Source organism: Sturnira hondurensis, unplaced genomic scaffold (genome assembly GCF_014824575.4).
Source record: "Sturnira hondurensis isolate 20B ecotype Veracruz unplaced genomic scaffold, ASM1482457v3 Scaffold0022766, whole genome shotgun sequence".
Taxonomy (NCBI): domain Eukaryota; kingdom Metazoa; phylum Chordata; class Mammalia; order Chiroptera; family Phyllostomidae; genus Sturnira; species Sturnira hondurensis.
In genome coordinates, this window is record NW_028095397.1 from 2,251,447 (window position 1) to 2,322,437 (window position 70,991).

At 51.6% G+C, this 70,991-nt stretch overlaps 1 protein-coding gene across 1 annotated transcript; it reads right to left on the reverse strand.

Annotated features, from left to right (window-relative positions):
* Positions 1 to 4,459: 4,459 nt before the first annotated feature.
* On the reverse strand, positions 4,460 to 39,072 carry TNIP3 (TNFAIP3 interacting protein 3). Its single transcript, XM_037036308.1, has 11 exons — positions 38,961 to 39,072; positions 30,570 to 30,653; positions 27,300 to 27,380; positions 26,190 to 26,255; positions 24,864 to 24,989; positions 22,671 to 22,790; positions 18,441 to 18,560; positions 17,304 to 17,429; positions 16,131 to 16,181; positions 15,184 to 15,282; positions 4,460 to 5,324 (listed from the first exon to the last, which is right to left on the reverse strand). The coding sequence occupies exons 1-11, from the start codon at positions 38,979 to 38,981 to the stop codon at positions 5,133 to 5,135; spliced, it is 1,086 nt and encodes a 361-aa protein (XP_036892203.1). The 5' UTR covers positions 38,982 to 39,072; the 3' UTR covers positions 4,460 to 5,132.
* Positions 39,073 to 70,991: the final 31,919 nt, after the last annotated feature.

The following is a 70,991-nucleotide window of genomic DNA, read 5'->3' on the forward strand; positions in this document are numbered from 1 at the left end:
AAATCATGTTAAGTGGCGCCACCTACTGACGACGCGTGATTTTGCAGCCTAGTATCAGAAATAAATTCTTAAGATTTTAGAATAGGAAGAAACCGTTCTGTCAAGTTTTCGGACTACAAAAGGCATATCCCTGGAGAAATGTTGATGTCTGGGGTGTGAGCAGTCACAGAACATGTGTGGCACATCTTCCTGGCGTCTCAATTTTATTTAATGTTTATATATGAAAACAAGCATATATCTGCAAAATGGGCCAGAATTTTTTACCTATTCGAGGAAGACAAATACCATGCTACTTCACTTTGTGTGAAGGGTCTAAAGAACAATATGAATGAGCAACCGAAACAAAGACAGACTCACGGACACAGAGAGCAGACCGGTGGCTGTCTGGCTGTCGGAGGGGAGGCAGGTGGGGGAGCTGGGCGAAAAGGGCAAAGGGATGGGAAGTTACGAAATAGGCACGGGGACAAAAAGTACAGCACAGGGAACAGAGTCGGTAATATTGTAAAAATCGTGTGTGGGGCCACGTGGGGACTGGAACTATCGGTGGACCACGGTGTAAAGTGTAGGATTCCCTAACCACCATGCTGTACACCTGAAACTCGTACAAAATATCACTGAATGTCAACTTAAAGGGAAATTAGAACAACAACAAAAATTGGGGGGAACGCGAGAACTTCCGCAGCCTGGGAATCGCTGAGAACCAGTGGCAACGCAGGAGTGACAACCTCCCACGTGAGAGACGTTTGCCAGTTCTCCGCTGCCTGGGAACCACAAACACGTTTTCGAGCCTGGTGATCGGTCTCCTGTTGCTACAAGGTTTTAAATTCAGTTCCACCTGGACGTGTTTGGTTGGAAATCTGCCATTGACTTTATTATGTCGAACAGCAGCAACATTGCTAGCACGAGCTTCCTAACACCATCAGCCCTCTGAAATACGTCTACCCCTACTGCGAGGAATACCCAAATGCAGGCCAATGTCTTCAGTGGGGCTAAGACTGCCGATGAGCCTACTTATCACTTGACTTGCGGCTCTGACTGTTGCCTGACACGTGCTTTTGTGTTGCTCTTCGTTCTCCGAGAAAGCCGGAGGACGTGGGTATGGCCCCACAAAGGACAGACCACTTCGAGGTCCCAAACAATGGCTCACGGCGAAATCAGAGTGTGAGGCTGCAGAGGGGAGAGCTGAGGCCGGTGTGCGGACACATCGCCACGACAAAGCCTCAAGCCCGGTTCTGCCTGTGCACGGCAGGGGCTGCCCTGTCGCTGAGGAGGCTCGCCCTCCGCTCGGCCTCCAGGTGGCTCGGCCCAGGAGGAAACTGCGTGGTTGCCCACAGCTGGTGTTCGAGGTGCAGGGAGGCCCCAGGGCTGCTGTTAAACGCCAGAGCCGTGGCCCTCGTTCCCCTAGCCCCGCTGTCTTGGAGAGGCCCTTTCCTCTTTGCAAAATGACTCTATCCTCACATCACCACGCGCACAGGCACCACGCACCCAGGAGCCGGACGCTGAACAAGCGCCAATGGAATGGGAGAAAACTCAGTTTAAGGGAGACCTAATTTAATGTGAACCCTCCACTTCCTTATATTGAAAAGCCATTTTAACGTTGTGGAATTTGTAAATAATTAATCCACGTGCTAGGATTAACCTTTAATGTTTTATGGGAAAGATGGATTTCTGTCATATTATTGGAATCCTGATGAACCAGGAATGATATCAAAATAAAGGGTAGTTTTCCTTTGGGGGAAAGTGGTTCCAGATTTTGCTGATTCTTGGGGGCGGGGGACGCCGCCGGGAGAAACCAAAACAAGTTGCCAGAACACCTGACTCTTATAACATTTTGCTCAGTTTAAATTGCCAAATTTTTACTGACTGATTCCTGCATTTTAGGTAAGGAGGCTGATACTTCCGTAGGCACTGAAAGACTGCGGGCTTTGTTGGAAATTGAGGGGTGCGCATCGCCCGGCTTCCGCACACCCTCCTGTGGCCGTCAGCACAGTTTTCCTTAGACAAAAGGAAGAATAGGAAATGCCTCCGATTCTTGTGCATCACTCACCACTGCGTACACAGTACTTTTTCATCCCACAAAAGCAATTTCTTATAAATGGTGCTGACAATTAGTAGCATCCAGAGTGGGTAATTGATCTAGAGGAGAGTTAGGACAGGTTTAGAACGAACCGGTTGTGCAGAAACCTGCTGATTCACAGAAAGCTGTGGCACCACGGGGAATCTTACCTCAATTTCCCCCCGGGGAGGCGCGCTGCACATTTCGCTGAGTGTCCTAAAGTTTATGATGCTAGACCTGAACTTAGCTGGAAAGAGGCACCCACGTCTCACCGACTTTCACAGAACCCGCTGGGCAGGGTTCTTACACACAGGGAGGTGTGTAAGAGGTGTGTCTGTGTCCTCTGACTTATTTATTGATGGCCTATTAAAATGTGAATTATCAGCCACAGTCTGGTCAGCACTTCGGAAAAGGAAATAAGGAATTTAGACGTGGGCTTCGGTGGTTTTAGTTCTTGGGAACTTCTCCCGAGGTTACTTTCTCAAAATATTTTCTTAAGGGCCTTTGTCAGGTTTAGGAGAAACTTCAAATGGAGGCTTGTGGGTTTTTATTATGTTGCTTTTCCACTTTATAGTAAAATATTCTGCCCAACAGTCCAAGGTACACTTTTGTAAGACTGGCAAGTACAACCTTCGAACCGAATTCATCTGATCATAATGGATCTGATCATACAGGTGGGGCCGAGGTAGGTCTACAGTTGTTCGTGTGGAAAATGATGCTATAATTAATAATAATGATACAGGACTAAACCTGTGTTTCACGTACTCACAACTGTGAACCTGAATGACCCTGTCCTCCCCCCAAATACGGATTCAACCCAAACCACCCATGCACAGGCATTTTGGAAAGCAAGTGGGCAATTAAATAATGCTGGTTACACTGAATTACTGAATCAGGAGGCCATGGCGTTCAGATGCGCTCTTATTAGTGACACAGCCACATTGGAAAGTATTGATCTGCACAAGCAACCATTCAGACCCAACTAGGACCCACTCTGCACTTGGACATTCAGTATTATGTTCCCTTTCCACGTGGTAGCCTTCTCTTAGCTCAAGGGTAACTTACAAAGTCCCTACAAGACATAGTCTTTTCTCGTAACATTTCACCTGAGGCGTACGCTCTTACAATGCAACCTGCTGAAAACCCCAGCGACCCCAAACCGGGGAGAGCCTGGGCCTTCCAGGAAGCAGACTGAGCACGCACAGAAGTTGGGGGGCAGGCGCTGAGCCCCAGCTCTGCCCTTTCGTCCCCACGACACCCGGAGGAAGTGCCCGCGTCTCTCTTCTAGGGACGGAGTGGTGCTCTGGCAAGGGGTCCCCTTCTCAGCCACCGGGGATTCAGATTGAATCGGGTCCCCCTAATCGGCCCTCCTCCTGTGGCATGAGCCAGCGCGCATCTTGCCAATTTTTGGCCACTTTCAAATTAGGAATAGGGCGACTTCAGTAATAGAAACAGGATTGTTAAATCGCTGTTTACTGCAAGCCTACCAAGAGGAGCTTCTGGTACGCAGGCTCGGCTTTCATTCTGGCCTCGGTTGCACACTTAACCCACAGCTGGACGTTGGTCTCACTATGACTTTTTCACTAATCTGAGAAAATGGGAATGTTCTTTAAATGCCAAAATGTTTCAGGGTCACTGACTTGTTAAATTCTGTTGTTGTTCTGACCCACTTACGCTGAAGTGCTGCCCAGGAACAGCTCGTCCCTTTCCAGGCAGAGGCAAAAACAGAGCTTCCGGGGACTCCTGTAGGAGGAGGGCAATCCTCCCTGAAGGAGGGGGGCGGGGGGGCCACAGAGGGCTCGACTTTCTGAGTAAGGCTCTTCCCCTTCCTTTCACCCGGCACTTCAGATGTTTCCACAAACCGAAAATAAGAAGTTCGGGTTGGAACAACACAGCGCAGTTTCTGGATGTTGACGCCAGACCGTCTCCGTGTCGCACTGGGGTTGTTCCACGTGCCTGAAACGGCCCTCGCCGTTTCAGGTCCTCCTGGTAGCCCTGCCCCCCGTGGGCCTCACACGCCTCCCGGAGTCTCCGTGTGGTCCCGGCAGCATCCTCAGTGAACGGGCGAACCCCACGCTTCCAAATGCGCCCAATCCTCAGACACCTGTCCTGCCACCGAGTGATATCATGGCAATGCAAGTTGGATACGTTTGTTTTTCATTTGAATGGGTTTGAGAAGTCAGGGTAATGCTCTTTATTAATAACTACTCAAATCCACTGAGGGGTAAAACAAAACAAAACAAAACAAAACAAAACAAAAAAACAACGCAGATTTAACTGCAAATCCCCAGACTTTAGAACCACTTCTGTGCGAAGAAGGTGTGAACGCCACCGAGCGGGACCNAAATGCGCCCAGTCCTCAGACACCTGTCCTGCCACCGAGTGATGTCATGGCAACGCAAGTTGGATACGTTCGTTTTTCATTTGAATGGGTTTGAGAAGTCAGGGTAATGCTCTTTATTAATAACTACTCAAATCCACTGAGGGGTAAAACAAAACAAAACAAAACAAAACAAAAAAACAACGCAGATTTAACTGCAAATCCCCAGACTTCAGAACCACTTCTGTGCGAAGAAGGTGTGCACGCCACCGAGCGGGACCACTGGGTTGGGACTGTGCCTTTCGTCATACGTTCCTCCTGACAATGAACTAGGCGCCCAGCTGTATCAGGAATCGTTTCAACTCTCTCCCCTTTGTTTGTGGGGAGCCGCTCATGCGGTTTGAAGAGGATGCAACCTCCTCTGTCCTGCTTACAGGTCACCGACCCCAGAGACGCACGGAGCCTCGAGTCCAACCGGCCAAAGGCCTGAGCCCCTGTGAGAACTGGGGAGCAGGGAAGAACAAACAACCGCAGTGACAGTCCCCCGGGACACAGACAGGTACGTCAACAGGCAGCGTGGCTGCTCCCCACGGGGACTTGCTGAAACCATGGAGCCCCATAAACCCACCAGCCATGTGCTCAGGGGTCCCGGGGAGCAGTGTGTCCTCCACCTGCCAGTCTCATCTCGAGGACACAACTGGCCGTGCTGTGGGTCACAGAATCCTGGCCCCCCAGACTCGATCTGGGTCTCAGCTGTCACAAGCCTTTTCCCCCATCCAGGCCAAAGGGAACGGCACACGGTGGCGGGGCAGAAGACACGCAGCCGGGCTGAAGACACGAGTCACAGGGACCAGAAGAGTGGGGCCCTGGCCTGGCGCTCCCCGTGGCCGCGCACCCCTCTGCTCGCGCACACAACTTGCTGGGCGACTTTCTTTTCGGAGGAGAAATCTACAAAAACACAACAGGAAGAGGTTTCAGATTAAAAAGAAAAGATTCACCTGTCTTCTTTGGGCTTAGGGTGAGTGCAAACTTCTGAGCTGGTGAAAGAGAAATACTTCATTCATGAGCTGCCTGCAGGTGTGTGCCCAGACCCCCTGAGGCAGGAAGGGGGCAGTTCTCGTCTGAAGCCCTCACACACGCTTGCTGTGTTGTGAGGTCCCGTGTGGCCTGGTCCCAGTCACACCAGACACCTTTCCCATGTTCTTCCCGTGCAGCCTGGCATTTGGGCGGCTCGGGCATTTGCTCACGACAGCAAAGTCACTTGAGTGGCCATAAGGGGCAGTGCTTAACCTGCAGAAACATAACTTGCCAACTAAACTACTTTTAAAATAGGGCACTTGATCATCCAAGCCCTGGAAGAGACCTCGGTTCTCCTGGCGCACTCACACTGAGACTGCGGGCGTCGGTGAGGCCGGGGTGCAGAATGCGGTCTGTGCCGGGGGGGCCCCGACAAGGTGCCACAAGCAGGCACCACAGGAAGACACGTTCGAAGGGGCCCACTCGTGGAAACAGGACCAGAACCACAGACACGCCAAGGAATACGGGGCGCTCCTTGTTCGTGATGACAGCGTAGGCTGTGCCGATGTCCCCTCCCCGCCGCCCTGCGTCTGGTGTTTGAGACAGGCCAACCAGACATCTGAGTGACCGGGACCCAGTGATGGCCTTTTCAGGCAGAAGCGTGGCCCTTGCTGCACAAAGGCACCTCACACGCTGGGATCATCAGCTGGGACCCAGTGTAACCCCCCGAGATGCACAATCGGACAGATTGTGATTTAATCCGTCCACGGTGCCTACTCCTAGGCCTCTTACAATGCAAGGAAAAATAAACTCATTGGCCAGGGCCACTGTCCCCTTGCTCTCAGTGCGGAGACCGGGGCTTCCGGGACCACCCAGGGCAGAGTGGAAACCTGAACAAAAGCAAAGACGGGGCCTCCGGGGCCTCCGCTCCTGGAAGGGAAGCAGAGCATACCCTGTGGCGCAGGAGGGGAGACCCTTCCCTCGAGAGATGCAGCTCGGGGGGCGCAGGGCAAGAGAAACGACATGGGGAGTCACGGGGCCACAGGGCTGTGGCTTGCTGGTGGGCACCAACCCCTCCCCTCTCCCTCAGGGCAACAGTCACACCCTGTGCTTTGTGGGTACACGAGTGCGGGTGACGGGCATGAGGCTGGTGCGACCCCAGCAGGACTCAGGGATCTCGGTGGTGGAGGGAAGGCCCTGCCTCTCCCCAGGATCGGCGGTATCCGAAACTCCGCTGGTACTAAGAGGGGCCGGGAGGATGGCCCGCAGAGTGGCCAGAGGACCAAGGGAGCCCTGTCTGTCCCCTCCGTCCACTAACCTCTTAGAGCCGGGTGCCTGGGCCCCACCGGGAAGGAAACCTAGGTGAGTGGACGTCCCTCCCGCTGGGATGCCATGAGTGAGACACACCCGCCTCCCCTCCCCACAGGCCGGACTTCCATGGAAGAGAACCCCTGGTGCAGCTGTGACCCGTCTGGACTGACCATGCGACTGTCCTCCGAGACCACGGCCACGTGTAGTATACATGCACGTGTGTACATGCATGTGCATGCATACACATATGCACGTGCATACGGTTGTTAATTGCCATGTTTCACATTTGCTTTAGTATTTAATTAGAATATTTAGTATGTGCTTATGAATCCATATTTGAATAGGAATATATTTACCACCTATATTTCCAGATATTCCTGTACATTTGAAATACACTTTTACACGTCAACAGTCCCTTAGCAAAGTCTCCGAGTTCACCAGAAAGCTGACTTTTATCACATTATAAGGTGAAGGGTATTTCTCCTGTAATTTTTTTCTAAAAATGTAGAAATAGGCATAAAATTATCTATCTTCTATAATAACCACTGATAAGATGATTAAGAATGCATTTTTAAAAAGAAAAGTGTTGTTAATATTCATTCATCTGAATTGAAAATCATACTAAACATGGTCCCAACTTTTTTTCTTACATTTTTTAAGTAGCTTTCACTATTTATAGTAGTTCCTTCTACTGCTTCACACAGCCAGGAACTAAGACACACGCAACCGACCCAGCCGTTTCCGCATCATAGAATCACACGTAACGTTTACACACAAAGACCGTTGTAAACAGACACAATCTGCAGAGCAAACATTTCGACTTTTGGGACAGGACTGTGGGAATTTATCTGGATATAATGTGCACAGACCGTGTGGTATTTCACTTCGTGTGCAGCGTGGACTGCAGACAGTCCACACCACCCGGTGCCCACAGCCTGGACGTGGGGTCGGACTGGCTGGGCCTGTCTGCCGTCCGCCAACAACTAGCTCGCCCTGTGGACTGGCCCCATCCCCGCTCTGGGCCTCGGCTGCCACACCGTAAACCAGGGCCACAGCCACACTCATTTCATGGGGTTCATGTGAGGCTTCTCAGACATGATATCTGCAAAGCTGTTTCTGGTATTCAGTTCGTGTTATGTATGGACTGAACTGTGTGCTCCTACGAGGTACGCTTGGGTCCTAACCCCGCTAACTGTGCATTGACTTAGAAGCAGGGACTTTTTAGACATGGTCGAGTTCACAGGAGGTTCTGCTGGGCCAGGCAGAGGCAGTACGACCAGTGTCCTTCTCAGGACTGGCACCTGTGGCCCCAGATGGAGAGGCAAGACTGCCCTGCAAGGGGAGCCGAGGGCAGCTGCTAGAGTTGGGGAGAAGGAAGGAGGGGCCCTCCCTTCCGGGCTCTGGAAGCAGGCACCTCAATTTTGGACTTGGAGCCTCTGGCGCTGGGAGGGAATGTGTTCTGCTGTTCAAGCAACCCCCCGTTTGTGGTCCTGGCTGGACCAGCCCTGGAAAGAGAAGTCAGCCGACTGATGCAACCAGCTGTTCCTAGACATCATCAGAGGCCAATCGGATCGGCTGGGCTTTGATCTCGTTAGATGGAGAAGTCATCCTGCCGGCGAGCACCACAGTGCACATGCCCACACCCACGCCTCCCCTGGTGCCTGCACCTGGACCCCCAGCTCTCCAGCAAAGGCCCTCTCTGCACCAGGAGAAAGGCAGGTGCAGAGCACTGGGCAGGCAGCAGTGGGGGCGGACCACACAGACTAGGAAGCGAGCGACTCGCCTTCAGGCCACACTGGCCCTCCCGCACCGTAACCGCTCCAGAAGCATGGGCATTATTTCACATCCACTCTGGTAACCGATGGAGCCAGACTGAACCGTTCCTTGTAAAACCACGTTTCTACCCAGAAGCTCTGACCCCTGCCCATGGGGGGCTTCGGCGTGTAAAAACACCGTGCTTCAGTGCTGCGCTGAGAGAAAAGCAAATGAGTCCTCCGTGCCTTGGAAACCTGTGTCTAAATAGTTAATTTTTTAAAGAAGACTCAGTGTCCCCAAAACACTCTGAAATAGCCACAGACACCAACTGACAGCAAAGCTGGACACATGTGGCCCCAAAGGCTGTGCGGTACTCAGCACCCACTGACCTAGCCCCGACTCCGCGTGGAGCCCTGCTCTGGGCCCCCACTTTTAGAGGACCTCGCGCTGGCCCTCCCTCAGCCGCACCTTGTCTCATGGTGTCAGGCTGCCTTCCTCTAGAATAAGGTTCTGTTTCACCGCAGATCCCAGAATCCTCTGCCCAGGTGACTGGCCCTGCTTCCTCATGGCACCCCCATCCCAGGCCTGGGCACAGCACTGCTTGTGGACTGTCGAGGGGCACGTGGACGAAGTTGGGGTGTACCAGCTGGCCACCCTTACATCCCCAGTCAGACCCACCCAGGGCAAGTGGGAGGGGTAGGAGAGGCTGGGGCTCAGTCTGCCTGCCCCTCCCTGTCCTGACGCAGACCTGGCTGGGCTCTGAGCCTTCTCGGTCCTGCCCTGGCCTTCCTGCTGAGTGTGCCCACAGGAGGGGACACACTCACACCATTTCCCATCTGGCTCATCCCTTCACTCCTCGCGCCCCAGGGAGCAGCCCCAGCCCCCAGCCCAGGAAAGCACAGGAGGGCCTGGCGAGGTCAGAGAAGCTTCACTGCCGTCCACCTCTGACCTTTGCACAGTCACCGGCTGCTGCCTTACAGACACTTAATGCAGCAGCCTCAGGGCCACCGTTTCAGACTGAGTTGTCACACAGAGGGACAATTATAAAGGGAAGATGCCAGGATAAAAATGTAATGTGCGTTGTATATTGGGGTCAGAAAAACAGACCTGTCAGCGATCACGGTGATCAATGAAAACCAAGACCCAGGGCAACCCATAAAGCACACACACTCACTAATTAACACACACTAATTTAAACACTCAGAACAACTCAGAATCACTAACTCAAATTCAGAATACAGTTCTGAAGGGTCATCTTCATTTAAATATAAGTATTTGAAGTACTTACGAACAAAACTTATAGGCATTTTAAGAAATAATTTTTGTTTATAGAGTACCAGAGATGATGTAACTTTTCCACTCACTTTTTCCTTCTCTTGCTTGAGTGTGGTTATTTGCACCCAAAATACAGGGCATCCTGACTAGTGTATATTCTCGGATGGTGGGGATGTAAATACACCAGTCCTACGATCAGACGGCCAGTGCTATTTGAACAACAATATCTGTACAATAACAGAATCCTAAACCGACGTTTGCCTAACAATCAACACCACACAACTATCTTTAAGAATCTGAGAAGTTGGGTTGCACCTCCCAATCAGAAGGACATTTCCAACTAAATGAACCAAAAGCACCAAGAGCCACCACTGAAATGCATGACAGCACAGAGGGCCTGTGGCAAGGGGACCACAGAGCGTCCCCCGGTTCCTACGACCTGGCTGGAGCTCGAAACGGCAGCGGCTTAGGAAGCAGGAAAGGGGCAGTCGTGCCCCACGCTGGTAGGTTTGCGAGGGAGGAGTCTGTCTGCGGCGTCCCCCCAGCCAGGGCCAGCCCGGTGCCAGCTGCAGGGCTGCGTCAGGAGGCAAAGGACCCGTTCCCAACAGCAGCAGGGCTGCCGGGTCGGTTCCGGCAGGGCCCCGCGGGCCCAGTTGGGTTAGTTCCTACTGTGTTTTCCCCGCACCGAGGCTCACGTCAGACAGCGGCTTTCACCTGCGATGCTCCCCACGCCAGTGCGTAGCACGGACCGTGTATGCTGCATGCCCGTGAGAAGAAGAGGGAACTGAGGGCTGGGTACCAGTCACACAGCCACCCAACTCAAAACCCCATCCGCATTCCAGCATTCGTTATTGTAGAAAATTCAACAGGAAGGTGGGGAGGTTTGCAGGGGCCCAACAGGATGTGAGGCAGGGCACAGGTTTGGGGGGTCCCCACCCCGGACGTTAGTCCCAGGGCCGAGTCTTACTAACTGTGACTTAGGCGTGTGACTGACGTTCTCCAAGCCTCAGTTTCCTTATCTGTAAAATGGTGTCATCGTAAGACCTACTGGAGAGCACTGCTGTGAAAACCAGCACAAAGTTTTCAAAATTCCTAGGTCAGTGCATACTAGAGACTTACTCTCTGTGTTATGTCTGTAGCTGCCCACACAGCATGTTCGTGCATCACAGAACTCACTCTACTTCTTCCCAAGACGGCAGACATCCATAGGTCTCACGGACTAACTGTGAAATTCTGGTTTTGCATGTTTTATTCCGTTTCTGGTGATCATCGCGGTCCATTTCTGTTTTATATGATGATTAGCCTCTGTACCATTGGTCCAGGAAGAGTCCCACCGTGATTTATAAATGACCTGATGACACCCCTGAATTCTCTCCTGAGTAACTGCGTTTTCTAGTGAGAAAACTCCCATTCCGGAAAAAAAATGTCTTTAATGTTCCTTCCAGACCAATGTAAAGTGGAAAATGATAATGGGGCGACAACTCGTCTATTAAGCGGCGATGGATCTCAGAAACGCAGGTGCAGGCAGTGGTCATTAGGGCTAACAGCGCGCCTTCCTGATAAAAGCTCTCCATCTCGGCCGGAGCCTCAGCGCTTCGTTGAAGCCGGTGGTTCTGGCTGTAGTAGGAAGCAAAGGAGAAAGGAAGCCGGCAGTTTTCTAAGCACCTGGACACCCGACTCTAGAGTTTTCACCTTTTGTCTTCGTTCTCTACAATACTGCCCTAAGCCTCGGCCCCTCCCGAGGCTGTGAACAGCCCTCCGGGTTGTGCATGGCACCTCAGCAGGCTCCCTGCGCGCAGACCACCCGAAGAGCCCTCGGACATGTGGGCTTCACCACCTGCACGGGGCACCCCTGCCTCCCTTCCCCCATCCACCCTGGACACCTCGTCCTGGGAACTACAGGGCTGTGATCTGAATAAGTACGGCCTGGACTGGGAATGGGGCTCATCTTCAGCTTTTCTAGACAGATTCACATCCCTGGAAATGAGCAGCTTAGGGTCAGTGGTGCGTGTCAGAGGGGATTTTAAATGTATGTATCGCTGGCTTTTGGCTCTGCGTGAGGCGAGAAGTGGGGTTCTGCTTACTGCCAGTTCTTACAGCCCACTCCCGGGTGGCCTCAGGAGAGTGGGTTCTGGAAAGAGGGAGAGGAACGGCACACCAAAGAGAAGTCCGATAAACGCGGTGGGCACTTTCGGGGTCACTCTGTAGCTCCTCCGCACACCTGGAGGTGGGCGTTGGGGCCGCCCGGGCCTGAACTGGAGTCTGACGTTTCGTCATGAGGGACCGAGTTCTGAGCCTTCGGTTTCCTCTGTCCGCCTGCCAGCGACAGGGAAACATCTGCCCGGCAAATCCAACCCGACCGAGTGGATGTGCATCTGGCCTTTGGAGGGGGATCACAGAGCCGCTGCTGTCCTAAGGCAGCGCTGCTTCCTTTCCACGCGGGCCCCAGAGGGACCGCTGCCTCTGAGGGTGGCAGGGAGCGGAGCCAGCACGGAGACCCCTGGGTGTCTGCGGAGACCCCTCCTCTTTCCCGAGGAGCCCAGCTCAACCTCAGGCGAGTCCCACTGGGGCGGCACGAGCGGCGCAACCTTCAAGTAGGTGGTCCCCGAGCACCAGGGAAAGCGTGCTGAGCAAACCCCCCCGAGACACCATTAGAATGCACACACGAGAGAACACTCCGTCCAGCTGTGGTTTCGCTATCGGCCTTGCGCTGCCCATCTGGCGGAAGCGGGTCGGGAGCACGCGGCCAGCAGTCTGGCCGTGTGGACGAAGGAGAGTGATCACCGCTGCGGGGACTTCCCACAGAGCAGGGCGGCACACGCGGGTACCAGGAGGCTCGGCGGCCTTCAGTGCACGGGCCACGCAAAGTCCTTCCTACCCGACCGCCAGCACCCTCGCCCAGCTCTTGCTTCCCTCGGCACCACGACCATCCCCCCACCCCTCTGAAACCCAGGCTGCTGAAGGCCGGCGGGTCCTGCTTGGGGGGGGGGGGGGGGCACGTGTTCTTTCTTCAGAACAGACGTGTTTTGGATATCTGCCGAAGCATAAACACTTCTGTAAAACTCACTATAGCCCATGAATAAAAACAAAGCCATTTCCTGTCAACAAATACTTTTTTAAAAGAAAGAAACAAAGAAAGAAGAGAAAAGAAAGAAAACCCTCACACTGGAGGCAACGGGAAGACCAGGAAAACCAAAGACAAGTTCAGTGTTCTCTGGTGGATCGAGCCAGAAATCTGAGCCGTGCAGTGGGGACAGGGCAGGAGCAGGACTCTCTGTCCCTTTGTCCCTGTCCCCGAGAACCAGTCTCTGACGCGCTCAGGTGGGTTAGACGAGAGCGGCCAGGAGACGAGGGGCAGCCTGCACCCTGAGGTTCACACCAGCTGAGAAGAGTCAGATGTGGGGCGTCAGCGACCGCGTTCACCATTTGGCACGAGTCAGGCGCGACAGGCCTGGATTTCAAGAGACAGCGCCAAGGCCAGTGTCTTTGCACTGACCCCCCCCCCGCCACGCCCCCCCCTCCCGGAAGAGAGCATCCTCGGCTTCACCTGCCCACGAGGCTGCTCCATCTTTCTGCTCCTCGCACTCACCCTGCCCCCCCCCGCTCCACTTCTCTGCGAGGCAGAGTTTGCAGACCTTCCTTCTCTGCTCAGTTAGGCCTGGGGAGGCCTTCTCTGACAGTGAGCCAATAGGGGGCACTGGCCAGGCTGGCGGACACTGGAAGTGGGCAGTTAGTACAGCCCGACCCCATGCTCCCCCCGACACCGCGGCTCCGGCTCCTCCGTGCACGGGGAGCTGCAGAGGAAATGACATCACCTCTGGGTTTTATCTCCTCGTTCATTCTTAGATGTCTCAGATAACACCAAGGGTGAGTGACTGCGTTTCCTGTTCCAGGAGAAGTTGCCGAAAGAAGGTGAATATACTGTCATTGTACAAACACTATTGCACACGCTTTACTTCAGGCTTAGAAACGAGCGTGACAAATTCCTCTAAAATTAATTCTGGGAGTTTTGGTAACACCAACTGTTACACTGAGATTTTCTTTCTTTACATACTGCTTGAAAATGTCAGCCGTTACACACTGTTTATACAGAGTGTTTTTTCAAATACAGGCCTCCCGTGATGACAATTTCACAGGATCCGATGGCCTTAGCTTGTGATTGACGGGGAAAGCTGGACGAGCTCTTAGGGTTAGTAAATTTCAGCCTTCTTCACATAAATGAAGATTCCAAGAAAACTGTCATTTTTACTTCTACATAAACTTGAAGGACTTACTGGTTTTACAGTCAAACTCTCCCAAGAAATGTTTTTCCAATTCCCCAAGCCCTAGGGACTAACTTCTAAGTAAACTTCTGTCTCTTTGTATCGCCCACAACATTAATTTACTTCCACGCTCTGTAAAAAATGTTTAAGGAATCATGGCTACATTTGGAGACGCCCAGAAATGTCTCGGCGAGGACTGCAAGCGAAGGAGCCGGTGAGGAAAACAGATCTGGGACAGGAGAGCAGGGGGAGGTGGCGGCAAGTCCAGGGTCACGGAAGATGCTCGTGAAGTCCTGACCTTCCTGCACCCCTCACAGTCTCTTGTCCTTCCTTGGGAAAAGGGCTTGAGTCCCATTCAGGTACAAAGTGGGGGGGCCGGCAGGGTCACGCCCTCTGTAGTGATTCGCTGGGAAAATTTAGGGAAAATCTCAGGTTCTTTGCATAATCAGAAGTGCAGTTAATAAGCACAAGAGGAGAGGGGAGTTGTCTGACCAAATGCAAGACACAGGAAAACGCACTGTTTTTCTCCCTGTGTGCAGATTCTGTTTCCGTAGGCAGACTCGAGAGGGTCGTGGTGGGGGCGGGGGTACCGCTGCCCAGGGGGAAGGCAGGCCTCGTGGGGCCGACTCCCTCAGGCTGACTGTCCAAGCCAATTCCACTCACAAATAATTGCCCCACGGCCCTGCCGTCTTGCCCGGGTAGACACAGCCGTGGAGGGCAACTGAAGTGGGTCACTTTTTCTTGGATCCTTTAAGAACATCCTTTCAATTGGAAAGTGTCAAGCACTATTTTTCCCGGATGGAGCGATATCCATAGCAGTTCAGTGTAAGTCTGCACGAGAAGAGGCATCTCTCAGGCGGTTTTTGCTTTATTCCCTTTGCTTTTCTTTACACATAAAAAATGTCCTCTGGGTAGAGTCAGGTATGTTGTCAAAAATGACCCATATAAAACGTTTTATGCGTGTTCAAGGAATTAGAGCTCAGTTTGATACCTTGCCATTAAGGGTGACAGGGGTGTGTCCTGTGGACCCAGCATCGCCGCATGAATGACAGTCAATGTGGACCCTGCCGCCCTGCAGACTGGGAGTTGAGGTGCCGTAGAGACTCTATCTGTGCCACAGTCCCAGAGACAGACATGCTTTTACAAAAACAGAGCGCTCGCTGGCTGACGTGCGAGTTCTTACTTACCGGGTGCCTCTCTGGACCCTGCGCAGCTCCAAGCCCGGCAGGTGCACTGGGGTCCCACAGGTGGACGCCAAGGCCACAGTGGCAGGTGGGCAAGCACACCTGAGGAGAGGAAGGCTGTCGTTCACCGGGAGTGGGCGCCCCGCAGAGCCTCGCTGACACTCGCCTTACCCAACCTCGTGGCTCAGTTTCAGCCCGAAGCTTCAGCCCGCTTCTGGCAACATCCCAACTCAAAGCAGTAGGCACCTCACGGCGGACCCTGGGCCGCCCCAGATGAGCCCACGGGCCGGATTTACTTCTGGCGAAACTAAAATGATTTTCTAGTTTTGAAGAAATGCGAAAGACTTTAAAGTTCCGTAGAGCTAACTTGGCATTTCTGACGGTCCCCACAGAGGGAATGCCCTCTACTCGGGAAGAAGCAGCCAATGAACAGAACTGGCACCCTTGCACTGCAGGCGGAGGGAGACCCTCACGGCCTCGCAAACGTCCAAAGAGATTGTAGGTGACCGTTACTAGGGTCACGACGGAACGATGGGGTAGAAGGTGCCCGTGCCCAGGAAGGCACGCCGTTCTCACCAAAGAGGCCAACATAACTGTTGTAGTTTTCCACTGTGGATGGTGTAAATAGCTTCAAGGAATCCCAAGGCAACGTATTTCCCAGGTGGGAGTGTGTGTAGAAGGAAATCTCCCTTTGTGCACACACACGCCAAGCTCGTGCTTCCAGCCACGTCACCTGTGGAGCGTGTGTTTCTCTGGAGTGTTGGGGCTGACAGCCCCGAGCACGTCTGCCTACTACCACCAAGTGCCACGGGCAGTGTGAGGGCGCCAGGCCACCTGTAGCGCGGCTCGCACGTGCCTTTAGTCAGGACTTCAAGAATGCTGCCCTTGGGAATTCGTGTGCAAGGGACACCCCAGCCAGAGGCTGGAGATTTGGGTGAGGGGCCGCGTACCTGTTTTAATTGCCTTTCCAGTTTTTCTTTCTCCATCTGACAAGCTTTTAACTACGGACAAAACAAAGGCATTGGTTTATCAGAAAGAGTCCAGGTGGTCAGTTCTGCAGGCCCTCTCTCTGGGACCTGCTCAGGGGCTGGGGGGCGGGGGAGCCGCTGATGGCGGGAATGCCGGGGAAAATGGTTGCGTTTTGGGTTTCCCAGACATGTGTCGGCCCTCTCCTGAAATTCCCAAGGGAAGTTTGGAGAGTTGGGTAGTTTTAAATTGTTGTTCCAATTTGTTCGGGGCGAAGTCTCAGTTTTAGGTTGCTATATTTAGTTAACGTATAGGACTAGATATAGATACACATGAAGATATGGATATAGAAACAGCTTCTATTACTGATCGAATGTAACTGGAATTAGTCAGCCATGCATTCAAAGGCTCCCGTGATGGCACGTTCCACGGCGTGTCCCACCACAATCTCCTGTCTGTTGAAAGGTACTGCCTGATTTTGCAAATCAAATATTCTGTAGCTCATTTCCTTGTCTTAAGCCAAGATTCTGTTGGCTACATTTTCCTCATTAACATCCACATTTACCCATCACGGTAGCTTCCTGAGACTACTTTTAATACATTCTATTAGACTTAACTTTAGTACGTGTACATTTAATATGTTCTACCCCAAGAAGCTGGCTAACATTATCTGGCTTCTTCAAGGGTGCTCCAGTTAACTTTAATCTGGTTCCACTAGATATATAAATGACATTTAGAAATAGGTATTTTTTGGAAGGCAGGGACATTCCAACATAGCCCTTCAAAGAAAATGGCAAGAATTTAGCAAGACTTCACTGGGAGTTTCGGACTTGAATTGGAGTGCTAGGAAGGTCGACTCCCATTCTCCCAAAATAAATATTGTGAGAAAAGATCAAAGGAATTAGACTTTATAAAAGACTTTGCCACCCACTTGCTTGGGTAGCTCCTAACTGCACTTGACTGAAAAAGGGGTCTCTAGTTGTTTCCAGTTCCTTACAAGATTGTTTAAACACGGCTTCATCGTCCCAGGTGCTAACCTCTCAAAGACATCCAGTGTCAACTAGCAGAAGCCAAAGAGTCTTGAGTTTTCTCTCAAGTGAGAAACTGAAAGCACAACACGCTCGTGCTGGCAAAGATGACTTTGTTTTGACTCGTACCTTAGACTTCAGCTTGTTCACCTGGGATTGGCAGGTCTGGTTACTTTGCTCTAGTGCCTCCTTCTCCTGATTAAGTCTTTCCCGGTCCGATCGCTCCCTGTTGAAGTCCTCTTCATATATTTGCACCTAGGAAACATTAACCTGTGGTCACTGGTGGCCTCCTCCTCTCGTACGCCCTCTGCCCGACCTCAGGAGGGGTGTTATCTGGGCTTGTCCAATTGGTGGGGTCCTCTTTCTGTGGACATTGCTTCATGGTGGGACCCCATCCTAACGCACAGGACTACGATTCAATCTTTCACTTCATTAGGAATGGAGCCCTCAACTGTGTCCTTCGTGAACACGACTCTTGAATTCAGGAGTAAAGTAATAACATGGATATTTTGAAAGAGATTACCCTCAGCCATTATTTTGCTGCCTATCCCATTATTTGGGATGGCCTCTTCCAGCACAAAGGGTCCCTGTTTTAGCTCGAGTGACCCAGCCCCGGCACAAGGCTCAGATGTATGAACACTGCTTAGGGTTCTCCAGGTCAGTTCGCTGCCTCTAGCTGTTAAGTGACATGCTGTTTCCAAATGTAAACTCTGCACTCAACACAAAATAGAACAGGAAGGCTCATGCATGTGAAAAAGCAAAGCATGGCTGTTCAAAGGTTTTCACAGGGATTGCCCCCGGAATTTTGGAGGAAAATTATAAAAAAAGAAACACAGTGATGTTTCAGTGGAACACCTCTCCTGAGGTAGCCCAAATATTCCAGACAAGTAAGTAAATCAAAGAAAAAACAGGTTTAATTATTGTTGGTTTTAATTGGCATGGTGTTGACTACTGGCCTGACAACTAGTATGTGGACCTGTGGGAATAAAGGAAGCAAAGAAACTCCAAGACCGTGAGTTAAGTTCCAACTCACATCGGCACCTCATAGTTAGGACTCTGTCTGTGAACACGCGTGCACGTGGCAGCGTCACCACCAACAGTGCAACACGTTTGAACTAGTGGTTCATCAGTTACCTACACCAACGCTCTGTAAACAGCGAGGGAAGGGCCCGGACACATTTTGAAAGGCAAACTCCCCCGAATGTCTGCAGGTGCACCGCCCCACGGCCCCCTGCCCTCCCCTTGACCACGCCCCTCGGCGCTCACCTGCTGTTTGAGAACCTCCATTTCTGTTCTCATCTCCTCGAGGCTGCACCCCTTCTCTGACCCCCGCAGCCAGTCCTCAGGGAAGGACGCACCCTCGATTTTCAAGGCGTCCTGAAGAGCCTGTGTGGTGACAGAAGCACCTTGATGATCCGAGAGTTACGCAGCTGGGGTTTCTCTGTACCGGTTACATCGGCCCCAGATGCACCCACAAGGCAGAATCTTTTTCACGCTGCGTTGGTGACTGAATGGCTTCCTTCTTTCTGGTTTTCTCCCGTGTGTGTATTTTGTTGAGAATCTGCCTTTTCTCTATGATGCTCACGCCATTCAACTCACACTGCTATTCCGAGGGGCTTTGCCCGCAGAGCCCCTCCTCCTATCCAACTGCGGAACGGTAACGCAGCCGTACCTTTTCTCTCGGTTCTGTCTTTCCCCAGATTCTCTGCGTCAGTCAAATTTGAGTGGATCCTCTACCAGCAATGATCTGAATCTAAGAAGCATCACAGCTCCCTGGAGAGGAGGCAGCAGGCCCGGCCCTGGGCTCCGCCTCCAGAGAGCCGACTCAGAAGGCTGGGGTAGGGTCGGAGACCCCACTCTCCTCAGAAGCAGATACTGCAGGTCCCAGGTCACATTTTGAGTTATTCTGCCATACAACCAGGCCCCCGGCAGGAGAGAGAGAACTGCCTGGAAATGTGAGCCCAGGAGCACGGCCCCCTGCCCCACCCCCTGGCATAGCACACCCTGGGCTGGCCACAGTCCTGTTACTCCCCACGAAGACACCTGTGCACTCACACGCGGAGAACAAGTGCTCGGCTTTCCTGGCACTCAGCACAACTTGGCGTTTGCACCCTGGGTGAGGAGGTGAAGGAAACCAGAGACATTGGGGTTTGCCAATGGGATCACCATGCTTACTCCTGCACGCTGTCAGGTTGTGTGAACGGCACCACCTCTACTCAGAGGCCCTTCGGTTCGTGGTGAGTTTATGAGAACAGACGCCAAGCCCTGGGATGGGACGTGCCTCATCCTGGGTGGTCTCGGGGCTTGAGCGCCGTGTACCTACTGGCTTGGGATCAGGGTCCTCTACGCAAACCAGCGTGGTTCACTCTCAGAGCCGCGAGCACTCGCATCCTCTGGAACGCGCTAACGGCCACGACGATGTCATTTTGACGGCACCATGAGCTACTTCCTGCCCTGCACCCTGTGCAGTGGAGTCGGGAGGGCAGGAAAAGCTCGGCCGCCTGTGTCCTGGAGTGAGTGCGGACGGATTCGGCTCGGGCCACGGAATGTCTCCATCTGCAGTTACCGCCCAGACTGGAGCCCACATCGTTTCTTAGGAGGTCACAAGAGAAACAGGACTTTTCTGAATCCTCCAAGAAGAATTTAAAGAACCAGAAAAACTGTTCACTAATTTATGTTTTCGTTAACGTGTTGGTGAGCCTCAGTTCTAGGAACTATCGTGATAGTTACAATTTTTTTTAAATGTGCCGGGAAGTAGTAGAGACAGTGGGGTGGGCGAGCCCCTCTGCAACAAACCCGCTCTCTCTGCGGGTCACGTGAGGTTTGCATTTCCTGGTCTACCTTTCACGTTCATCGGGCTTCTAGAAATCTCCCAAATGAGTCACCAATGAAAGGTGAGCCTCGCAGAGCGGGGCTTTCCAGCTTCCCTGAGCAAACACCCGCAGCCCGTGCCAGGAGAGTAGACCGATCCCTGCCTGGCAGCCTGGAGGTGCCCCACACACCCGCATCTCACTGTGCCAGCAGAGTCTGCGCGTGCAGTTTGCCCTCGGGCGGCCCCGGTGGACCAGCCTCGGGTAATCCCTCTCACTTTGGTTCAACATCTGGCTTCTCGTCAAGGACTCGGCTGGAAACAAAGCCCTCGGGTGCTTCCTGCAAAGCCAGTAAGTTGGACGGTGAGAGACTCAGTCGTGTGCGCTTCTGAACGCGACGTGGTAATTGCCAAGCCGACCTGCCACAAGTGCCTGCTGAGCCCGTGGGTCCCCAGCAGCTGGTCGGCGCCAGGAGAGTGGCCCCAAGTTCCACTCCGTGACGGACGGTGTGCAAGACCAGCCCACCGAGTCGGCACTTTGAGAAACTTCTGTTCATCCAAAAAGAAGAGCGTGCGCCACGTAAATTAGAACATAAACAGTTAGAACACTAACTCCTTGCCTTCCGTGAGGCACTGCTCCCGTGCCGGCATAGGACAGACCTGTTTCACAAGTCATTGCTTCTTGTCTGTGGTTTTCCAGTGACAGTTTAAGGTGGAGACAAGCGGGGTGACATGTTTTCTGGCTCAAAGCCCTCTTCCTTTTCCTCACTGCTCAGAAGTCAGAGTTACGCCCGTTCACACGTGAACCTCCTGCTTTCACCGGCCCACAAAGAGCTCCTGAACAGCTTATGTACCGCCTGTGAAATTCACCCTTTCATCCAACGAGCATTTCAGAGCACAGCAGGAGCAGGGCCGCGCTCTGAGCAGCCAGGATTCAGCAGCGGACAATGCAGAAACACTCGGCACCGCTCACTTCGGCACCCTGCCTTTGTGAGTCTGTCCCTCTACAGAAATGCATGTTAAAATTACAGCATGCGGCCGCCCCTTCCACAATGAGTATACGAATATTACGGTGGAAACATTTCTTCAACCTAAAAGTTCACTTTTTTCCCTTCCAATATCAAGAGAAACTAACATATTCCTGGTACCCTAAAAGTACCATGGATGGGAGTAAAAGATAGAAAACTGCACATAAAAAACAATTAAAATAAAATTTTTAAAAAAGACCGTAGGCCCTGGACACTGTGCCTGTTCTGTCTAGTACAGGAGTCGGCCTTGCAAAATTACAAGCATCCACCCCCAATCTCGAGCTCACAAGCAAGATTGGGAGTCCAGAAACCGGTGAGGCGATAAATATGAGATATTCAACGTGTATTAGATAGCAGTAACTTCCAAGGAAAAATTAAAGCAGGAAATACTGGTGGGGAAGTATAATTTCGATTAGGGTAGCCATCCAGAAAAATTCTCTTCAGGAACATTTCTACAAAGACCTGAATTTTACTCAAATTAACTTTTCTCATGAAGACTTGACAATTATCATTGGAAGACTTATAAAATTAGTATTCGGCTAACTCTTTAAAAGTTCTGGAGGACTGGAAGCAAAGATGCACAGAAAATAAAGGGAGCGTGTGGGCCCCAAACAGTGTTCCCAGCTGGTCCGGTTCTGCCCGCTTCCCAGTATCGCACCTCCGTTTAGAGAAATGAATCAGAGAGAAGAATAAAACGCATGAAGTGATGCGTCAGAAGTGGGAGGGTTTCAAACGCAACCTCAACGCCAGTGCCTCCGATTCACTCGTGGGGAAGCTCCAGCACAGGATGGCAGGGGAGGGAAGTACGTGTTCACCCTGAGTGGGTGCCTCTGACCACCGACGTTCTCTGTGAGAGGCCAGAGAAGGACGCAGTTCATGAAGTTGCCTCGACGGCCCTGCTCTCTCTGGGAGGGAGGGTAAGGGGGCCTGTGGACAGGTCAGATGTCCTGTGGCATTTGTGATGCACGCTGCTGGCGACACAGGCATGCACCCAGCGCTACGGGGACTCTCGGACACTCATTAAAGACGACAGAGCACACAAGCTACATCCCAGGCATTTTCAGGGCCAAGTGCCTACTCCTGTTCTGGAGGACAATTTCAAGCATTTGGGTCGAGAAGTCTCTAGTCTGGGAGACGCGTGTGTCAACCTCACCACGCACTGTTAAATGAGCTTCCTGTGGCCGGCGTGCACAATGGCCCTCGGAAGGGCTGTCAACAACATGGGCTGTCACGCTGGCCTTGACCCTTCCTGCAGAAAATCAAGCTGTTACCCCACACCACACACACACCCTGTCTGGTCCGCCTCACACCCCCTGCCCCTGGCGATGGTTTTAAACAGCAGCCTGTTTCCTCAGGAAACTCCTGCGGTTGACCAAGAAATACGCTGCTTTTCACAAATACCTGCTTGCATTATGGAACTCTTGAAACTTAAAAAAAAAAAACGTTCTTACTCTCTTCTATGATTTCTCCTACTTTCTTTTTCATGATGAGATTTTGCAGGGACAAGTCTGGCGGAACCGCACGGACAGGACAGATGCACAGAAGAACAGAGCTGCTCCCGCCGCAGCCGGCCAGGCCCCAGCGACCCGCACCCTCGGCCAGGAGCACGCCGTTCATCCAGGGCCTCCCTCCCGCCTCCCCGGTGCAGCCCGCCCATACCTGGTTAAGGCGTTTGATTTCATACTCGTAATGTCCCTTCTTCCTGTTCACGGCAGCATTCTTTTCCCTTAAAAGCTTATTTTCTCTCTTCAATTCGTGTAACTCTTCGTCCTTTTCCTTCTGAAGTAAAGAGCAAGAAAACAGACCCACCCAGTTGAGAGGACGAGCTGCCAGGGGCACACCACCGGCAGGCGGTAGGAGGGGCCCTGCCGGGTCTTCAGGGAACTCCGCGTCTCTCGGGGAGGACAGGCTCAGCGCGGGGGACTCTTCCCCTCTTTCCTCCTTAATCCTACAAAGTCGTGTGATCTCAGATATCCACATCCCCAACCTCACTTTCAAATGGGTCCACAGAATAACTCAGTGCCATGTCCCCATACAAGGTGATGAACAGTGACTCAGTCAAAGTAATCACAACCCCTAACAAGGAAAAAGGGCCCTGGCAGTGGGAAACGGTCTCTCTGAGCCCAGCCCCGCACCCTTCTGGGCCAGACAGGGGACCGGAGAGAGGACCCGAGTGTTCTGAGTGCTGTGCTGGTGTGGCTGTCCCTTCTCAGGGGGGAGGTCAACCTCCCCGTGGCCACCACGCCTCCAGGTTTCAGGTCCCCTGCAAGGGGCCCAGGGCCGGAAATACATGGGGCAACCTTGGTCACTTAGACACCGACAGGCTCTGGGTCCAGATGACACCTGCCTCTCCCAGTTTTATCTTCTGGAGAGTGAACTTCGTGTGGAGTAATTAGAGCCTCAGTGAAATTGAGATTTTAACCTAGCACAACCCGTATGCCAGAATGTAGGTCAATCAGGATGCAAAGATAGCTAATACCCGTGTTAAAGTATTCGTTTTCTGACTTAACATCATCTAAGACAAAGTGGTTTCCGCTCGAACGTGGCCCAAGTGCCCGAAGGAAAACGCCCTGGCTCCTGGCCAGGGCGTCGCGGCCGAGAGGGAGGGCTGTACCTTGTGCCCCTCGGGCTCCCTGGGACAAGGTGTCCTCAGCAAGGACACAGCGCTGGGCTGGTATCACCTGCGCCGACCCGAGAGCCAGCCACGGGACCATGCAAGCCCTGGGAGAGGGCCCGTGCCTGGGCACACCAGTGCTGAGACCCGGTCTGAACACACACATGTGCACTTCCCGTGTTTCTTAAAGAAACACCTACAAAGAGAGGCCACGGGCTTAGGGTTTTTCTCCCGCGTTTTCCCACAACATCCATAAAGTCCAAGGACGGCCACCTCGATGGCCGTCGGGTCCTCAGCCCGGAAGAGCGAGCCTCGGCACCCAGAGGGTGGGTTCACACCTCGTTTCCACCTACTAAGTATCAGCCACCGCCTGTCACCTAACCTCTTGCATCTCAGCTTCCTCACCTTGAAAATGGCAGAAATAATATGTTCTGCACAGGTGGGCGGAGAATGGTACATGAGATAAGGAGGGTGAGGTACTTTTAAACACTTTATATTTTTCAGATTATAAACATAATACTTATTTGTAAAGCTCGCTGCAAGGTGAGAAACAGCTGTACCAGTACAATGCACTGTCATATTGTTAAATATGAGTTAGAGAAGAAGAAGAAAGAGGAAGGAGAAGGAAGAAAAAGAGGAGGAGGAGGAGGGAGGGAGGGAGGAAGGAAGGAAGGAAGGAAGGCAGGCAGGCAGGCCGAATTTTCTCCCAGGCTGGAACACCCTAGAAAGATATCACCAAACCCATGGCTCCAGGCCCAGCTGGCAGATCACAACCTGCCCGCTGGTGCCCTGGAGGAGGAAGTGTGGGCACCCCTGCCCTGCCCCCTGTCCTGGGCCCCTCCAGCTGGGCCCCCAGCCGCGCCCACCTGTGCCCTCTGCAGCTGATCCAGGTCCTGGGGCCCGGCACTGTTCCTCTGGCCCGGTGGCCGTTCCTTCTCCAGGGCGCTGAGGGGTCTTTCTGTGGCCTCCAGTTTCATTCTCAGCTCTGTGACCTGAGGTGGTCAGCACAGACAGCTGCAGCCCCCTGGATGGGGCCCGCCACCCACTGCCCTAGCAAAGGAGTGTCCTCTAGGGTTGGGGGGGGACAAATACCACATAGCCTCTGGCCCCTCCCTTGGTTCTCCTAACCACACTGCCTCCCGGAACGAGGCTCTGGAGCTCAGACAGTNGAAGTGTGGGCACCCCTGCCCCGCCCCCTGTCCTGGGCCCCTCCAGCTGGGCCCCCCAGCCGCGCCCACCTGTGCCCTCTGCAGCTGATCCAGGTCCTGGGGTCCGGCGCTGTCCCTCTGGCCCGGTGGCCGTTCCTTCTCCAGGGCGCTGAGGGGTCTTTCTGTGGCCTCCAGTTTCATTCTCAGCTCTGTGACCTGAGGTGGTCAGCACAGACAGCTGCAGCCCCCTGGATGGTGCCCGCCACCCACTGCCCTAGCAAAGGAGTGTCCTCTAGGGTTGGGGGGGGACAAATACCACATAGCCTCTGGCCCCTCCCTTGGTTCTCCTAACCACACCGCCTCCCGGAACGAGGCTCTGGAGCTCAGACAGTGACTCTCCTGGGCCGGGCACTGTCCTCCCAGCTCTTGGGTGCAGTGGCAGCGAGGGGCGGGGGCAGGGGTGCGTCCACGCCTGGGAAAAGCCCAGGTGGGCCCTCGGCTCACCTAACCCGCAGCTTGACCTGCGACTAAGGGCCATGTTGGTCCTCAGAGTGAGGACAGTTCAGTGAGAGAGCTTTAAGGCCGGTGCCTCCCAACTGCGGGTGGCGGGGGGTGGGGCAGGGTGCCGTCCACTCTCCACCCCAGGGCTCCACACACCTGCAGGCGGTCAGAACTGCCGCTGAAACATCTTCCGCTGGACCCTGTCCTTTCCCCCTGGGGGGCCCCAAAGCACCCAGACTCCGCGAGATGAGGCAGCCTGTCAGGGCCTGGAGTCGGGGGGACGGGCCTCCTGCGGTTTCCACCCCTCATGCTCCGAGCACCCCGGACGGGGAAGCCAGAGCAATACCCTGCATTACTCACTTGTGGTCAGGTTTCTTAACTCTGAATCAGTTGGGGGAATTCACTTTCTCTTTTCTCTCTGTTTGAATGTGGAATGACCTCGAATTCTAAATTGACTTTGACTTATTCAAAGGCGTCTTCTCCCCAAGCTGGCTTTCTCACCAGAGCCAAAGCGGCTTGGGAGAGACCATCCTTTAGACAGAAGAGGGGACCCCCACTCTCTGTCACAGTGTCTCTGTTGTCACTGTGGGTGCTGTTCTCTGTGGAGAGTCGCTCTTGCCGCCTAACCTAGTTCAGGGGTGAGAGAGGGGGCTTTGCGAGAAGCATGATGAACTGGAAACCCTCTCTCCCCCACGTGGACCTGGCACGTCTGTGGCTGCTGGTCACACGCTGAAGCCAGGTACCACTTGGGCTCAGGTAAGCGTGCATGGGAACTCCAGCACCAGCTCTAGCGGGGGCCTTTCGTGCCATTTCCACGTGTGGACTCTCCCCGAGCCCCCTCGATGAACGAGCCTTCCCAGGCTGCACCCCCCGTGACTGACTCAAAGCCAGCGGGAGGGGGGCGGGTGTGTTTACCTTTCTCTCGTACAGCTCCTTCATGCTTCGGAATTGCCGGTCCCAGTGCTGGTTCACTTCCAGGAGCTGCGATGATGAGAATGTGGTAAATCAACCAAGGGCTTTTGCCCGCTTGGAAATTTGGACAAAAGGAAGTCACTTTTTGAGGTTACTGATGTTTCGGAAGCCCTGGGCGAAGACAGTAGTCCCCAAAAAACTATCATCTTTCGTATGTCTTGGTTAGTCTGCTGAATAGTTTATTAGCAACTTTTAAGAAGGGGGTGCAGGGTGGAGGGGGACAAATGGGAGAGAAACGATGGCACAACGATGTCATAGCATAATCAATAAAATATTTTTTANGATGATGAGAATGTGATAAATCAACCAAGGGCTTTCGCCCGCTTGGAAATTTGGACAAAACGAAGTCACTTTTTGAGGTTACTGATGTTTCGGAAGCCCTGGGCGAAGACAGTAGTCCCCAAAAAACTATCATCTTTCGTATGTCTTGGTTAGTCTGCTGAATAGTTTATTAGCAACTTTTAAGAAGGGGGTGCAGGGTGGAGGGGGACAAATGGGAGAGAAACGATGGCACAACGATGTCATAGCATAATCAATAAAATATTTTTTAAAAAGAAACCATCTAAAAAACTTTTTTAAAAACTCAGAAAAGCAGAACTCAAAAAAAAAGCATCGCATTCCCCACGGCATCTTAGAAACCAGCGTTTTTTATGGCGATGCCCCTTTCCCCCATCAGTCAGACTCCCGACCCACAACCTCAGAACACCTGAGGCAACTGCACTCAAAGCCGTTGACAATCTGACTTTCAAGGTATGTCATGTGGGGGACAGGTGATGAGCTCACCTGGTCGCTGTGGAGGAGAGCTTTGAGAAAATTAAGATGACCTTTATAGGCTGTATGACCCTCTCGGACATGCACAAGTACTGAGAGACCACCGAGGAGATGGGCAGGTGACTGAGACAAAGCATCACTCCCAAAATAATGACGCCCAGGCCCACGAGACCATTGCTGTGGCCCAGTGACAAGAAGGAAAGGTTCTGGGTGTCACACCCCCTATGTTAGTCTCTGCTGCACTCATGGCCCACGTTGATTCAACTAATATTTCCAAATTACCTCTTTTCTCTGTTTTTCCAAGCACCTTATCTTTTGTTCCAGAGAGATTGTTGAGGTTTTTCCTCGGGATGAGTTAGCACACTTGAAAAAAAAAGAGCAAAACAAAACAGACAATAAAATAAGCAGGACAATACTTCACAAACTCCATGCATCTGGCAAACTGTCATGCAGTCATTTATAAAATAGTGTCTTATTCCAGCAGTTACAATCCTCACTCCACAGTCCTCCCTAGAGACCTGTTGATGAATAGCTTTACATCGCATTTTAGACTCTTTTATATAAATTAACTACCAAAATGATTCTCCAAGAAAGTATAAATGTGTCGATGTAATAGGCAAGCAAGAAATTTGGATTTTACAAATTTCGGCTTCAGTTCCTTTGAAAATAAACATTCAGGGTACAATGCACCCAGAAACCCGGGGGTTTTCACGGGTGCGTGCGAGGCACCTGCGGAGCGACGTTTCTGAACCACCACCTGCAGATGCGGCCGAGATCTGAGGGGTGGCCGCGGCCAAAGCCAGGGGGGTGGCAGAGCCAGCCGGTTAGAAAGACCAGCACGGGTGGTGACGAGACAGACAATTGGTTCTAAAACTGCAGCACGCCCGCTTCCCCAGTGGCCATCGGTTACCCAGGTAAGGGAGGGTGGAGAATGGGCGCAGAATGCCACGGACTAATTGTAATTGTAACCAGACCTTTGAATACAGCCCCTGGGCTACAAATGTAGATTAGTTATAAGTCACCAACACGATAAAAAAAGTTATCCATCTTTTCTTTTTCTTTTTCTGTCTTTCTTTTTTCTTTTCTTTTGTCGGGATGGGCGTTTCCATTTGAGAAAGCACACAAGCTCCGGAGGCTGCCCACTGCCCTGCTGCTCAGACCACCAACAAAGCTCGGGGACGCGCCCGTCTGCCAACTCAACAGCCTTCCTGTCGCTCATCTCTGGGCCACACGCGGTGACCTGGGTGGTGAGGGTCGTCCCTCAGTCTGCTGCCTGCAGGCTCGCGTGGTTCAGTAGTTACTGTGGACCCCAGAATTGCTTAAAGATACTCACAAACGACTGAGAAACATATTCAAAACATGTTTCTTGGCCAGGCAATGCTCTTTTGCTATCATCCTGAGATTTCCAGGGCTTTTTTCATCAGAACTGATTTATAAAACTGTTCTCCTATTTTTTTCTATTTACCCACGTTTCACTCAACATTTTAGCATTTGCGGATATTTTCCATTTCTACAGATGCTATTGTCCATTCCCTTAGCTTCTTCCTTCTCAGACCCACATACAATTGGAGGCACCTTTTCACAGTGACATTCTGTCCTCAGATTCAGGATGACATCACTTGCTTCTGTCCTTAAGCTGCTTTGGCTGAGTGACAACAAAACCCAGGTGGTGAATACATTAGGTCCTGTACCTGGGCTTTCTCCTTTTAGGGAGACTTCCAAGGGACGGGGCTCGGTCTGGATCCGAACAGCCTAAATATCAGGCACCTTTGACCCAGAAGGCGCTGTGAGCTGGCCTACTCAGGGGGTCCCGAGAGACAGGCCCCCGGACCAGTGGTCTCAGGACAGGAGTGCACCAAGGTCACCGTGGGAGCTGACCGCCCCCAGGTGGCCCAAATATGAGCCAGAGTGTCTTAAACGGGGGGCAGACCACCTCTGTTGTCTTTTTAATAGACTTTATTTTTAGAGCAGTTTCACGTGCATAGTGAAATGGAGTGGAAGGGCAGGGACGTCCTGCGTTCCTGCCGTCCCCACACAGGCATGGCCCCCCCACCATGTACAGCCCCCACCAGAGGGGTGCACTGGTTATCACAACGACACATCATTATCGCCCAGTCCACGGTACACGTGAGGCTCCCTCTCGATGCAGCAGTATCTCCCATGGGTTCGGACAGAGTGACAGGTGTCCATCGTCATGGTGTCACACGGAGTAGGTTCACTGCCCTAACTTTCCTCTGTGCTCCACTCGTCCGTCTCACCTCTGCCTTTAATCATTTCCACAGGCCGTCGTGGTTTGCAGCACGGTTCGCGCCCTCCCGTTGCACACCACGCTTGGGGACCTGGACTGAGGGTCCGTCAGGAGCCCCCTCTCTGTGCTGCAGACAGACACCGGCTGGATGTGCAGACACTTGTCCGCCTCCCGAGACTGGGCCTTCTGAGAACCCAGACTGAGTGTCAGCCAGTGGTGTGCATTCTTTTTTTTCTTCTTTTGCCATTTTTAATTTTCTCTGAAAATATATGAACTATGCCGATCCTTAATATTTACTTTACAAATAAGAGTTATCGAAAAGCTAGATGCAATTCTGGGAGGGAGAGGGAGAAGAAGGAGGGTGAGGAGAGAGAGAGGGAGAATAGGAATGGCTCGTAAGCCATAAATGTATCACCAGAGGTTTCTCTGAAGATCAATCAATATTTTTACCATGGCTCTTAAATCTCAGGTATATGCTAAAATGAAGCAAAATCTATTAAACACAAAGTTGTGTATTTGCTTTGCATTCTAGATACTAATGAAGGCATCTGATATTCCAAGAACTACATGGATTTTTAGTCATTAGTCCCACTAAGGGCCTAATTATATAATAATTCTTCCCTGTGAAATTCTTCCCCTGTGACACTCTGTAACCTGTGTTCAGAGCATCTAGGTACGTCTGTCTCATTTGCCGTAATTCCAAGACCAACTTCTGAGATGGTCAAGTTCTGACATCGCTGAATTAAATGTCCAAATGAACAAAGGAGTCTCACTTGGTTTCCTATTACGTCTCAGTTATCTCTTTGAAAAACTCCAAGAAAGCCCACTCATGCATTCTTTCATGCATGCATGCATGCATTCATGCAATCAGTATCTATTGCAGTAACCTGAAACCAAACAAAGGGGGCGCTCCTTATTCTGAATACATCTTTACTGTGGTGACTGTACTATTTTTATTTCTGCCCACATTAACAGAATACCCTTTTCAAATGTTACCTGGAATCGACTTCTTCTAACTCAGGAGGACAATAGGAAACCCCTAGAACCAGAAGCGGGAAGGACAGGGTTTCGTCTCCCCTGTGTGAGAGGAGAAATGCAACCCGAGGAGCCCAAGGGCGCACTGGGCCACCCAGTGCCGTTTTGGTGTGGAACCACAAGGCCTGAACACATGGACCGTCTCAGCCGCAGAAAGCGAACTTGCCGTGTCCGCTTGCCTTCCTCACAGCAGCGTGAGCCGCTGTTAGAAACGCCGCCTCCTCCACCTGGGCCGGCCCCCTGCCCCGGACAGAGCGCGTGGTTCTTACCTCCGTGTGCCCCGTGGAAACTTCTGCAGCACCCATCGCCGTGGTGCCCTGAGCGTGGGCCATGGAGGCTGTTTTTCCCGGTGACTTGGAAAGCAGAAGGTAAAAAAAAAGAAGAAGAAAGAAAATGTTTCTTAAGGCGTCTTTTCCAGTGAGACCAAGTTCACAACGTTTCAGAAAGACCGCAGAAACAGTGAGCTCGCAACAGAAAGAACGGCGGTGGTTTCTTCGTGACCAGTGGGCCTAGCGCTGGGTGTGGGAATTGTGCAGAATAAGGTTCTGAGCCACTGTGATTTTAACGTTTCTGCTCTTCCAAACAGGGATTTCCCAGGATGTGCCAAGCAGCCAGCTGTGACTAAGAGCCCGGGCGGCGGATTAGCCAGTGTGGTATGTAAATGGCCAGGCGGCTTTCCGGGCAGGGGCAGTGTCCCCGCTGCGGGGGGAAGTTCCTGTAGAAAGCCTGGGCAAGCCCGCCTTCCTCGGCAGCGCCGCCGCCGTGGCTGCATTGCACTGAACTTCCCAGGGCAATTGGGTAACTGTTGACTTTTCCACAACTCAGTTGCTTGCTTCCCTAAAGGCAAGATTTTCTGGCAATGCCTCATACATGTAAGCTGAGCTGCATGGAACTTGGTGAGTCACCCATCATCCTAGAAGTGCTACTAATTATATGGAAGCAAAAGTGAAAATCATTCACTGCAGGGGAAAGGGTTCTCGTGGGCAGAACTTGTATCTCCTATGTCGGCAGGAGGTTTAAACGGGGCGCTCCAGTTTAAGGCCGTCTTTTCCATAGGCGAAGTCCAGGCTTCCTCCATGACCCACTGGAAGTCAACCATTTCTGGTAGCAACACTTTAGCCTTGATTAGTGGACTCTTGTCTCCTCCAGGGCGTTGGGTGATGGGGCACTAGGTGGGTAGGACAGGTGGGCTGGAGAGGCGGCTGCTGGGAGCTGCACACACGGCCCGTTGTAGAGCACGAGGCCTCACTCGGGGCTTGGGGGAGAGAGAGCAGAGATAAGGCAAGGAGGCGAAAGGGAAGGGTGTGTGCTGCAAGGAGAAATGAAAGGGGTTGCCGTCAGTCACATAATTCCCCTTTTTCTCTAGACTGCCCTCTGAGGCAGCCACAGGTGCGTAGTATAAACCCTAAAACTCCTGAAATTCAGACTCTTTCGAAGGGAATGACAGGGGGGTCCCAGAGCTGGCCCTTCCTTCGCTTTGTCACCTCTGTCCACCCTCCAGCTCTTCCTGAGCTCCAGGTACACCGAATTCCTTCCTTTTCTCACACATGATTTTTTCTGAAGATTTTATTTACTTATTTTTAGACACAGGGGAAGGGAAGGAGAGGGAGAGAAATATCAGTGTGGGGTTCCTCTCACATGCCCCCTACTGAGGACCTGGCCCGAAACCCAGGCCTGTGCCCCGACTGGGAATCGAACTGGTGACCCTTTGGCTCACAGGCCTGTGTTCAGTCCACTGAATCACACCAGCCAGGGCCGAATATCTGCTTTTTCTTGACATGAGTCTCGTGTCCTCAGGCAAGCTGCTCTCTCCACCTGGCACATCGCCCTCTTTGGCTCCCTCCATCCAGGTGGCTGCTGACCTTGTGCGACCTTCTCTGACCAGCCAGGCAGAGTGCCTCAGCTGCCACTCAGGACAGCTCGTTCCCACGTCAGGTACCCACCTCTGTACCCATGGTGCAGGGCACAGAGCAGGTGGGCAACACACTGTGCTGAATGAACAAACGGATAAACACCTACACACCGAATTCATAGGTGTTTTGCTGTGTGTGCATTTACTTTTTGCTGGCTTCTTGGTCTGTTTTGGATACACCTGAAAAATCCAGTGACATTTCCTTAAGGCAATACCCAAAAATACAAGTGGGACACCAACTATTCTGAGATCTAAAGGGAAATGTTATGACTCACGTATGCTCTGATTTTAGGGGCCAGAAGTAGAGATTTCCTGAAAACCAACACTGCATTAACCTTGAAAGCTGCTTCCCAGGAAAAAAAAAAGGCGATAATGTAGAAATATTTTTCTTCTGAAACACACACGCACATACACACCCCCGAGTAGTAGAGAGTTCCAGGTCCCTTCCCATGTCCTCTGTGTGTGTGTGGACAGTGACCCAGGGGAACAGGGTCAGAACCTCCTCCTGCGGGAAGTGCCCTCCGTGGCACTGTTTCTGTGGGTGTTCTCTGGGCAGGTGTCGGGCCCTCCCTGTTGCAGCAGCAGGTGTTTCTATTGACAGAAATGCCTGTCAGAACTCCTCGCCTCTTCTCCGTACAGCTGGACACCTGGTTTTCTGCTAGTCCACAGAGCCACGTGAACTGGGACTCTCCCGGAAAGCCTGAGCCGGGTGTGAGACGAAAGGAACTACCCCAGGCCAGGCCTGGGCTCTTTCCGGGACAGGCGCCCTCCTCACCTCACCCACCCACCCTCTCAGGTGCTCTGTAGACTCCATCCAGCTTCGGTCTAGTCAAGCTTGGTCTCATGCAATATCTTACCGGCTTCGGTAACTTCCAGAGAAAAGGACGTGTCACTCCAGGTTTCCAAGGTGATTTGGAAGAGTCCTCACTTCTCAAGTGACTACTGGAGAAGAGGAAAATAACTAACAAGTAGAGCCACGGTAAAGGCTGACCTCAGGCAAGACGCTTCGCATCTCTTGACTGCCCCTATCTCTCACCAGAATGCCTGGTGCCTCCTGACTCCCACTCTCACTCCTCCCCCACCTAAGATTCATCCAGAACCACTGTGAGTCTACAAAATACGTCACCTCGTGTCACTCCTGTGCTCAGACTGTTCAGTGGCTTCCACCTCACCCTGAGTGAAAGCAGAGGTCCTTGGGGTGGCCTGCGAGGCCCCACATCACAGCACAACATCGCTGCAGGAGGCTCTGTCGCCTCTCCCACAGGGAGGAGGGACTTGTCTTCGCAGCGATGGGTCCCATGTCTCTCTGCTCGGTGGCCCAGCCACACTGCCACTGTGTGACCCTGTCCCCGCTCTCTCTGCCAACAGCTCTCTTTCCCCTAGACGCCCACAGGACTCATGCCTCCACCTTCGGTGAGTGATGCTCAAACGGCTTCTCCTTAGGGGGACCTTCCCCGGTCTCTCTCTTTGGAAGCGCGCTCCATCCTGCACGTCCTGCCTTTTCAGAAATATTTCCCACAGGACACCCAAAGTTCCTCCTTGTTCCTTGACCCTCATCGCTAGAAGGTAACTCCACGACAGCAACCTTCATCTGTCGGGTTCATTCCGTATCTCTCGAACCCCAAACAGTGTCTTGGCCGATACACACAATGCACAGGCACCCAGGAAGCCCAAACTGCTCCCGTTGTCGCTGCCGAGTCAGGCGTCCTCTCAAGGGCCCACAGGAGATCTAACAATCAGACGACCCGAAGACCTTAAGGACTCAGGCCTCTGTGCCGGGCTCCAGTGACGTGCCTCTTACACAACGAAGTTCAAGGTGGGCACCCGCAGCAGGACGTGTACCTGGGAGTCATAGCAACAGAAGCCTTCGAAATCTTCCTCTGAATGGAAGGAGGGGCAGGTCACAGACTCTGTGGGGATGTTTTGGGAAACACAATCTGGCGTCTTCGTGAGCTAATCTGCTTAGATTGGATGTTGGACTATACCTTTACAAGTAGAAGCCTCAAAGCAAGTAGCTGAACTTACAGAGAAGGGCCACCACGGGGTGTCGCCTCACACCGGTTGGAATGGCTGTCATCAGTAATCCACAAACAGGTGTCAGTGAGGAGGTGGAGAAAGGGGACTGTCACACAGACTGGTGCAGCCACTGCAGAAAGCAGTACACAGTTTTCTCAACAAGTAAAAACGGGACTGCCTTATGACCCAGCGATCCCACTTTGGGGAATTCATCCGAAGAAATCAAGAACACTGATTTGAAGGAATGTATGCACCGCAGCGTTCTTTACAATTGCCAATGTATGGAAGCAACCCAAGTGTTCAAGTAGATGAGTGGATAAAACAACTATGGGACTTTTACACAATGGGATACCACTTGGCCGTAAAAAAGAAGGAAATCTTACCCTTTGCGACAGCACGGGTGGACCTGGAGAACATTATGCTGAGTCAAATAAGCCAGTCAGAGAAAGACGAATACCATAAGATTTCACTCATATGTGGCATCTAATGAACAAACTGAACAAACCAGGAAAATGGGGACAGACTCATAGATGGCGAACAGATGACAGCTGGGGGGGGAGGGAGGAGGGACTGAGCAGAAAGGCAAAAGGACTCATAGATACGGACAACAGTGTGGGGATTGTGGGGTGGGAGTCTACAGGGACTAAATGGTAATGGGGAAAAATACAACAAAAATTTAAAAAACTTAAAAAAATAAATAGGAAGGAGAAAATCAAAAGCTACAGAGCCCGCTCAAATGACCTCACCTGGACTGCACACGGTGAGCCTCTGACACCCCAAGGGCAGCAGCAGACGGAGCAGGCAGGGCCCCTCGCTCCCCCGAATATCCGGCAGTGTTTCTGCCAAGGACAAAGACGTCCCCGTGGGACATGAACAGGTTGTCACACAGCAACACAGCGCAGAGCCAAGACTCCACAGCTACCGGCACTGAAACCAAATGATGGGCTTCAAAGAGGAAGCCGGCAACTGTATGAGGAAAACGAAGGAAACGTCGAGGCTCCCGCTAACCCTGCAATGAGCACGGCAATAAAGATCACAGTGCTAGGTTTCTCCGGGCCTCTGCACTTACACGGTGTGTCCGCATTTCCCCTCGCTTTACATTCTTGTCGGATCCCACTTTACAGATGAGAAAACGAGGTTTTGATAGTCAAAATCTCATTTGGGTCAAGGAGAGCTAGTTCAACTTTTAAAAAAGGGAAACAAAAATATGGAAACTGGCCTTTATTTTTTTCAGCAATGTGGTTCCAGAAAACATGCGTCATCTTACTGTAGCTGCAAGGAGTTTTTCCTCGGGGTGTTCGAGGCGGTCGAGAGTGCACATCGCTCTCTGGACCTCCGAGGCATCTTCTCAAGGCTTTTCCCCTCCAGAATAACACCCAGATCCAAGTTACAAAAAGCCAGTGTGTGGTGCTGTCTTTTAGTTAAAATCGGAAAGACGAACTAGAACCCAAGGGCAGGACAAGGCCCGGGAGCGGTTCAGCTCTGGGGGACTCCATAGAGTTCGGACACCACTCCCACCCACCCCCTGCCGAATCCTTGTTTCCACGCATCACTGGGAGTGGGTTTGTTTGTCCACAGAATACACCCCAAGTGAGCCAGCACTTCCCTTTGTATTTGAAGACGTAAATTACGGCCATAAATTTATGTTTACACGTTCATTTTCTCCCAGGGCCTTAGGGCCCTGCCTTGGTTTTAGCGTAACTTCCCTTAACTCTCCCTTCGGAACCTGGATGTTCTTTGCTCTTGGACAAGGATTTTTTCTTTGCCTACACAACTTCCAACGTCCCCGTTCACCAACATTCCCAGACATCCCAGACGATGAAAACGGACGGGGGTTCCTCTGGGCACCGTCCTGTCTGCCCATTTCCTCACAGCAGCCAGCTGGTCTGCTTCTTCTCTCCATAGTAATTCTCCCTCTCTGTGTTCTCGGCCAAGGCACTCAAACAAGACGGAAACCTGGCGTGTGTCTCAGGCCCTTTCACCAAATCGTGTCTCTTTTACTCGGGCACGCCCTTCCCATCTCACCAAGTCACGAAGACATCCATTTCCTGCCCTCAGAAAGGCAGTCTCCCTCCTGTCTGCTTACCGCATGCACGGGGCACCTGAGCCGCCCCCCCCCCCCCCGCAAACCCTCCGTCAGTGGCTCACCCTGGTCTTACTCCAAAACAAATTTCTTTCCTTTTTATTTCCATTGGCTTTAGGGGGAGAGATAAATCCCACTTTGTGGTTCCACTTATTGACGCATTCAATCGTTGATTCTTGCATGTGCCCTGACTGGGGATCGAACCTGCAACCTCGGCATATTGGCATGTTGCTCTAACCAATGGAGGTACCAGGCCAGGACCTTAAAAGAACTTTTGAGTTTCCAGTTTTATCAGAATCTCAGGGCGAATGCAAAAGTTGCTGTTCTGTGTTGAATGTAGGATCTCCTTCGGCAGAGAGCTGTTGTGCGGATGGCAGCTCGGCCGAGACCTCCGGGAGTCGGCCATGGGAAGGCGCCTGCCGACGACGATGGGGAAGGCCGTGCCAGAGTCCGTCGGGATGAGAGAGGCTTCTAGGGGCTACTGTGGGGACCTCGCTAGTGACAGAAGTGAAGACACAGAAACTCCAGCCACGAGCGGCCCTGAGAGCCCAGAGAGGGGCGCTGCCCTGGCAACGGCGCCATTCCTGACCCCAGGCTTGGCCCCAGGGAGGTGACAGTTTCCACCAAGCACTGACAGCAGGTTGCACATACAGAGAACACGAAACTGCGTGGTCTGCAAGGTTACAGCATGTGGAAGACGCAGGTGCGTTTTGGAAAGGGGCCAAATATGCAGGGGACAACACAACACTGTTCAGAAAAACACGGAATCCGCCCTGACTGGTATAGCTCAGTGGATTGAGCGCGGGCCTGCAAACCAGAGGATCGCAGTTCAATTCCCAGTCAGGGCACATGCCTGGGTTGCAGGCCAGTTCCCGGCAGGGGCCAGTTCCCAGCAGGGGATGCACAGAAGCAACCATACATTGATGTTTCTCTTCCTCTCTCCTTCCCTTCCCCTCTAAAGATAAATAAAATATTTAAAAAAAAAAACAAGAAAAACACGGAATCCTTTGCTTCCTGTCCCAATGCTGAAACTTGACTATTTTGTGAGTGCAGACACCATTTTCCAATCTTCAGGAACCTTGGTTTCCTCAGCCGGAAATGAGGATAAAAACAACCATATTCATGTTGCTGTTCATATGAAACAAAACACAAATATTTACCCACACCTGTTACGGTAGGTGCCCAGCAACCACTAGATCCCACTTCTAACGTTTTGTTCTCAACGTAGCCAGGGGCTCGATCACAGGGAACTTCACTGATCAAGCCCAGGCATCTGGACGCGCATGTGGGGAAAGCACCCACATCGAAGTTCTGGGCTCTTGCCTATCGGCAAGCTCTCTGCGCAAGAAGCAACCCTGAGGCCTGGGCAGCCGGGCCAGCAACCCCCGGGGTCTCGGGGGCCGCAGGTCTTCAGTGTCTGGGCGTCCGCATGGTAGTCAGAACGCAGGAAGAGGAGCAAAGCCCAAGCCTGACACAAAGGTGGACTAGGCCCGACCCCGGGTGTCCGGGCTGAAGGGGGATGACACCCTTCTGTGAATCGCGCCTCTGGTTCAGGGGACCCTGCAGGGACCCGGGATTTTCCCCAGTGGTGCTGACTCAGCGGGTAATGACCCACTGACCAGTGAGGGGGAGGGAGAAGGGAAACGTAAGCAGGAAAGATGTGGAACGAACTCCAGGAAGCGCTCAGTGACATTGACGGGCGTGTGGAAAAGAACTCCATGCCCAGTAACCACGCGAGTGTGGAACTGTCAGCGTGTGTCTTGCATTTTAAGGAACGGAGGGCAACACGCAGACCCCAGGCCACACGGACAGAGCACAGGTGGGCCGAGGAGAGCAGCCCGGGACGGCGGGTGAGAAGGGAGGTCAGAGGGAGGGGGCCTTGAGGGATTCCTATCACGGGTGTCAGGGGTAAGGCATTTGAATGAGTGAGCTGTGTCCACTGCAAGTGAGGGCACGAGTGGGTGGTCAGGGGTGGAGGACCTCTGGATCCCTCGAGGCGGAGTGCATGCGTGGTGCCAGGGTCCCACACCTGGCAGCCCGTGTGCAGGCATCAAAATACCGCCCATAACATCGGTGGGTCTCGCAGGTGTCCGAAGCACGACGTGTCAGGCCAGCGAGAGGTGACAGAGAGGAGGCCACAGGAGCCCAAGCAGGGCTCAGTGGTGGGCTTTCCACCTTGACTCGGCCTCACGCCGCTCAGTCAACAGCTCATTCTCCTTTCCCTCCTGCCCCCACTTGGTCTCCCAGTGGCCGTGTCACGCCTTCCCCAGTTTCTGTGAGCACTGGACACCCGTTCCTTCTCAGCAGGCGTCTCCACCTCACACTCGACAGGGAAACAGAGACCCCGTGAGCCGTTCGTTCGCCCTGGGTTGCATGTGCTCAGCACAGGAAACGAGCAACTTCCATCGAGGAAGCGAAAGGGGGAACAGGATCCGAAGGAGGGAGTTGAGGCTCAGTGAAGCCCCCCAAATAGAGGGACTGATTACCAAGAGGGTGGGAGTGAGGGTGAGGACGAGGTTGTCACCGTGTGGACAGGGACCCAGGGATGAAGGGAACCGAGAGGGAGGAAAGGCCAGAGCCGATGAGTCACAGGGGCCGAGGACCCCGGATGTGAGCGTCAGGGTCCCAGAGGGGCACCCACATTCTCACCTGTAAACGTCTGTCCGACATCAGACAAGAGAAGCATCCATTTCCATGGTGGAAGGAAGTCCTCACTGAGAGTCAGAGGCTTGGGCAGGAGGGAGAGAGGGTGGAAGGAAAAGGGGGAGAGGAGCCTTCCTTGGCCCCAGCCATTAGCAGAGCCGTTTCTCACTTTGAAAGCAAAGAGGACTTTTTAAGAACAAAGCACTTTTCTAAGCAGGAAGAAGCGCATAGGTACAGAACACACCCAGTACTCTTGGCTCGTTAAATGAGTGAAAGGAAGAGGTTCAAGGTTAGCCGCAGTGAGTTACTATAACGAAGGGCCATTTTAACCAACAAGGGTGTGTGTGTGTGTGTGTGTGTGTGTGTGTGTGTGTGTGTGTAAGAGAACCACTGAGAGACGGGATGCCTGACCCTCCCGGAGGCCCTGGGAGCGGCGTCCCAGAGCAGATTTCAGGGGCCCATCCATGTTTCGGGGGGCCCGAGGCATGTACAATCTCAGGGCCTCCTTTTGGAGAGAAAAATGTGCACTAGTGAATGCAGAGTAGGTACAAAAGTAAATCCCTGCTTAAGGGGATCTGAGCTCTGTCAGCTCCTCGGTAGCCTGTTTGCACGGGATTTTTAGTTCTCTCTGTGTGACTTTTTCACAAGGAGCACGAATTGCTCTAGAAGCAGGAGCTAAAGTAGAAGTCGGGCAAATTTTCTAACGTTGCCCACACTCAAATTTACTTAGATCACACTTTCTGAAGCGATCGTTAGCATCAGCTTTCAGAGGGCCACTGCGCTTAAGTATTTCCGTTGTCCCGTCTGGTGCTTTTCTAGAAAGCCGAGCACAGAGCTCCTAGCTGGAGCTCCCCACCCACCCACGGTACGTGCTGCTGGTTTTCATAAAGAGGAAACTAAAGTCCGGCAACGCTTTTGATCAGGAAAGCGAGAAAGCGGGCCTGAGCCCTGCCAACTTGAGTGGCCCAGTGGAAGTGGGTGTACAGAACCGATTTCTCCCTGCCCCCCCCAACAGGAGGGGTCGCTGTGGGCGACACGCTGCCCCTGCCAGGCCCCTCCCTGCTGTCCTGTGGGCACCGCCCTCCAGACTGGAAAGCACTTCTGCGGAAGGAAGTGACTGTGAAATAACAGTGTCACCAAAGTCACCCAGGAAGTAGGTTACCGTAAGTGATCTGGGGACTGTCCCCATCAAGGCTTCTCCGTGAACACAGGCTGACAGGTGTGCTGAGACAAAGCAGAAAGGGGATGTTTCCCTTACCTTTGGAGAACAGCAGTTCCTGGGACTCCGTGTGGCCCCCGGGGCGGCCCCCTCGGGGGTAGGAGAAGCACCCCTCTCGATCAGGACACAGATCGTGTAGTCCAGCTCCACGCTGTCGCACCTGCCCGGGGACACGGCAAAGTCCCATTTTACACAGGTAATTAGAAATTATTCACAGGCGCGGTGACTTTGTGAATGACACGGAGGTGCTGGTCGGCACAGGACCCCTCTGGAATCCCCCAGCGTCTGACCTCGTTCGTGCTCCTTCCTCCAGGCCCTGAGAGCACCCGAAAAAATTTTGGGGTTTAATGTTCACTCATTTGCACATTTGTACATAAGCCACAGAGACTTTCAGTCTGACAACACGGGCCAGAACTGAGCAGGGCAGCGAGCCAGGCGTTTTTCGGGCACATTCTTATGCAAGGGGCACCGTACCCCACTGAAGTGTCAGCACTTCCTAGACCTCACCGCCCAGCACACTCGGCTGCGGACATTCGCCAGCTCACTGACTTACGTCCTGCGCTGGAGTCGAGCCCGCCTTCACCGCCGTGAACCCTGCGGGCCTGGTTTGTGAAAAGGCGAAGCCGTGTTACCGAGAGCAGCTGAGAGCGGGATCAGCGACAGCAAAGGCGCGTTGCTCAGCCGGGGCCCGTAACATCCACTGTTACTATTCCAAGGTTCTGGCACGGTTACCAAACACCCCACCAAATGAATTTGGGAAATAGGAACCCTTCATGTAGTACACTGCTGAAAACAAACCAACAAAAAATCAAAAAGCACAAAGACATTTCAGTTTTGTCCAAAAGGCAACCAGGAAGCACAGTGACACCTTGGGTGAAACGGCAATGGCGTCTACTTGGCTTTTATGACATTCATAGCAAGCCTTTTAAATTATTCTTCGGTATAAAAATTTAGGGGTGAAAATACTTATGCATTCTGTCCTAAATGGGTGAAATTTGCTGTATTTCATGGGTGTTGATTGGTCTTAGACTTATTTGCCGAAGAAAATGTTGATCAGGTTTATTTCTTTCTCATAAAGCTGAAAATTCTGACACCTCAGAAGCGGATGTAAGTTGGTGAACTCTCCCTCTTGGAGTACTAAGTAATCGCATGCAATGCAGTTACATTCCTCATGTCACAGCATGGCCCAAGTTTTGGAGTCGAGGAAAAGGAGAAAGCACTCCGCAAAACTGGGAAACACACACAGGACACCACCTGCACCCCTGGCAGCAGTTTTCCTGGGGCCCGTCACCCTCCCTCCTCACCTCCCGGTCTGCTTCCTGTTCCCCTTGCTGACTCAGCCAGGGTCGTGGCGCCCGGGGGCTGTGCTCTGGTCCCCCGACTCAGTCACCCTTGTTTTTTAGATAACGTCCTCGAGCCTCGGTGAGGTTGAACGCCTCTTCTTGAGGTCACTTGACTTGCAAGGGGCAGTGCGAGGATGCACTTGGAAGCCGATGGCTTTGCACTCCACCTCGGGGCCAGTCCCCTGTGGCGTTAGGGACCGTCAGCGGGGCAGGGCCATAGAGGGCTGAGTTATCCAAATACCTGGGTTTAGCTTTTCCATTTCAATGGACATTTCCGCTTCAGGTCCAAAGAAAACAGCCCACTGGTGCGGCGACCAGAATGCGGCCGACTCACTGAGTTCCTGAGCTAGATCTGCCGACGGGGTCAGGGGTCCATGAATCCCCCAGACCAATCAAATACGCAATCATGTGTTCGAGCGATACTCCTTGAGTTTTTCTAAAGAAAGGGTCTTCAGTTTTTATCAAGTTCTTGGCCTGCTCCCAAAGCAAAAAAAAAAATCACTAACCCAACTAAAGCTCTGGTCACGAGTGGTCACTTTAAAATCACATCTCATCACAGCTCACTTTGTCTAAGAGTACACTTCTTTTTTTTTCTTTTTCTTTTTTACCATGGACTAAGATAATCCAGAAATGACTCTTTGAACCCAACTCTACTACTAGCATGTTACCTTTGGGTGGCGTCCTCACTAAATGGCACGGGAACAGAGAATTACAGAGGCTGCGTGGGCCGGCTACGCGTGCTCTGCGATGAGGCGGGCAGCGTCCTCTGAAGGCCAAGAGACCCTATTGGGCCCTTGGCCGATTCATCGCCCGCTCCAACTTCCACGGATATGAATCTCCTCGGTTACCATCCCTCCGTCTTCCCCTTCACTCACAAGAACGAATCAGCAGAGGAAGTCAATAGAGACGAAGTTAACATGAGGTAGATATTACAAACAGGAGAGTTGGTTATACCAGTTGGTGGCAAAAATAGTTCCCCTAAGTTACGTGTGATGTGCGTCCTGTTTCTCTGTGGACTTCCGTCTGGAACTCAAGGTCTGCCCGGGGACCCTGGGGGTCCCGAGAGACGGGAGGAGCGGGGGTGGGGGCAGGACGATCTGAGGCCCTCACACGCTTATTACACGTCCAGGAGTCTCAGCAAAGAAGCCTCTGAAATATTACCCAATGAAGCAAAGGATTCGGCTTGTCCGTGAAGGTCATGGTTTATTAATGGCTCATCCAAGGATTATTGAAATGTTGGTATTTGATCTGAGCCTAGACATGGCTAATCTGTAGATGGCTCTCTGATAAAAAAAAATTCTCCAAGGTTATTGTTCGTCGCCTTACAGGGCATCAACACGCTCTGTGTGTACCCCAGCGTCTGCAAATGCCCGGTTCTTCAAGTGCCTTTCAAACGAGCCTGCTTATCTTCCTGGATGCCTCACTAAATAATGAGCTGAGTTTAAAATGTGGACATAAGTTCATTCCCTATTTGTACGAAGGTCATGTGCATCCTACGCTGACCCTGCTGGACGTCTGTACTTGAAGACCGTTGAATTTTCTGCTGCGGGGAATGGCCCGTGGGAGACAGCAGCCCAGGCCCACCAGACTCGGTTTTCGTGGTTACCTGCTCTGGCTGCCTCATTAGTGTTGGCAAGCGGCGCGTGCTCCTGAAGAAGTAATTATGCTCAAAAGACAAAACGTATAACCACCGCGTTGGAAGCAACCAAAGATTACTCCATCGCCTGCATTTGGAAGACAGAAACGAGGCTCAGGGGGACTGTGAGAGCAAAGCCAGGGCAAGAACCTAAGACGCTGGTGGTCTTCCTGCCCCCACAGTCCCACCCTCCGCAGACCTCCACAGTTCCTCCCCGCCTGGGGCCAGGGGCACACATTAGGCTTTGATCGTATGTCAAAAGCCAGGGCATCTTAGGGAAGATCCTGGAGAACAAAGCACGTTTTCAAGTATAAGACCAGGAGGGAGCGATCGCAGGTTCCTCGGGAATGGAACTGCTTCCAGATGTTCTCAGGCCGGGAATTGTAACCTGCGGTGATGCTGAGGGACAGTGTGCTCCAGAGGACTTCACCCAAGCAGTGAGGGGCGGGCTTTACTTTCTGTGGTTATGATTAGTGCTCTGAGTGTGCTCCGGGCTATTTGGGGTAGAAATAAACTCCCCAATAGAGAAATCACTCCACATGTGTGTGTTTTAGATGAACAGGCCATCGTGTCTGGATTATTTTAATGCATAGAAAAACGTAATGATGCAGTTTCACAACAGAGTAGGAAAGAAACAGGCTGGTGCCGAGCATTCTGGGGCCCTGGGCAAGGATGCATATTTTCAGAGTTTAACCCAAGGTTATGCAGTTTGATAATTTGTGTCTAAATTGGCCTTCCCATGTCTGAAACCAAAGCCTGGAGGAAGGAGCGGGACCTGCTGCTGCCCTGAGCCTGCGTTCTTAGCCGGTCTCCAGCGGTTCCCCTCAGCTTCTGTGATGGGCCAGGTCCCGGGACTGATGCCACACGTTCCCACCGGACCCCAACGGCTACACCAGGGAGAACCCTGAAACCAGAGAAGCCCCTCGAGAGCAGTGGCTGGCCGCAGCCGCAGGTGCCATTGGGGCAGCGGGGCTGAGTGGCTCCTGGCTGCAGCTGTCCTGCTGAGCCCGGTCGACCTTCACGCTGGAACCGCTCTGCAGGGTGCAGCGCTCTGGGTCCCAGGGGCAGAGTGACAGGTGGAGACTGGACACCGTGCCTATGAACACGCACTGTGTGGACAGAAGCTCTTCTGAGACGTGCGTGCCTTGGCCCTTTGCCCAGCTGAATGTTAACCGTCCTGCAGCCTTAACTATGGGAGAGAAACAAAACCCCAGGCTGCACAGTTGTCCCCTCCTGCTGTACATTTCCACAGCAACCTGCTTGACCCCTGCTGCTGCTCCTTACATGGGATTGTGCCAGCCTGCTCTTGCGCCTGCGTCCTCCATCAGCCAACAGAGGTGGGCACAGGGTTAGCCCGCCTGTCCTCACCTCCCGGGGTCATTAAATGTTTGACAAGAGAACAGAGTCAAGAACAAGCAGACCTGAAGGAGCAGGACAGCAGACAGTGCTGGCCGGGGAGAAGCATGTGTTAGGGAGTGGAGCAGCGGGGGCTCCTGTCCCATCCCGTGGGGACATCGCTCTGGGGCCCCGGTGTTCTTCTTCCCTCCTCATCTCAACACATCTGCCTCTGGGAAGAGGAGCTGGCAGGGGCTGCACAGCCACAAGCATTGTCACTGGGGGACACACCCTTCTGCCACCTGCCGTCGAGGCTCAGGCCGCAGCTGCAGGGTCCGGAGGTGTTTGGGAGCTGAGTCCTGTCCCGCGCCCTAGAATCCCACCCACAGTCAGGGCAATGTGCCTAGAAACGGAACAAGGCTAAAACCTCTCCCCAAGGCCAGTGTCGAGCACCTCTGCCTCCCAGCCAGCTCTCTTCGCATCCAGAGAAAAACGACGCCCTGCTGGATCTCACATGTGGGCTGGCCCTGCCGCCTCAAGGGGATGCTGGTAAGGAGAAACGAAGCCCTGCAGACATTGTCCCCCCACCCCCGCCCCTCATTGCAGAGTGGAAGGGACACAGGCACACCTATGATGGGACACAGGAAGAACCTGCAGGACAGTTTTATAGGCCCAGAGGGCGTTTTTGTTATTTTCTTTCTAAATCGAGGAAACCTCGATGCGTACCCTAATGTGTGTGTCACCTGCCTGGTCGACACTTCTGTGCCATCGCTCTCGGCGTAAAGACTGTCTTACTGGTTTACTGAGGATCGCCTGGAGGGGGGCAAAGCTAAACTAGTGACCTGGGCACAGGAAATTGTGTGTTGCTGTCACTGTTGGTGGGTGGCAGAACACGCCTGCCCCAAACATGCCGCTTTCGCATAAGCATTATTTCGAGCTAGAGGCACTTGAAAAACAGCAGATACGAGAAAAGGGTTCTGACTCCCCCTTTCTCCTCCCGAAAGCAGAAGATGAAACTCCCATGCAAACGATGCCCCTCCAGGACAAGGAGAGACGGGACATTCTCATCAGCCCGGACGAGAAGTTACCACCGAGGGAATTCCGCACACACAGCCTTTGTTACAAAAGTCTTTATCTTCCGTTAGCTTCCTGCATGTTTTACTTTCCCCACGAAAGCTCTCTTTGCTCAACCTGATTTCGGCAGTTGGGGAGGTCTTCACTCCACAGGAAGGTTCCCGTGTCCCAGGACACTTGAATCCACGCGTTTCTCTCGCAAGCCTCAGCCAGCCCCTGAGATGGGTGGAAAAAGGCTTTTCCCCCCTCACTAAAAAGGATATACTCCTCAGAGAGAAGATCGCAGTTTGGGGCGTGTGGACATGGGGAGTCGTGAGTACACTGCTCAGGAAAAGAATTTCTCTCCCCGATAAGGTTCTCGGACATAAGCATTTCAACAGGGACATTAGTGAGTATTCTTCCTAGATGTATTTATATCAAAGAAGCAACCAGATAAGCCAGCTCTGGTATACTCCTGTGACAGAACCACAATCTTGTGGCAACTGTGGCTTTCTTTAATTGACCCCATGAAAGTAACTAATCCTGTGTGTTGAATGAAAACTGTTTCTCAAGACCTCTAACCATTTAGTGAGTTCCTTTCCAGCTGGAAATACTGCAGAATAAAAGGACGCCTCTAGAGGGCACTCTACATTCAGTTCAGGTAGAAACCGTTGGTGAAGTTCACATTCTGGGCGCATGTTTTCATTCTGAATTTGGAGTTCAGGGAAGGGAGACAAATGCGTGGTGTACACATGTGTGTTAATTGTAGCTCATTTTTTTTTGTTTACTTTAAAACTTTTACTAAAAGCTACGTTTTCATAGACTTTTTACGTTGTAATTATTTAACGTTTCTGTGTGTACTAGATTCACACCACATGGCCCTGGTTCTGTAGCAGTGAGCTGGTTTTGCACGAGAGTGCTCTAGCTCATATTCACTCTCTTTCTGTGTGTGCGTATGTTGGGGGGGTGGGGGGCGGGGCTCACATGGATCTGAGACCGATGAGCCTAGGAAATCCCTTTGTCCCAGAAACTAGGAAGTACTCAAAGAACTTGTGAAGTTGGGACATTTTCAGCATGAACATAAGTAATGATTTTAAAAATGTACTCTAATTCATTAAATAAAATAAGAATTCATTAATTTATACTTACAAAACATTTTAGATAACTGTAAACAGGAACAAGAGACATCTTTTCTTCACACTGGAATGCCCAATAACAACCAAAGAAGGAACTATGGCATGACACATCACTACTAGGCAGCTATCATTGTAGTAATTTAAATAAGAAATATCAATGGGTGCTAAAACGAGTGGCTGAAATTTGATGAGGCATGAGATATTTACATAATTTCCCCAACACTTACTGAATACCAAGGGAAATACTAAAAACGACTTTACATTGGAGAATCTTGCCAGAGACCGCCTTCACCAAATAATAAAATTAAAATCACCTGTAATGAGAAAAATGCCAACTGACCATCTGATAGGATGCGTATTAAAAAAACAAACAACAGAAAAAACATGGCTTCACACCTATGGTATGTCTACCAAAAAACAAAATGCATTGTCCGAATCCAGTTGTGAGGAAACGTTTGACAAAAGCGAACTGGGAGACTTTCTACTGACTCCCAGGCCGTGGGCAGTGAGCAAAGACTAGAGAGCTGCCCCAGATGGACAGGGGCTAACGCCGCGGAAATGGAAGGCCATCTGTGCTCCTGAATGGGACCCTTTTCTTCCAGGAAGGACGAAGGAAGGGCACCTGGGGAGCGCCCTGCATGGATCTGAGGGTTAGCTGTGCTCGCATGGATTGGCCAGTTTTGATGCGGAGGGTATCAGATACGCCACTCCCAGATAAGCCACATTAACATAAGAATTAGGAATTATCTTAGAGCTGAAGGCAATTAAGAATCACCAAATACAGGAAGAAACTGCTCTTCCCCCTCCTCTGACGTCCGTAAAAGCGTGAAGTCCATTTCCCTTTGAGGAAGGAAGTGGTATAAACCTCGCCCCACCCCACGCCCCACCCCACACCCCACCCTGCACCAGGAGGGGCAGAGTGACTCTTACCACCTAGACGAGTCTGCACAGGGGACCCTTCCTAGGTGTCCCTTCCTTCGTCAGCTCTCTCACGTGCTTCCTGGTCACTTCTCTATACCTGACTATCTCTTGAGGCCCACGCGTCTCTCTTTTGTTAAGGAGGATATATAACTTCTCCTCCGAGTTTCATTTCTTTTCTGTGAACTCCCATGCAAGTAAAAATATTAATAAATATGTATTCCTTTCCTCCAGCGAATCAGTCTTTGCCAGTTAAATTAGCAAGCCCCCTGACACGGAACCTAAGAGGGTAAAAGACAAGATCTCCCCCCAACAGATGGTTGTCTTGTGGCTACATGGGAGAGCGTTTCTGGCTGTAGAAAGTGCACACTACCTCAGCCAGGGCTGACTTATTTCTGAATGGCTCAGGAAAAAATATCTTTATATACTTCTTAGAAATTTGGGGTAGGCTTGAAATTATTTTAAAATTGAAAAAGTACTTAAGTACACATTAAGCCTTAAAATTAGATCTAACACTTACAATATCTTATGCTCAATATAGCCATCATTTCATCAAAATGAAATTAGCACTCGATTGTGTTGCAGAAACTAAGGTGCAAAGCCAATAAATCTCCTTTGAGCTGCGTGAAATCGGGGTGCGTCCAAACACAGTCGAGGACTAAGTGTTCTGTTTTGCTTTCCTACAAGAACGTGGAAGGAGGAGCATTTGTGTGAATCAAATTACTCCGACGGTCTGTTCCAGCCCAGGGATCCCAGAGAATAAGAATAAGATTCAAAGCCCACGTAGGGGGAAAAGCCCACGCACTAAACAAAGTCCCTGCACCTCCGGGGCCTCACTTTCTGTGGCAGCTGGCGCTTCGCCTCCTGGGGGATGAACACCCAACCTCTGCTGAGATTCTCAGATCATGGAAGCCTGCCTTTGGAAGTGCGGGTTAGTGCCAGAAATCACGTTCAATTAAAAAAATCTAAAACCCAGAAACACTTTTTCTCTCATTTAATTCAATAAATATTTCTTTAAAATATCTTTGTGTAAGGCCCTCTAACTTTCACAATCAACTCAGCCTGTGTCCTCGTGATTTTGGATAAGATTCCAAAAGAAAAGTGCATAAAATAAGATTTTTTTCATCCATTATTTTTTTACACAATGATATGACCTTTGACATCAGAACATCAGAGGATTCACAATGCGTTTACCGCGGTATTATTTTTATTTGCCAAAGTTATGAAATAAAACTAGCGTAGATATTGTCTATTTCTGACCACAGAGGATGGATCGCTTACTCCTACGTGGAATGGAAAATAATCCTGGCTGCTTTTGTTCCGTCTAAAACGCCAACCATTGAACGCAGGTGGGAATAATCGAGGGTTGTGATTAGGTGGGAAACTGGAAAAGGGAAGTTATTTGCTGTAGACTTGTTTCGTTCTTCACCCATCTCCACAGGATTGACATAAAAACAACTCTAGAATTTGCATAAATGCAACTATAGTAGAAGAGGAATTCCAAAAGCCTGGTAGATTAGAATCTTGGCTCCAGAAGCTGATCTCCCCTAGAATCGGCATTTCCGAGATCAAACAGAGGAAGGGCGATGTCCACAGGGGGAGCCTTCTGTAGTGAAAACTGGGACTGGCGGGTGGGTGAGGTGACATTGCTCTTATGGGGCAAGAGTAGCATTCTACTGACGAAAGGACACCCCCGCCCCCCGCCCCCCACCCCCCACCGCGTGCACTCAGCGGGCGCCGGCTGAGCCTGGCGGTGCCCTGCAGGCTGCACCCCCCTTTTCTCCTTCAGCCCATGGGGGCCCTCTGGGGGCAGGAGCTGGGAAACAGGTTCACAGGGAGGCGGCCACCTGCCCACAGTGGGCCTCCACCATCGGCCTCCTTGGAGCAAGGGCCAAAGGCAGATTGCCGGGGGTGGAGAATTAGAAGGGGGCCACCCGTGATCATGGTAGCAGTACGTGTGATGAAGAAACAGCTCTTCATTCCCTAACTAGCACCATACCAACCAGACAGTAAGGTGAGCGAAGGCCGAGTCCTCTATCGGGTCCCCAGGACCCGAAAGTTAGGCCTCGAGCAGGAGCCGCGAGTGTGGTTGGCTGTCACGGCGACAACGGCACGGCTCAACTCGGCGCTCGCGTGAGACTGGGGGAACCAAAGAATCGCCCAGACTCATTTTTAGAGAAATGGAGTTATAAAATACCCAGGGGAAAGTAATGTGTTTTGAAGACAAAACATATTAGTAATTGCTTAGAAAAACATGCAGTAATATCAAATCCCTGTGATGTCACCCTGTTCACTGACAAGGTCCCTGACTTTCTTCCACAGTTCATTTATTTCGTTAAAATAATAATAGCAATCCCTCTTTCTCTTCCTTGGTAGCTGACTTACTTCAAGGATGATTCCTAAAGTCTCTCTCCAGTCCCTTCAGAATTCTTGGAGGAACCCCGGTCCCTGGTGGTTTAGCATCTGCCCCGTATGCACGAGTCTCAACACCTGCTGAATCACTCAGTAGGGATAACAAGTATTTTAATCTTTCATAATAAAGATTTCTACAGTGACTTTTATAGCAGTCCAACTTTAATGTAGAACACGCAGGATAAAAGCATAGATGTATCCTATTTCCATTGTATGCACATTTATATTTCTGTAGATTGGGATTAAGGGTGCACATCTAAAGTTTTGTATCTCACTTTTTTGGACTAATGTGTCGTCCAACTATTAGAAGCCTTCCTTCGGTGAAGACAGCCTCGTGGAGGGAAGGAGTTCATTCAGGAGCACTCACACGCAGACACGAACAGCCTGAGCGCACAGCATGAGGCTTCGTGAACCTCAACAAAACACTGTGTGCGTAAGTTCCCGAAGACAGGCCGAGACCAGCTGCAATGCAGGGGGCTCCCGGCAGCGTAAAAGGGGGGCTCACAAGCACAAGCAGCAGCTGTTCGCAAGCAAGGCACTCGGCCTTCAATTTCACTGTGAAAGGGTTTTCCTTAACCCCAAGCCCAAGCTCAAGTGCACATGGGGCAGACGCTAAGCCTCACGACGAAGATGAGCCAACAGTAAACGAGAATCCTCCAAGAAGTTGGAAGGGATTAGAGAGAGGCTTGAGGAATCGTCCTCGAAGAAAGTCAGCTACCATGAAGGAGAAACAGGGATTGCTATTGTTATTTTAACGAACAGGAAGAGCCGTGGAAGAAAAGTCAGGGGCCTTGTCACTGAACAGGGTGACGCTGTGGTACAGAGTCACGGCGTGGAAGCAACTGAAGCTGTGGAAGTAGGTGTCTCTCCAGGGACAAGCCCAGCTTCAATGCACACGTGTGCCCGTGAAAACCTCACCGAGACTGCAGGCAACGGGGACCGTGAACAGTGAGTAAACACAAAAACGTTTTGTTATGTGTTTAAAAACAGATTGCAGAAAAGAATGAAAGCATATGTATAATGGACCTGCTGCTAGGTGAGTAAAAGTATTTGGTTCCTCTCGGAGATCTGGTCTAGGAAAGATTTCGTTGGTTTTTTTTTTGTTTTGTTTTTTTAAATGAATTGGCAGGAAAGAAGAAAGGAACCATGACCAGAATATTTAAGAAGCCTTTTCAAACCAAAAGGCCAAACCAAAAGGAATAAATTACAAAGAAAACACACCAGTTTATAGGAATAGGCTGACAAGTAGTACATGACCTTCGCTGGAAAGAACTGTGTTTGTAGAAAACATAACCCAGAACATAACACCCCTGGTGCGACCAGGCTTCCCAGGCCGGGTTTGAGATCGCCCTCCCAGCGCTACAGAGATGAAAAAGCCAAACAGAAAGTGACTAGATTTCATCACTCAGCAGACACTTCTCAACGACCGACTGTGTGTCAGATGCTGTCGGTGTGGGTGCGCGGTGTCAGCGGACAAGCAAGAAAACAGAGGTCCCTGCGCCGACTCGAGGGGGTCCTTACAAACAACCGGAACTCCAGCCGGCCTCCGGACAAACAAAGCGCCAGGCTGCTGTCAAGTTCATTCACAGACATGGCTCAGAAGGTCCAGCGAGGGGCGGCTACCCTGAGGGGTCCAGGATTTCTCAAAAACTCAGAGCAGGGTCATCAGCTGTCTTTATTTAGACACGGTTTCTCAAAATTGTACTTGGTCAGAGCTTGTCAGGCCGAGGGGTTTCCCGCCCTTCGGGGGAAGGCTGTTTCATCTTCCCCTGGAGCTCTGGCCGGTGCCCTCGCAGGGGCCCCGGGTGTCTCCGGGCACAGGGAGCCACGGGCACACCTAGGCCAGCACAGCCTCCATCGGCAGGGACAGCGCTAACACCTGCTGCGCGGCCCGGCACAGGCAGCGTGGCGTCCTCTCCCCAGCAGATTTTGCTTTTCTTTCTGTTCCCTCGGAGAGCTTTGCCCTGCCTCTCCCCCAGCAGGTGCCTGGGCCCCCAGCCCAGCTGGCCCTTCCAAGGCCTGGGTCAGGCTCTGCGAAGAGGTCAAACAGAACTGGGCCAGGGCACAAGGAATCTTAGGTGGCACTCAGCCCAGAGGGAAGTGTCAGGACGAGAAACTGCATCTTTGGATCCGCCAGGTGAGACTGAGGCAAAGGTCACTTTTGAGTAAGAGGCTCTGACTCTCAGTAAAAGTGGAAATGTGTGCTGGGGCAGAGTGTGGGAGTGGAAGGTCAAGGGGGAAGTTTGGCGGCTGCAGGAACCCTGTAGTTTGCGAACGGACTCTGAGCCACATGAGTGCATGCTGCCGACAAGCCTGGAGGAGGGGGAGCCCGAGAGGAAGTTTCGGGGTTTGAGGAAAGTCCAGAAAACATGCTAATCAAACGTTCCACAAAAGGGGCAACTGGGGAGCCAAATCGCTGCTCTGCCCAGAGCTGGGGGGGACTGCAGGCGAGCTCGCTGTGGGGACTGAGGGGCCAGCTCCACGGGGGGGGGGGGGGGGGGGGGGGGGGGGGGGGGGCCGCCCCNGGGCGCCGGCCCGCCCCAGACAGCAGCAGGCTCCAGGGGCCACGTCTGGCTGCTGGGCATTGTTTTGTGTCTCATGTGTTTAAAATTAGTTTCTGAGCGTTACTTTGTATGCCTCAGAAAACAAAACACAAAAACAAAAAATAAGTAATAGGCTTTTTAAGAGGAAGCAGTGATGGCTCTTCCCTGTGAGCTCAGGATTTCTGCCTCCGGAACATGGAGAGCTGCTGGGAGGTTTGGGAGACTTTTCCTGATGCGCCTCTTGTGGCTTCAGGCAACACATCTGTCTCCAAGCCACTCCCCCCGCCCCCTGTGTCCTCAGGGGAGCAGCCCTGGACCGGCACAGCAGCGGGGAGCGGGGGGGGGGGGGGGGGGGGGGGGGGTGTGTNTCGGGGGGGGGGGGGGGGGGGGGGGAGGCCTGGATTCTTCTCGAGCCCCTGCCGCTAACCCGCTGCAATCTGGGTCGGCACTTAGCTCGCTCTCTGCCCAGGGACCAACGCCACCATGAACCTGGCCAGTGCTGGGCGCCACAGGTACCTTGAAAGAACGGCCCTAGATCAGGTCAGTGTCGAAATCCTAATTCGCTGTAAATGCCTCCTCTTTTCTTGAGAATTGATATAAAAACCTATATCCCCTGATATGACGAATAAACTTATTATGTATTTATCAACGCATTTTCCGGTCAATAGCCTACATTATTATTTTCTTTATTGGGTATGTTTACACCACGGAAGCACGCCCACATTAGCAAGCAGACATCAGATAAGATAAAAGAAAAAGTTAAGGATATTTTGGTTCTTCCCTTAATTTCTCCCTTACTGTGATCATTAGCGTTTACACCAGTATTTCATAATTTTCTCTATGCTCATACAAATGTAAGTATAGACGGTATACATCTTTCTTTCCTTCCTTTTTTAAAAAATAAAAATATAGTATATATTCCTCCACTGTTGTTTAATTTGCATTTTTCTAAACATTCTTCTAGGTTCAGACATGTAGCTCTAGCCAATGTTTCTAATGGCCAAAAAACATTTGAAAATTGTAAATGGACTAAATTCATTTAATCATTTTCCTATGATGGAATACCAAGTATTTTTCTAATTCTTTTTTTATTTTTAAGGTCACTCTAATCAATACTATAGTAGAAATATTTGTCTAGGCGTATTCTCACATACTGGTACTTTATTTACAGAGAATAGCTTTACCAAAATTAGATTGTCAAGTCAAAAGGTGTGAATGTTTCAACTTTCAGTAATGCCTCTAGATTATTTTCCAAGCTGGTGATAGCGATTTCCGTTTTTGTTCACCATGTGTAAGAATTCTTAACCTCCCACGACGCAAGTCAGCTCTGGCTGCGTTGCTGCCTCGGCTAACACTGAGCTTTCTACTGTTGTTTTGGTTTGCGTTTTCCTCATCACCCGTGGTGGTCCTGTCTTCATGGTTCGTTCTCCTCTTTCACAGTTAGTTCTGATTTTGATGGAGTTTCCTTATGGGTGTCTTTCCCCTTCCCGCATGTCTAGCTGTTTCAGCAGACGTAGGCCTTACAGCACAAGCACAAAGCAAGGAGTGTGGAGTCAGGACCATGCGGGCGCCAGCCTGCAGCCCAACGCCTTGCCTTGTCCTCACCCTAATGTGACGAGGGAGCTGTGGCCGTCGCCCGACTCACAGGTAAATTCAACATAATGATGATCCAGTCCTTTGTTAAAAATACTCAACAAATTATTCATGAAGGTCAGAAGCATTTCCTCCTTGACACCTTCTTAACATTCTGACTTTAAAATACACATTTACTTAAAGATACTGAAATGTGAGATTCAGTGTATCCTGGGCTCTTTCTTGTACTAAAGCCCCCCCCCCCCAGGAGAGGACAGAGCCATCTAATTTAGTGTTTAAGGGGGTTGCCCCTAGATGGTGTGACCCAAAATAGAAATACACCGAAGTGCTGACTCTGAAGGGCACAGTGCTCGGGGCAGACGGAGGTGGTCGGAGGCGGGAAGCGCGCTCCCCGGAAAAGAGCGTGTGGGGATGTGGGGTGTGAGCTGGCCCTGCGGGTGGTCTGGGGTTTTCTGTTCTGCCTTGTCATTCGCTGCTCCTCTGTCACGTGGCTGACTCCTCACCATTGGAGAGAAAAGGGGAAGGGTTCCTGCGTATTCAGAAAATTGTTCACCAGTGCAGAGAAAAATAGCCTCAAGAACAGTAAAAAAAAAAAAAAGCAACGATCGATGATGCATTTGAACAGAGAACGTAACTCAGACGTGAAGTTCTGACAAGGACTTCTAAATCCCAAGGAGAAATCAGCCCATCTGAGGAAAACCAAAGAAAATTCTGCTAAAGCCGCATCTACTCCAGTTTGGTCAGAACCGGAATGCACCCACATGTGATTTATAGTAGTTCAAAGTCAAAAAAATTGAGCAACAAATCCTAGGTAGATGCGCTATTTCTGCAAATCTCACTCTGCATGGCTCCATAAATCTGGTGTCGTCATGTGCTCTACCAAGGAAGGTGTCAGTCAGTGAAAACCTCACAACGAGCTGGCCGATTCGGGCCCAGCGGGCCACCCAGAGGAGTGAGCAGTGAGGACGGGGGGCCACACCCTGGCTGTGGAATAATAATAACAGACTCTCTCCTGGGTTTCTCTTTCTTTGCAGAGCCTCCGAAACCCTGGGCAGGTGCCCTGTGTGGTGAGAGTGTCTTGTTATGCCCAAGGGGCATCTTTGACCACGCCTAAGTTTATGCTAATGAGGCAGCCCAGGGTGAGACCCTGGGTGGCTGGGGCTGCTGTGCCCAGCTCCCTTCCACCCCATCCCTTGCCCTGTACATGGCTTTCATCCCGCCGTTCCTGAGTTCTATCCTTCGCATCAATAATAAACTCACAAACGTGAGTAAAGTGTTTTCTGGGGTTCTGTTGAATCACTCCAGCTAAACAGTGAACCTTAGGAGGGTGTATGAGACCCCTGAATTTATGACTAGTCAGAGGTACAGGTGACCCCTGGTTCTGGGGGCAGTCTTGTGGGGCTGAGCCCGTAACCCATGGGCTCTGTGAGAACCACAGGCAGCTAGTGCAGAACGCACTGAGTGGTCAGCGAGACGGCTGGCCCTGCAGGGTTGGTGTGGAAAAGCACTCACGTGGCATCAGAGGACAGACGTCACCATGAGTGTGAGTGATGGTCGTCTGAGCCCACGCAGCACTGTGCCTAGAAGGAGCAGAGCCCAGAGCGGACAACCAGGCTCCAGATGACCCTTGTGAATTACGCTCTGGAAGGTGACAGAAAGCCACCGCACCCTTAAGTCCTCAGTTACAGTCCCCACCGCAGGCCAAAGGACAAATAACGGAATCCACTTCACCACAAGCCAATAGATGCCAGCGAGGGCTGAGCTCTGCACTGCCTCACGGGGCTGGAACCGAACGACAGCGATCAGAGGAGTGCTGTAAGAGGCACTGGAGCAGAGCCCCCGCCTCGCGGGCTGAACTGGCCCCCGCTCAGCCCTCCCTCAGCAGACCTGTACAGAGCAACTAGCCACTCGGCTGATGGGACAGGAGCAGCGGGGAGTCACCAAGGACGGCACTTGGCTTTTCCATGTAGCTTGGAGCCCACTCCCAACATAGAGGCCGCCTGGAAACAGACTTTCCAAGCTGGATAAAACATTAAACAAATGCAAGTCTGATGAGTAACAGCATCCCAAGTGTCAGATTCAGTCTCCATCATACTGACAGCCTAGAGGGGTCTAAGTTTCCTTGCTATGATTTACATTTCCCTTCCTGCTTGTGCTCCAAAATAAAGTGCAACACAGTGCAGAATGCGGTGAGAAAATAATGTAAAGGTAAATCACCCCAATGCTTTGAATTTTAAAATAATTTTTAGGTTGTTTTTTCACACGCTGGTATTTTCTGCAACAATCAAGAACCCCGATCTGGCACTTTAAAGAGAATGACAGAAACTACTTGATTAGAACGATGAACAGACTGCATTTGGAAAGCAGATGTCCCTCACATAGAGGTAGTTCCTAGCTGTGACACAGAAAACATGCCTCTCGTCCAGTGGCCTTGGAAGGGAGTTCCCGAGTGCACTAAGAAATTACAATTCTACCGCACAGAGCAGTACATTCAAAATGCAGAGTGCCGGCCAGAATACTGCATCAATATAGAAATGAGCAAGTGACATAAGTGAGCAAAAGTGAGGAACACAAATGTATTTCCAACAAATTCTGAACACAGCCCGCCTCTGTGCTGAAGTAACCCTCCATTGGAACTGAGACGCACATCGTGTTCGAAGCAGAAACTACCGGAGATGAAAAAAATCAATTTGCTGAGAGGATTAAATTTGAATGTTCAGTTTATACGAAGAAATAAAAGAGAAAGATCCAATCCAAAACCAAAATGAATTTCCCAAACCCGACTCCCTTCATTTTCTTCTTATTTCTTCGCTTAGTGTATGTACATGACTGCCAGTCCAAGCGGCAGGAAGAAAGTCATGAATTTATTTCCAAACTGCCCTGGAAACCGAGTTTTGCTAATGCAGGCCCTGCCCTCACTTTCATGGGCTCAGAACGGTGGCCAGTTCCAGCCCCAGGTTGGACTGTACTGCCTCGGAGGGCTGAGTGTTCAATCGCCACGTCAGAGGACAGGCCTGGCACTAAGCCTCGGAGGCCTTCTGCGAAGCGAGGCCAGGTGCCGTCTGCAGGCCCCCAGCCAGCCCCACCTCCGCGGTCACCATCAAAGACATTGCCATCAAGACAAGGCTCCAGCTCTGGGCTCCAGATCCAGAAGATTCCATCCTGAGAGGCAGGGCCAGCCAGCCCTTGAGTGTTTTCTCCCACTGTATCTCTCCTAACACTGTCCAACACACAGTAGGAGTTTTACACATGATTGCTGCAGGTGACTTCTTGGGTGTTCTGTGTAAGACAGGCCTCCAAAGACAGAAGCCTGCGCGTCCACCTCCTGGGCCTTGTCCACGTGGAGGGGCCTTTTCCAAATGGGGGTGTCAGAGCCTGGCTGAAAACCCAAGTTTTCCCAAAGACCCTCGACTTAAATCTCTGAATCTACCCCTCTGTAAAAGTTAATTTTATCTGGCATGGATCACTCAGACACTGTGTGGAGTTGCTCATTTCTTATTTTGGAAAGAGAACAGACTTCATTAGATTGTTGCCCAGAAACCGAGACAACTTCGATGTGTATTCGTTTGAAGAATTTCTGAAAAACTGACAAATCTGTTTCACGAATTTTAATGTTGAAACTAATTTAAAGCGTGGCTAGGGGTTAAGAAAACTTGTGAGGAGAAAACTAGGATTTCCAACACACTGGAAATCATTAAGAGTCCTCACTCATCACTTCAAAATCCACTTTTCTCCTGCCCGACGAAGCGGCACGAGTGGACAGAAATCATGTTTCTGTGGAAGTGGACAAGACTGTTAGCTGCTCTGCAGTGTGGAGGGCAACTTACACCAATGCCCTTTCTCTGCCTTTCCAGAAGAGTTTAATTTAGGGTCAGAGGAGAAGGAGGTGAAATACAAAGAGGCCCGAAGAATTGTAAAAATGCTGATGATCTAACAAAAGAGATCATTTCAGCTTTCGCTCGCCACATCCAGTCTTTCCCAACGAGAACATCTGCCAGGCAGCCCACAAACAGCCCTACAGGTCTCTTCCCTTTATGAGCCAAAAATGGAGCTTTAAAGGACATTCAACGGCCAGCAGCTGCTTGGCTGCTAAAAACCACATCTGGAGGGGCTGTGCTATTCAATGGGAAAAAAAAAACTATTGTTTAGTTTTCTTGAAGAACACCAGCGTTTGGCATAAAGACGGCTGAGTGCTTTGAATGCGGGAAAGACGGGGAGCTCCTAAGTGCACTGGAGACCAGTGTGTGGTTCCCACGCGGCAGTGCAGAGCCAAGGCTGCACCTGTCCACCTTCGGTGCCTCCTTTTCACCTGCACAAGTTTCGTGCCAGGGCACAGGCACGTCCGTGAGAAGTTCACGTTCATGTTACTCTTCCAGGACTATCTCTGCTTCGGGCTATAATACAGCAGAACAGTTTTCCTTGCTAGGTTATCATTACAGTTTTCTGAACACATAATTTATGTAAAAATACATTTCTTCAGAGAAGTGTTAGCACAGGAAGATGTCTGCGCTGGACACATTGAAATGCGAGCAGGCAATAGCAGGGTCTTCCCCGGGGTCATGACGTGTTGAGTGGGGCTGCTTTTAAAACAACAGGCTTGGAGATTCTAACAATGGCGGCCAGAGAGCCCGTCAAACATTGTATTTACTTTGGTAATCCCCCACTGGAATTAGCGTGGTTTCCTCTGCTCCTTCACTTTTACTTTGAAAAGAAGCTCGATGTGACGACCCTAACAGCAATAGGTAAAAAAAAAAAAGCTTCAAGGGATGGCCAGCTTCATCCCTGCAGAACCTAAAATGGCTTTGCCTTCCTGCCTTCCCTTTCTTCTCTCCTCTTCTTTCTTTTTCCAGCTGGTGATAGTTGCCTGGTACAGATCTCTGCCACCAAAGACCAACGGGGCACAATGTCCTCTAGACACCGTTCAACACTGTGTGTGGTCTCGGACACTTCCACAGCCTTCAGACTCCTCCTGTGCTAGATGTTTTCGTCTTATCACGTTTTCTAAAAACTTATATGAAATAGGTGGAAGCTCGCTTGTGTAGGTGGCTTTACTGCTGTGTGCCGAATTCTTTCCCTTGGGCCAGATAAAATCTTAGCCAGGAGGCCAGACTCTCTCAGCGCAGTGACCGGACGATGAAGAGCCGTGCATGCATACATTCAAGGCTAAGCTGCTTACTGTCGATACCAAACATGACTGGTCCAGAGGCACGGGGCAAGCTTCTGGCCTCCCTGCCCACCAGTTTCAAACCCTCACCCAATCAGCCTGTTGTCAATCCCCTGTCCAAAATTCTGAATTCTGAATCGTGCACGGTCATGACTCACATAATGGGAAGCACCTATGGGCGCTTTTAGTGAAAAGATTTTTCATGGCCCAGGAGCCCTGAGACCCTGTGTGCAGATTCGTGGGTTATGAGAACCCTAATTTGACAAATATAGGCCCAACCTGAGTTCTATTATTTCTCTGAATTATCTGTCACATGAAAGAAGTTTTGTCCTTAAGACAGGGAGACGCTGGCCTACAGAGTGAGCTCTCAGCTACCCCGCCTCTCCTTACACGGTGTGCTCTCCTTACGGGCCCGACATGGGAGCAGAGCGGAACCACTCTCGGCTCTTAGCACGATCCCCACCTTCCCTTCACACCCTGCCTTAGCCTGGAACACTCTCCCCCTCTTTCTTTGTCTTCCCCCCATTTTCTCTCTGCCAGAGATGAGGGCAAACAGCCCCTCCTGCTTGCATCTCTTTCTGCTCACAAGAGGAATCCCACTGCCCTCGGCCTTCCTCGTGGTCTGCCGGTGCCTCTTCGGGGAGGCAGAACACGCAGCGTGCACCACACCGGGTCTGCGCAGGCGTCCCCACGGCAAGCAGCTAGGACACCGGGTGCATGTCTGAGTCGCCTCTGCCAGAGGCTAGGACTGTGTCTCACACATAAAAGGTGATAAAAAAGAAGTTGATGAAATAACTCAGTGCGTCAGCCAAAGAGAAGGGCTTGAGAAAAGCCACAAAACATTGATAGAGTGTGGAAGGTGCCTAAGAAAGGGCTTGTTGTGGGTTTTTTGGATAAAGGACTTAGTGCATTTCTTACCGAGTACCTGGTTAAATAAGCCAGGAGATAAGACACCTCTCGGACTTACTAGAATGAAATAGAGACGTTCCCTAGGGGGAAAGCTGTGCTGTTCAGGATAAGTGACCTTAAGGGCCGAACTTACAAAGGGAAAACCAGCAAGCACTTTTAAAAAACCCGTAACCACGGCAGCGCGCCCCAATCCCTGTACCACCACCCCCCCACCCCCCACCCCCCTGCCACAGCAGCAGAAGCGAGGGCAGAGTGTGCTCCCGAGGTCTGAACTGGCGTCCCCCCCCCCCCCCCGCCCCGCTTTCTCTGGTCTTCTCTCTGAGGTTCTGTCGGGTTTGTCCGCTTCTACCCTGACACGCCGCCTTTGTCGGAAAGCGGGGTCCGCCCCTGGGGACAGGGCTGCCGGGGCGCACGCAGGCCCAAAAGGAGGTGTGGGCATTACCTTTCAGGGTCATCGGGCTGGCTGGGGAACATTGCCCGCGTCTCTTCGTGTTTCTCATTTTTGTTCACGAGTCGTCCACATGGAATCTAAACGGGAAAATACAGAAAAGACATGAGGCCCAGACGTGTCTCCAGGGAAGGTCACTCAGTCCGTCGCTGGAGGAGAAAGCCACCTGCTCGGTGCATTTCCATCAAAAGCCATGTGTTTCTCATCTCACCTGGTTTTCAGCCCCGCCAGCTCCGTGCAGACAGACCGCACACTCGCCGGCTGGCGAGTTTCCCTCGAAGGTGAGACACTGAGTGTAAACACGGAGACTTGGGCTTTCAATCTAGGACGGGTCTCATGACAGGGAGAAATTGTCCAGGAGCCCGGGAAGGAATGCGGGACATTCCGACACAGGAGTCACAGACTGCTGATGCTGTCAGACTGACGGGCATGTGGCCCCGGCTGCCCTGTCCAGGGGACGAGCTCTGTGAGGGTGTCGGAGACCCACGATGCTCGAGCTCTGCTCCAGGAACTCCTCATCCCGGCTGTGTCTCCAGGAGGAGTTAGTGGCTGTCGCCATGACTGTCGGGGTGGAAAGGGGACCGGTGACGTGACCATTAAATGAGGAAACTGTGTTTAAGACAAAATCTTTTGCACTTGTCATTTTTCACCTAGTTAATATCAATTAACTAGCCCCAAAGGGTGCTTAAACGTTACGCAGATGTCACGGAACTCCGGGGGCTGCTGAGAGTGGACGGGGGCATTAGAAGACTGCGTGTGCTTTCAAAGCCAGTGCCTACAAGCTCTCGGCACCTTGCAGGCCTATCTGGAAACCACTGACTGTCCCGATCCCTGGAAAATGGAGGCACTTCAGTTCTATGGGAGACTGGAAGCCAGCTTGTCTTGAGTTTTATGAGTTTCTCTTTAATTCCTACAACAACCCCCCAAAATGTGCTTATTAAAACACTGGGAGAAGGATTTGTCTCAGCTGTTGGCAAGCTTTCTGTGCCTAGCGTGGGAGGGCGGCTTTTCAGTTGTTTTGTTTTCCACTTAGGGCAGCTGTGTCAAAGGCATCTGCCAACCGCCGTGCGAGCCAGTGACGAGATGAAAGCAAACGCTTTTTCAGGACTGCTAGAGGAACTGGACCACCAGCTGCCACGGCCACCTTTCAACTCTGCGGACTTGCAGGCTCGCCTGGTTCTGCAGGGGCGCAGGAGAGACGACCCCGTTCTGCACATGCGTCGAGGGGGCAGGCTTGCGAGGGGCAGCGTGACAAAGAGGGACTTGCAAAAATGCCCTACTGCATATTTTTAGAAGAGGAGGCTTTTAAATTTTAATTAACTATTAAGCAAAATAAATAGATAGCGTGGTTTTTAAAAGTGTCTTCAATGGCTTCATTATTCCTAAAATTACTTTTTAAATAATGCTGGTGTCCTGGCAGACCTGCAGGGAGAGGCTGTGCCGGGGGACCGCAGGCGTCGGGACCTCGGAGAACACTCTGAGAGTCAGAACTCCTTCGTTTTACAAGAAAGGAAGGACACAGGGCCCACAGGGGGCAGACAGTTTGGCTCATTCGTGGCTGATCTTGGACTAGGTGTCAAGACCTTTGACACCTAGCCCAGGAATAGGACAGGAGCACAGGCCACGGGCCACCTGCTCCATGGACCCGGAGCCAGTCAGCCACAGCAGCGACCTCAGATGGCGGGTCACTAATTCCTTATAAAGCCGAAATCAAACATTTTCACCTTGCTAAACACTTTAAGTAGTTGAGACAGATCCTAAATGGGGCAACCGAGGTAGCCAAAGGACAGAGCGGACTCTCCGGAAAGCAAGTTGCGCTGAGTGCGGATCTGCAGAAAGATGAGGTTGCGGAGCCCGGGACCGCCTGGACCCGCACCAGCCGAGCTCACACTCCGCCCTGAGGTGCCCGCACTGCGCCTCCCTGAGTTTCACCGCCCAAGGGGCAAGTCTGCCTGCTCCACGCCCATTGTCACTAGCTTTGGGCAAAAGCAGCGCTCCTTGCTCGGGGGTCCCTGGCACTTATCGGCGGGGTCGCCCGAGCAGCCTTCTGTAGCCCAGAAACGTTCACCATCGTGGCTGAGGGGACACGGAGCCGGGGCCTGCCCTCATCGCTGACACGGGAAGTAACTACACCCCCACTGCCCTTTGCCAGCGAGGCGACCATGAATCACGTGCCGAGACCCCTGTGCTGGAGTCACTCCTGGATGCTGTGGCCCACGCTTTGCAAAATTTTGGGAAAGACCCAAATTCCCATGTTGATGTCGGGTTAAGCAAAGTAAAGAAAGTAAAGCTAAGGATTAGCAGCAGCTTAAAACTGTCACGGGGTGGAAAAGGACAGGGCCAGTGTCCTCGCCCTGCTCACAGAGGTTTAAAACCCCTCCTCTGCGCCCACCGACGCAGAGCGGGGCAGCGACTGAGAGGGGCCGGAAGCCACCCTGTCCTGCTCTCTGCTGACCCTTGACCTTTCCACGCTCCCGTTTCCTCTTTGATTAGATGGGGGTAATAACGCCACCTGCCTCACGAGGGCTGAATTGTGACTTAAATGGAGCCCGCATGCTAAACAGGCCCGGAAAGTTCAGGCACTAGAGCTTGGCGTGAGGCAAGCACGAGGCATGCGCTGCTCAGTGCACTTAGATAGGGCCGTGGGAGGGAGGGGGCGGGCTGTTCCCCTTTCGACTCTAAAACTCTACGATTCTAAGATTCCAGGTAAAGAAATAGGTGTTTGCCTTCCAAGAACTCAACACCCGGTCGAGAAAGCGGGGTGGGGGGGGGGAGCCTCGGAGGCCCCAAATGCAGGAGATTTTATTTCAGTATCCCCAGCACGCAGCACGGCACCTGGTTCAGAGGAAACACCTAGTTTTCTAAGAGGAGACGGGAGAAGGAAGGACGCCTGACGGAGAAAAGATGTGAAAATGAAAATTAAGTGGTATCGATGCTTAAGTTTGAGGATAATAAGCCGTAACTTCGGACAACAGCAGGAAGGCACGCACCCTCATTTTCTCAACCCAAAGCTTAGAGCCAGAGTGTTGGAGAGTCGGAAGGGGGCTTAGAAGGTACAACCGAACCGCCCGCCACAGCCAATGCTCAGATACTTTCAGTACATGGTGATTCACGTTATTTTGGTTTCGCCTTTTCTATAACAAAAAAAATCTAAAATCAGGAGAACTGAACATTTTACTTAAAGACATTTTATGCTCTCGTGTTCCTGGGGGAAGACTAGTACAAACCATATCGAATTTCTGGGAACCAAAGACTTCAGAAGTTAGCACCCCACTGGCCCGCAGCAGCCTCACAGCTGAGAGGAAACCCGTCTGTCTGTTTCCCTCGCTGCTGCACTCTCTTCCTGCTCCTCTCCCACCCCCGCTCCCCTGTCTCAGCCTCCTTCCCACCAGCTGTTGCTCTCTAACTTCACCGGGAGAGCTCCCAGCGTCTCAGAGGAACTGCAGTCCGTCCGTGAAGATCATCTGCTGTTTGATTGTTTGAGCAGAAATCGCCACAATCCACAGCTCCAACGTCACCCAGCTTCAAAGGGGTAAACCTGCTTTTGGAAGTAAACCGAGTTTTCCGAGCTTTTCTCCATCCACAGTGACAGCTTTTAATACACTGGGGTTTCTAAGGTCAAGTTCAAGGGTTGGGGTGCATTACCAACCACAAATAATTTGACAGACCTTGAGAATGTCACATTCCAAGTTGCCGTGGAACTCTTCTGCCCTTGGGCATGTTTGTCGGGGGGGGGGGGGCGGGGGGGAGGCCAAGGCTGCACGAAGGACTGGAATGTGTCAAAACAAGCAAGCAACCGAGCAAGGGAAGGCCAAGGCTGAGTAAAGCTTTACTTAGACAGAAGGAGCCTGAGGCTGGCAAGTGCCTGTTTTAGAGAATGCCCTTCCCTCGGGCGCATACAAACTTAGAACTCAGTGCTTATCTAGAAAGGGTTGCATTCCAGGGTCCAGCTTTACTAAATTCTAAATCCAGTGTCCACCAGGCTTGACACCCTGAGGGTGAAGCACGCTGGGTGAGCAGTAAACCACCCTCCTATCTGCACATAATACATGAAAAGACCCTGGAAGGTAGTGAAAGGAAATACACATGTAAGCTCACACGCGTGTAAAGGCGCCTGCACAGCTGCATCACCTCCCTTGCACCGTCTGTCACACCTGCCAGTGCACTACTCTGGCGTGTGCCGCTCTGCTTCACTAGACTGGAAGTTCTGTGATGTTACATGTCGTTTTTTTAATTCTCACTCAAGGATATCTTTTCATTGATTTTAGAGAGAGAGGAATTGGGGGCAGAGAGACAGAGAGAGAGGCAGGGCAGGGGAGAGAGAGAGACTGATCAGTAACCTCCCCTTACACGCCCTGCCCACCCAGGCACCAGACCCACAGGTCAGGACGACACGCCAACCAACTGAGCTACCCAGCCTGGGTGATTTTACGTGTTTTGTTCACAGCAGATTGCCTGGCACCTCGGGCCGGGCCTGTGTAATGCCAAATGCCTCACGAACCTCGAATGAATGGACTGAAGAATAGGAATCATGCCAGCACTTACTGCTACATGGAACAGTAACGCTTTTACTACAGGATCTTAAACATGCATTTCTGATCACACCTTAGTTTGGTCTAGAGCACTCTCTATACCGGGGTGTAGGTTCAAGAATCTTTGTTCCTGGGGCTCCCTACTAAAGTGTTTGTGTCTCCAAAAAACTTTTTTTAAATAAAAGAGAAAGGAATCCTCTCAGTCTAGAAATGGGGACCAAAAGCACATTAGGCAAAAGCTGCCTAAATTTACCAGCACAAAGCCAAGACTCCATCCAAATATTTCTGATAATTTCTATGTAATATTAGGCAAATGCTCAAGGATTTTGAGGATACAGTGTCATTAAGAAACTTATCGTATGTTCTAAGTTGTTATTCATTCATTTCCTCTAGCAAATAAGGTTTCTGAATCTAGCAGGCACTTACGGCCTTTGAATCACACGTGGAAGAAACTGAAGGAGAGGAAAGTCACACACCTTTCTCATTTATAGTCCCAGCTCGAGGGAAATGGAGAATAAGAAAGAGATTTTTGCCTACACCTTGTTTGGCTAAACCAAAAGAAAGAAATACCCCCAAAGAACTGCTGTTGGGTTTTAGTTTTTTTCCATTTTACATTTCTGAGAAAGGTGTCAAGTCAGGGGAATTTATCATCTATTTCCTTCTAAGAAATCATTTCATTTTACAGCAGTGAAGTTCAGTTCTTCCCCATCACAGGTTCTCTATTGCTCATTCACCCCCGGCACCTGCGAGACTCCTGTATGAAAAACTCACACCTGGGGACCGAAGTTAGAAAAGTTCCCAAGCCAGGGTTCAGGGGGCCACAGTTCTGCCACTGAACTTGCTTGTCCCTGGGCATCACCACCGTCTGTGAAGTGAAGAGATTGGGCAGCCCACCGGCTAAGGACCCTCCCAGCAGGTCGGAGCTGGGAAGCCGGCCACCCCAGGGCTGTAGGTTCAGCACAGTGGTGCGCAACGCATGTGTCTTAGTTACTGAAACATGACCAGCAGCCGACCGGTTCCCGGTAGAGGATCTTGTCCATAGAAGGGTCTCTCATGCTGCTGCGAGACACGCATGTGCCCCCCTGGGTCTTTGTGGAGCTCTGTTTGGGGAGCTGTTCTGGTACAGTGGGGATCTACTAAAGAACCTCATCGAGGTCCCCCAAATTGTAAAGTCACCTCTCTGAGCATGTGTGTTGGAAAGGTAATCGAGTTAAGAGTGAAAATGTGGGTCCCCATCTGTCTCTGACTCCCAACAAGCTTTGTGACTTTTGGCAAATTATTTAAACGGCCTGAGCCCCCCTGCCCTCACCTGTGAAGCCGGGATAATACTCCTTGTCTTCAGAGGGAGGATGTGAGGGGGAACGAGGCTGCATTTGAAAATACCTCCAATCCGCCGGCACTTCAAGGAGAGTTGCCTGCTCAGTGCTAGGCTCTAAATAAACGTGACGGAATCTAAACCCTCAACATGGAGCACTCAATGGAGATCCTGTCTAGAAGGGGATGTTTGTGGGACAGGAATGTCGTTAGATGTGTCGTTATTTGTGGATGTTGATTGTTTTGCTGATGAGCATGAAAATGTGAGATTTAGGACATGCTGCCTGTGTTACGGGAACGTGACTCAGGGGAGCGTACTCTGGCTTGCACCAAAATATGAGCAACAGAAGCCAGGTTAATATAAGACAGAAAGCTGTACTTGAACAAGAATTAAATAAAAAAATTATTCAAAAAAAATAGAAGCCAGGTTAGAGACTGTAGTTTTAAAATAATAATAAGATAATAAATGTACTGACATTAATAATATGTGGAATCGTGTAGTCTTATTAAAATCTAGCAGTTGTGAAACTCTGAATGACTACATAGAAACCACCCTGGAGCTGTGAACAGCCAGCCGGCTGTCCCCAGATTAATGAACATATAAATAAGGAACGCTGCTGTGTCAATACGACTCAAATGAAAATAAATGAAAGGCACTTAATTATAGGAATGGTTTGCGATGCGTGAACTCAGCCCTGGGACTTAAATAAATGCCTGTGGTTGGCGATGAAAAGTTGAGATGAGCCTTGACCCCCAGGCGCTGCATTTCAGGCACAAAATCTACCCTTCCATTTTTTCAGGTGAAACTCAAGATCCTCTCAACCTGATTTTATAGTCTGTGCCTTAGTCTTATCTTAGTGTTGATGGTTATGGATTTGACCTTTTGCTTGTTTTTCAACAAGCAGTGGAACGGTCTCTGATTACACCTTCGTCTTCTTCCCCAATGCACACTTAGCCGGGGTTGAACTTGTGCACACCGCGCACGTGGAAGCTGAGCCTCTGCCTGCGCTTCTTTTCAGTTATAAAATGAATCTGATTGTGTTGGCGCCTTCCCTGCGTTTTATCTCTCTCTCTATGAGAAAAATTCAAAAGGGAAGCACTGTCTCCCGTTGTTTTAGCTGAACAATTTTTTGCTTATTTTAGTATTGACAGTTGCTTCCCTGTTTGTGATTCGAGCTCTGTGAGCTGCCTCCCGGGAAGACTTTCGAGTAGCTTCTCCAAGGGAAGAGTTAGAGAAAAATAATAATTTATTGTCTAAAACTGAGGGGGAAAGGGGACGTGGCAGCCACTGAAGAACCCGCTGAGGGTGAGTGTTGGAAGTCCACAGCCTATCTGGACACAGTGTGTTCTATTTATCAACACTTATCCACGTCAGAAGGGAACAGTTCACCATATTTGTATGTAAGATGTTCTTTAAAACTGCAAGAATCATGCTGCTCAATATGTTTCATCTTGCAGAAGTTACACATGTTTGATTAGTGTCCCTTGGCACTAATCGAACATGCCCCTTGGTGACTATTTTTCTGTCCCCCAAGGTTTTTTCCTTCCTTGGGTCAATTGAGAGGCCGTCTGTCGGGCTGTGCTCGGAGGCCACTAGACTAACGTCCCTGTGTGTTGTTTATATTTGAAAACCATGGGGATAGTTCACCTTGGCTGTGTCTCCAAATAAAATTAATGTTTTGCTCATGCTGTGTGCAATTTCAGTAGAGAGATTTTTTTTATCTTTGCCTCTTTCTTAAAGACTTGAGGGTATATGTGTGGAAAGGATGCTCCATGTATTCTAAGCCCCTCGTCCTTCAGGGAAATGGTCATTGACGGGTCCAGACCGCCAACTCCCCACGGACCAGTGGACACCTGCGAGGGCCGGGCTCCCTCAAGGCGTCTTCACCCAGTCATCTCCTCGGGGAAGCAGAGCTCAGAGGCTGGGAGGTAAGGCACTGAAAAGGGGACCATCCCAGAGCAAGTGTGACAGAGACCAGTGGAGAGGGGGCCTGGGCTTTCCCCCTCAACAGGAAACACTCGGTGGGCCCAGACCCCGGTAAGCCCCTCGAACCTCTCTGGCCCCTCCGCGTGCCCCAGGGGACGGGGTCGGCAGGAGTCCAGGTGGTGCCCATCTGCTCTGCCGCCGCTGCTGCATGGGCCCCTCGGGCACCTGCGGGTTTCAGGTCCCCCTCACAGGAGGGATTCAGTTTACAACTCAGTTTCACAGGTTTAAAAAGTATCATGTCTCCTACATTCATACCTTGTTTACTTCGAAATTGGGCAGCAGCACTGAGAATTTCAGTGGGGGCCAGTGACACACGGACGAAGATGTGAACTTGGTGGAGAGAGGGAGCAGGAGTCCGAGGGGGTGCAGGTAGGGGGGGTGGGGAGGAGAAAATAAGGGGGCAGGCTTCTTTTTCTTTTCTGGACTTCAGACATATATTATAACTCTAAGGTTTTTTGTTGTTGTTTTTTTTTAAGTCTCAAAAAATTGAGGAGAGCATATCACCTGAAAACAGTCTGATGTCACCGACCCATTCCACAAAGGCTTGCTTCTGGCCCATCCCATGAAGGCCCCGGGGCAGCCTTCTACCATGGGGACAGGGCTATGGGGACCCGGTCTGGGTGCCAGGGCAGTGCCCGACACCCCGGGGAGACGCGGGTCCCTCAGCACGACTCAGCAGGAGGCTGTGACCCAGCCACAGAGGAAAGGTGTCCACAGGAACGAAGCCCCACCCTGTGCCCAGAGGCATCTGCCTGCTTGGCCACCACGGCCCTTTCCGACGCCCTCCTGAGGGCAGCTGCCTCCCGAGCACTGCCGTTACACCCGGGGCGGTCCACGGTCCAAGCCTTTATGGAAAACGTGACTATGCAAAAGGTCCGGTGACTCTGTATTTAGAAATACCTTCTTTTGGACGTTCGATACTTCCCATGGACCTGGGGCCACTGTCCCAAGGGGCCAGGAACAGGAGACACACACCTCCCGCGTCGAATCCCGCCTCCTCCCAGCTCTCAGACTGAGCCCCGGGACCGCCGGGACAGTGAGGCAGTCGTCCCTGTGACTCACACGCACTCAGCAGTGACAGAATCACCTGAAACCATTCATTCTGGAGGCTTTCGCATTCACATACCTAAACCTGTCCTGTCCAAGTTTCATCTATCTGATGGCGCAATGGGGCTACTCGGTGAGAGCCATAAAACCGTCCGAGGAGAACACGACATGGCTACATCTTACAAGTCCTACTTCCTTTTGCGCCCGGGACACATGAAACCATTTCTCAATTGCTAACATGACCCAACTCACAGCCAACCACACTGGCCATTTTAACCTGAGACCTTGAAGCCCCTCAAAAAGCAGCGGTGTTCCAGCCCCCCCACCCCAGGAACGAAAGGGAGCCCCGGCGGGGCCACTCACCATGCTCCTCCCGGAGGCCCCTCGCAGTCGGGGGGGGGGGGCCACGTCCTACGAGTCCTGAGAGGGCCGTGCCGAGGGCGCCTGGGTCTCTCTCAATCAAACAGAGACTCCGTGGTTTAAGTAGAGACACATTCTGAAAGGTTAATCCACCCATGCACAGGGAAACCCCTGCCCTGCCGTTCACACTCGCCTCCGAGCTCCAGCAGCCCACAGACAAGAGACTGGCGGCCTGCCTGCGGGAGAGCCCCGCAGAGGATTCCCTCCCGGCCGGGCTGTGGTAATGGAAACACGAGAGGGCAACAGGGCCCTTCAGGCAGTGGGGCCAGGAAAGCCACCTGCCCACTAAGTGGAAAAGTCCTGCCAGCCAATAGGTCACTGGCACTCGGCAGCCCTCAGGGCAGAAGAGACACGATTTACTGTAAGGGCCACGGGGGCTGCGCACTCATTTCTAGGAACGTCCCTCCGTCTCAGCTTCCTATGCCTTTCCCTGAGAGAGCTCGCACCCAGGCTAACATTTAAACGTGTGTCCTTTAAAGTCATTCAGAAATGAGCCCACTACCTTTAGGGAAGGGGTGGCTGAGTGTTTTCTTACTAAGACGGGAAATGGTATTTATAGTCTCCATTGCCGCTCTGACTTTATAGGTTAGGAATTACGTATACTTTTCTCACCGTACAAGAAAAGAGTCTACACCACTGTTAGCAGGGAGAAACCTCCCCAGAGTGTGAAGGAATCAGTGCCAGTTCAGGAACGAAATCGTCACTGACGCAGTCCCCAACAGCAAGCACTGATGGCTGTCTCTGCCATTGGTTCGGGTTGAAGTGTGAGTTTTCCGGCAGGCAGGTGAGGTGAAGTGAACAGCCAACAGCACGTGGGTGACAACTGGAAGAAGATGGGGGGTTCCGAGCACGGTGCCCTTCATCTTGGCAATTGCGGTCCTTCGGGACAGCAGACCCTCTCGGCCAGTTAACCAGGACCCACTTCCAGGATCTGCTCCTACAGACCCAGTTTGGGAAGTCAGGGAGCCACACGGGGACGCTCACATTAACCTTCCCGTGACGAAAGGTTGCAACGTCGGTCCTGCACG

Excerpts from the sequence above, each read along its gene's own strand:
- TNIP3 (XM_037036308.1), bottom strand. The coding sequence starts at position 38,981 with ATGTCGGACAGACGTTTACAG. Across the intron at positions 30,654-38,960 it reads TGTCGGACAGACGTTTACAG|TCACCGGGAAAAACAGCCTC; the intron begins GTGAGAATGTGG and ends CTGCTTTCCAAG. Across the intron at positions 15,283-16,130 it reads TGGAAAGGCAATTAAAACAG|GTGTGCTTGCCCACCTGCCA; the intron begins GTACGCGGCCCC and ends TCCTCTCCTCAG.